At 44.4% G+C, this 72089-nt stretch overlaps 1 protein-coding gene across 1 annotated transcript; it reads left to right on the top strand.

Annotated features, from left to right (window-relative positions):
- Positions 1-11602: 11602 nt before the first annotated feature.
- On the top strand, positions 11603-62126 carry pcdh7b (protocadherin 7b; the record flags this gene model as incomplete). The annotated part of the gene is made up of 2 exons (XM_008295134.1): positions 11603-14815; positions 61907-62126. Coding segments are annotated over exons 1-2 (3295 nt in total), but the record flags the coding sequence as incomplete, so codon positions are not given.
- Positions 62127-72089: the final 9963 nt, after the last annotated feature.

Here is a 72089-nt window from a genome sequence, read left to right as displayed (position 1 = left end):
TTCACTGGAGAGGATGAGATGCCCTTTCTGTGTGCGATGAAGGATGGACAGAAGTGGGGTAGAGAAGCGGAGGAAGAGAGAACGAGGGAGCAAGAGAGAAAAACAATGGGGAAGAGAGAGAAAGGAGGAAACTTTTCAGTCTGTGTTTTCCATTCAAAGACATTTTGACAGGGCAGAGCCCACTCTGTGGCAGGGAGTGGAGCCATTTTGAAGTCTCCTACCGGCAGCTTGAGGGAAGCGGGGAGCCAGAATAGATATATCTCGGGGCTGCCTGGGTATTTTTTTTTCTTCCACCACACTTTCTTTCCTGTTTTTGACAGCCAGCTCCGAATCGCCGAGCAGGTGTCTTCTCATTTTCTGCCGAAACAGTGGGACAGTGCACACAAACACTCTGACGCTGTTCATAAACAGATAAACACACGGGCAGACCAGACAGACAGGCAAACAGACACACACACACACATACACACTCGCACATACATATAAACATAGCGGTGGCACTCAAGAAGCAACTATGCATTGGAAATGACTACCCTTCACACATAATGTTTTCCACACGGCTGCCGAAGTTGAGGAAGGGCGCAAGAGAAGGGGGACAATCTGTGACTATCGACGCCGACACAAAATGAGTGTCACGAAACAGAGCTGCTATTTTCACTTTAATGCATGTAAATAACAGGTAGCCACTGACACAGGGCCAAGATTTAGTACGCTCTGCAATTTTTAGGTCACACGGAAGGGAGGGGTAATTCATCCTTATTATTTCCTCACCAGATCCCAATAATGTGGCTAGTGTTGCATGCTCCAGCTGGTACTTTTTTCTCATTTTCCTTGCCGATGTTGGGGTTGAAGGGGGGTTACAGAACTAGCCGGGTTATTGTGCCAAACTTCCCTTTCAAGTGTCACATTTTCAAGGCTTTCTCTGCGTGACAAGCGCCGAGCTCAATGAGGATCAGCGGGTTGAGGGGGAAGGAGTGCAGAATGTTGACACTGGAATTATCACAATATAACTTGCCTCGGACCAAATTTGCTCCAAATCAATCCATTCATAGCCGCCACGGCGACCCTCGTCTCATTCGAAAGAAGGCCTCTGAATGGCTGCTTTGAGAGTTCCCCTTTTGAAGTTTGAGGGGCTTTTGAGAAGCAGTGTGTCCCTTGTGTCGCTGGTGTCAGTGATTAAGTTGTGACAGGGTGACTGTCTGGGTGGGGGTGACTAATGTCTACACAATGTATATGCCCCTTGTACTGATTGGAGTGATATGGTGCCAGTGCTTGTCAGCGCTCTGCCCTTTGAAGGCTGAATAAAATTATTAAAATGTAAAATTCAACTTCTTTTTTTTTTTTGCTGAAAATTAAAAAATAGAAAAAAATTGTAAAAAATGAAACCAAATCAAAAACCTCATTTTGATCCGACACATAATTCAATTGAAAATGTAATAAAATCACAAAGTACAGTAGAATCACACCACAACCTTGAAGTAATAACTAAAGTAATAATTGAACTGTTTCTTTCGTAGCTGTGTGTTATTCAGTGTTGGCAGTAATAAGCAGCAAAGAGTGTCAAAGATTACAATTAGAAATTCATTAATTCTGCCACAGTTGCTAATCCTGGTGACGTTTGTTGCGTCAACAAGTTCGCTTTGTTTGTATCTCGAGAAGTTTGATTGGGAACTAATACGGGGGAAGTTTGATATTTCTGTATTTCAACATAATGAGGAAATTTGATTAAAGCTCACAGTGTTGTTTTAATGATAGTAAGTCAACAGTGAGTTGAAACACGGGATCTAACACGATCATTTCATTAAAGTTCTTCTCTTGTCATTGTTTAAAGCCTGAAAATGTCGTTTTTGTGTATCAGACTTTTTTTTTTTTTAATTGAAAATAATCTCTTCCTGTCTTAGGACGACTTAGATGTTACTCTATGCTATAATGTTCAGATCTATTGGCCCTCTCCACTCTCTGCAGCTCAAGCACACCAGCTCACCCATGAACTCAGCTCAAACACTGTAATGCGACTCTACGCAACTCAATCCTGAAGTTCTACACTGGAGTAACTCTGCAATGCAAACATGTACTGAAACACGAAGAAAAACAATGATATGGAAAGTCTCGCCTCATAAGTGGATGGAATTGGTTGTTCAGGTTTGTTGTGTTTGAAACTTCGGAAGTTCAAATGCGTGTTTTGGAGATGGTCATCGGTGTGTTTAAACGTGGAACTGCTCAGTCATGGTGTTCAAAGCTGGTTTTGCCCAAGATGTGTCTCCCACTGTATAAAAAACACCATATGACCATGTAAACAAGGTAAAAAACCCAATTTTCACCAGAAGGGGAGTTTAACATTTCTAAGAAAACCAATCTCTCCTCATCTGTCGCCAAAACCGAAGCAATGAGTGGGACTCTGGATGTAAACCCTGATGTCAACATCCTTCATGCACTTTATCCAGCTAAACCATCGCCTATGACGACCTTTCAGTTCACAACATGAATGTATTGCTTCATTTCTTTTTTCAAAAACTGCACTTTCCTGTAAAAGTAACACACACACTGACTACAGCTGCCCCCCCAATGCAATAGACAAACATCAATGTAATTTCTATGTTTACTTAGTAACACGTCTTAGCTCATGGTAACCACTGGTGAACCTGATTCTAAAAGCAGCTGCTGTGTGCAGTCACTGGGGCCAACGTCAAGCTAGCCATTGACAGTCACTAAATAGCCCCAAATGAAAGGCTGTCGGTTTGTTAAACCACATATGGTTTTCTATTTCTGCACATGTGTGCTGCGGAAGATGAGATGCAGGTGTGGACAGTTTGGGATGTTTTTGCTGGAGCTGGGCTGGATGACATGCAGTGAACTGTAACTAAATACTACGGCGAGTCATAATACATATTTGTACATCTTTGTTCAGCTGTGTATCTATATTTGTAAATACATTTTAGCATTTAAGCTCGTGTGAATGAATCTAACTTGAAATTCTAACGGCTTCTGCAGGACCACGTGAAATCAGGCCAAAAAACATGACCATCATCTGAAGGCCGTCTGTCTGTTTTCAGTCATTTGCGTGACTCAGGTGTGTGAATTCTCCAATGTGTCCCTAACTTAAGTACGTGTTCTGCTGCGGCGTCATACTTGACACGTTCAAGTACACCTTCTAAATTCCTCAAAGATATGCCGATACAAACCAACAAGCTGTAGCACTGGTGGTGTGAAATCGAAGGCAAATATATCTCGACCGTGTTCCCGCTGGATTTTATTTTCACAAGTGAACAAGAACAAGACACACTGCTGCCTTTTCATATTTAAAGCATGGCACCATCCGTTTTACCCCCCGTGACTACCTGAATGATCTGGGCAGTATTGAAACTTTCTGAACCAATTCTATTGTATTGTGATCTCCTCAACAGTTCTTGCGAGGCCCAGAGGGAGAAGGCAGAACAAGGCGTTGGGAGTCTCAAAATAGCAACTCGCCAGAGGGAGTTGGAGAGAAAAAGGCTCGCTGAGCTGCACCGCCATCGAGCTGGACTCTGCCTCTCTGTGCTGTTGAGTCATTCCTTGTTGATGCTTCTCTCTGCCGTTCAAAGTGGATGATGCCGTGACATGTTACCTCTCGGGCAACACTACAAAGAGTTGCCTAAGAGTGGCCTGGCTGGCTGCCCGACCGCCATCCTGCCGACTTTTTACACATTCTTGGTTGTATTTGTCTCCTGGGGCCGTGCAGTCAGAGAGTACACAGCGAAGGGGCTTCACGCGCGTTCAACTAGGGACAATGACTGACACGTCCACGCAAAGGGAAAACCTACACATATGCAAAGGAAGCGTGAATCGATGCTTTGCACCCACACATGCGAAGACATATGGATAAACACGGGAAGATAAGGACGCACATATACGGAGATGCTATGGATGTTAGCCTCATTCCTCAGTGACTGTCGGCACAGCGCTGATTAAACACCGAGTGGGTCGATTTCTGCTCTGAGATAGGGGAGGCTGTCATTCTTCAAGAAGCAGTGTCCAAAATTTTCACATTCTCACTTACACACTGGGATTTGATGTCACAGGTAATATATATCTGCTATGTTCTATTTTTTTAAGTAGCTGTGCTCTTCCTGCTATATCATAATTAGTCACGTAGCTGCAAAAAGACACACCAATGTGATTATTAACAGTCCAGCCAACCGCACCAACAGAGAAAACAAATAAGCAGATTTTTAAATATACGTTTAGGAGAAGGAGAGCGGAGTAATCCAGCTGTCATGACATACCATTAATGCCTGGATGACAATTACTGCAAATGAAAAAGTGAAAGCCAATTAAGGAGTTGCATGCATTCTGAACCCATAGTCCATTTGTTATTATGCATAGCATATTGCATTAGACTGATGGAAAAAAAAAAAAAGAACTGCACAAAGTATGGTATGAGTCACGGCTTCTCCTGGATTGTGGACCTGATTTTACAGTTACACTCGCATTTTTCGCACATTTCTCTAAACTTGCTTTCACACTTTCAAAGCACTAAACGCAGCAAACGAAAATCTCACCCTCCTTTCTCTCCAGTTGAGATCTCTGTGGAAATCAACACTATCTCCTCATATACAATGGCAACGTTTTACAACACATTTTTTTTTTATTTTTTTAAAGTCTATGTGTTCTCCTATATTTCTGTGCAGCATGCAAAACGTCTATCCTTTATCCCGTTCACTAGAAAAGACTCTGTCAGGTTTGCCATCTGATGTTTCTACAGAGAGCACACGAAAATTACCTGAAGCTTTTGCTGGAAAATTGCTAACATTGTGGTAACTACATCACTGCTGAATGCCAATTAGCGAGATTTTTCAGCAACAAAGGGACTAGCAATCACACAGTTTGAATATATGAGTTCAGCGGTAGCCAAATTGCCTGCATTCAACTTTCAAAAGCAGGGTCAGTCAGAAAAGTTGCAAACTTATTTGAGATTTTTTTAAGCGAGAATAAAATGCATTGACAAAGAAAATGAAAACTAACTAAGTCACACTTTTTTTTTCATATCCATTCACACAGTTCTTTTTATAAAAGGGATGGTGAATATGTTTTATGCACCAAACTGTTGCTTAAACGTTGTTCCTAGTTTTGAGATCACTCCATTCTAGGTTCAAACAAATACAACCAACGTACATAACGTTCCTGCTTCTGATACCAACATGATGATTCAATGCAAAATGATGATGTCAAGCTGGAGGTGGCAACAAACTTCACCCCCATAAATGAGTCTTCATCAGCTGCTTTCATGACAATAAATAAGCCAGTGTTCTCAGTCAGCAGGTATGTGTGAAGAAACGAATACCATGTTGACAAGTTCTCCTACGAAGGTGTAAATTAAATTTTCTATCAGCTAGATACAGTACAACACTTACAGCACAGCTCTTTTGTCACTTCATTCTCTGCACCAGGTCAGAGGTTTCCATGTGGATCATGTTCCGAATGATAGTTTTGGAAGACAAATTTGGAGTGAAATCATTTTGCCTCCACCAGGCTACATTGCTAAGATGGCTAATTTAGGTATTGATTGGTGGAATGCAGGCTAAATACGAAGAAGTGCCAAAAAATGGCACTTCCTTATGTGGCCACTTGAGGTTGGCTCTAAACTCGAGTCAGTCCCCATTGACAGTCATGTTAAAATGTCCAAATAAACATGTATACAGCCCGGTAAAGGAAGTAGTTTTGGCTTCTATAGCGAATTTCCTCATTTGTGACGACTGTAAGGTGGGCAGTTTTTATATCGCTGACCCGTTTAAATTGCATTAGGGCTTGAAGTGATGCATAATTAAGAGTGTGGCTGCATTGATTGACATGTTAGCACAGTTCATGGCCCACAGATGTTTGTGAGACCCACCTCAAGTTTACGTTATTTTTGGATTAGGAGGAGTCGGGCCCTGCCTAGAACTAGAGTCACCCCACTGAGCCTGAAAACTGCTGTTCAGGAAACTTATGAGTGGCGTCACGGAGGGCTCATCCATCTCTATACACGCTCAATGATTTTTTTTACCGGACAGCCAATAAGTCTTTTGATTACGGTAAGTTATCGGCCAGTCATTCTATAGCTCAAGCGTTTACTACCTTTCCTTTACTGCCTGTACTGCACAGCACACATAAAGCATATACGTCCATGCCAATAAGTTTTGCTCTTTGTAAATATCATGCCACTATCAAGGAAGTGAACGGACATCAGGAGCTTTTATTTATTTTTTTACATTGCAGGGAATAAGCAAAGGGTTGTAAACTCAATAGTTAGCTATGCTCAATCAGCAAAACCCTGGCTTCTGTCATTTGTAAGCACCAATCAGGTTGCTCTAGCAGGGACAAACAAAAAAAAAGTGGTATGAGCTGAATTGCAATCTACAACTCCTATTAAAATGTCATCATTAATGAATTATTTTGTATGCAGGAAGCACGGTCGCGGGCTACACAAGTGGAGCAGGCTGATGAGGAAACAGGTGCATCTTTAGGGCTTCAGATGAGGAGCTAATTATGGATTGTAGTTTGGAATTATACTTAGGCATCAGCATTAAATTTAGCCTTTGGATGTTCAGCAAATACAACCCTAGAAAATGGATTTATTTTAAGGAAGCTTTTTTGCACATTTCACGAGATCCTATTCAATCAGTATTTAAAATGTGACCAAATGTGGCTGAAACCAAACCTTTTATCACCCGACACAGGAGCATCCGCACACCCTCCTTCTGCTGCGAGCTGAAATCTCAGCTATTTAGCTATTTGTGTGATCATTTAGTACGCTCAGGTAATTATTTTTAACAGCGCCATTCGTCAATGTATGTTTTATTTTTACCCAGCCTGTGATAAATGCAGAGAAATCACTTAGCAGGACGCTGGAGAAAATAAATGCGAAGGAAAAACTGTATATGCTCTTCTGCTGCGTATAAAAAATTAAACTGACTATTACATGGTTGGGATTTTAGGCCGCTCTCTCAATAAGAGCCCCGCTGGCGAAATGCGTCAAATCAATGGGGCAAACCTGTAATAACAATAAGGTGTATTTTTTTGTGCTTCAGCAGTGCAGCCAATCATTCCAACACCTTCCGTCCCTCACATCACCGGACATCAGAAGCGTAATTTCATGTTGACAGCCAACATAATTGCAACTTTATTGCACGCAGTGTCACAGCACTACAATGAGCATTAACCGCTGTAACACGTAAATAAGGGCAGGCAGACATTTCTGCTCGTGTTATGCTTATGAAATGGAAAGCATTAATTCAGCAGACTGTGCAATCATCTCAGTTTTTCATTTTCTCTTCCCACATTTCATTAACGCTTCTAGACTGTCTGTGGGGAATGAGCAAAATAAGCAAAACTAAAGAAAGGCGTAAATCTTTTAAGATGTGTTTTCTGAAGCTATAGCCATTTTGGAATGCAGCCATCATCTAATGTTTGCATTAAATATTTAATATGCTAAACATTGAGCTAGAGAATTACTTTTTTGGGGGGCAAAGCATGGGATGATGTATCATCTCTGATCAGAACTTGTTTTAATCTGTACCAGTCATGGCGTGGGCGTATGAGTCACTTTTTTTTCCCTTTTTTTTTGAACGTCTCGTTTTCAAAACACCTCGTTTTCATTGATGAGGCCTTTGTAACGGCATCGAGTGCTTTCCCTCGCATCATTTTCGACCACTCATCCACTTGAGAGCAAGATCGATGTTTCACACAACTATGATAATGATTTTCAGTGATGATTTCGAGCCTTGATCTTCATGGGTCTGATAGCAAACACTGTCTCAGAAACACCTGCCAGCTCATTTCCACTTTGTGTCTGGTTATTCCAGCAACCTTGGGGCACGGAGCTGCGATTGTTACTTCTTGTGAATTCTTGTTTGAACTCGTGTACTCACGGTGGTTACTGAAAAGAGAAATATCCAGTAAAGATATGACTATAAACTGTGTTTCATTTATGTTATGACCAATACAGTTAAAGTCCCAAGGTCAGAACAGAGCCAGTTTCAGTCAGTACAGAACAAATGCAATGATGGCTTAACTTTACCAAGTCTACACCTGGATAGAAACAGGACAGGAGGTTTATTTAACCCAGGGTTAGTGTTGCCATAAAATAGCTGATACAGCTGTTTCCATCTACTTTTGCTCTTTTTAAAGTTGGTTACTGATTGTTCATATGCTTTGCAGCTTTGGTTGTCGTATTGATTTGCTCCTAACAAAAACTGGTGAGGCTAAAATTGAGCTTGTTGTGTTTGATAGTGAGTTAAAAAAAACAACCATATTTTAGATTTAGTAAATAACGCACCGGGTAAAGTAATGCAGTTTTTTGGTGCTATATTGATCCAAAGTGGATCAAAGTTTGAACCCAGTCTTTCTTAGCTTCTGTGGCCCCCGTTTCTCATGAATCCTACAATGCATGATTCAGTCAGTGAAGTTTTTTAACATCTTCTGAACAAAACTTGCTCATAACTGTCATTGAGAGGCAAGTCTTAACTTTTACGATTACTTTCCTATGATTAAAAAATAAAATCTATTTTAATTTATGACTATATATCTCTACATTTATACACCTTCTTATACATATTTCAAACCTATAATAGTGTATGCAGCTTTAAAGTTCATTTTCCCAGAGAAACTAATCAGCCATAACAGTGATACTCAACTTACGGCCCACGTGTCAAATCAGGCCCGAAACAGGGCGCTGACAGGTCCGCTGACTATTTTCTAATTTATGATCAGGGCTGCAACAAATGATTAGTTTCGTGATTAACTGAATAGTTGTTTGGGCTACAAAGTGTCAGAAAATGGGGCGGAAGAAAAAGCCCAAGATGGCATCCCTCACCCCAGAGATATTCAGTTTGCTGTCATAGAAGAGTTCAGGAATTCAAAACTACTCACATTTAGAAAGCTAGAATATGAGAACTTTGTCATTTTCTCAGTATAAAACTACTCAACTTATCAAAACATGGCCATGAATTTAGGAGTAGACAACTCATCGATTCATTGTAAGTAAAAAAAAAAGGGAGTTTTCTGATTTGTTTATACAGTTCATGTCTAACACTGCTCCTTGGCTTTTACTCAGCTGATTAGAAAAGAAATATTCTCAAAGAAAGACGAGTTATGGCTCTTATAATAGTCTCATTTGCTCATTAAGTGGCCCCTTGGTCTCCTGTCATTTTGCAAAAGTGGCCTCCAGACAAAGCAAGACGAGCATCCCTGAACCAAAGGGATAAAAATAACGCATCCTAGAGCCCGCAGTCCACGTACAACCCGAGTGGATTCACCCCCTCTTCTCTGCTGCACTGCTCCCAAAGCCTTCTGAGGGGGGCTTGGTTTTATCATGACGATAGAGGGCGCTAGTAAGCAAGGATAAAGCCACTGCTGGAATTCAGACAGCCGTCTGAGAAAGATGCAGCTGCTGAGACTGGCTGCCTCTTTTCCTCTTCCCCTCCTTCCCCTCCTCCTCATCCCGCTGTCCCTCACTCCTTCACTCACTCATTACACTTATTCACTGTATAATTCCACACGCGCGCACACGCACGCACTGTATGAACAGGTTCCCAATTCAAAGTTCAGGAAATCCTCACGCACGCGCATTAAAACGCACAGCCACCTTTTCTCCCCCCCTTCTTCTCATTTTTGCACTTAACACGGCAGCACAAATGCGCGCCGTAGCTCAGATGAATCCACCTTAAGCACCCAAAAATGTGCCAATTTACCCACCCCCTTTTCTGTTTTGGCTACCGTGCGTCCGCGGTGTGCTTCGAGCATGCTGCTGGAGAGCACGCCCGCCAGCATGACATGAATGTCTCTTCAAAAATGTGCCCATCACAAGCACTTGAATGGCAACTGCGGTAGGACACACACCGCGCACGCTAATCTTACACGAGGAAGTGAGAGGTTTGCGCAGTGGCCGAATAAAACAAACCGAATGACCGCGCTGAAGAAAAGGGTGGGAAAGAGTGAAAGATTCCTGCCTTTAGTCCTGTCTTTATGCAAATCCGAGCCACGGTCTCAGATTCCTGGATGCTGAGTGGACCGAGCAGGCAGAAAGACACCGAGCCCGCTGCGCCGGAGAGCACAGCCACTGGCGACCACACGCATTCATATTAGTAACCACAGGGAAACCACAGCACTGCGCACACAGCCAGACCTGTCCCGTCTCCCCTGTCCTGCTATTGCTCTGTCCTACCCTGCTTGACAGACATTCAGGACTGTTTCATATCACATTTTTTAAAAAAACACACAAGTCAAGCAAAGAGTGCGTAAAAGTTATTTGCGCTGTCACACAAGGAATCTCTTGCGGCAACGCCAACAAGCCCTCACCAGACCGCGTATTCTACAAAATGTAGTCATAATTAATTATTGATTTATTATTATATAATGTCTCCAATGCTGTTAAAGACATTAAAATAGTTGTTTTGATCGCCACAGTGCCCACAGGAGCGTAAATATGAAGCATCCGAATTGTCCACACAAAGTGCCGAGCCACGTCTCGAAGAAAAAAAGAAAAAAAAACAGCCGCTGAAAACGACCACATTAATGCATATCCCCTTCCTCTGTCCCTTTCTGTCAAATATTGTCTGCTGGCCTCTGGACCCGGCGATCGAGACCAAGTCCGACCCTGTTTACGTGCGCTGCTGGGGGAGAAGGAACCGGAGGGGGGGTGGAGAGAAGGAAGGGAGGGAGCGAGAGAGAGAGAGAGAGAGGAGAGGAGAGGGAGGGAGAGAGAGAGAGGGGAAGAGAGAGACTGCAATATCATTTGTGAATCCCTCTCACAGTGCTGCAGATAGGGGCTGCCAACACATGCGTCGCGTCTGCAGGTGAGGGAACAGGCTGAACATGCTGGACACAGTGAGGAATTCAACCAGCGTTTCCTAAAAAAAAAAACTAAAAAAAATACAGCATCGGATATACATTTTTGTTTTTGCTTTTGGTTATTTTCTTTCCTTTTTTCCTTTTTGAAATCACTGATTTTTTTCAGCAGGTTGCACATCGTGGAGTTGGTTCGCCCAAAAAAAAAAAAGAAGGAGAGCGAGAACTGTACTATTCTGCTAGTTGCAAGTGACTTGGAAGGAGAGAGAGGAGAAGGAGAGAGAGAGAGAGAGAGAGAGAGAGAGAATAGGGGAACCGGACAGGTATTTTGCCTCGTATTCACATCCTCAAGACCGGAGAGTTGACGAGCTCCGCGCAGTCAACACTCGCCGTATGATGAGTTTGGAAACTGCGCGGGCATTTAAATGATCCTCTGACATACGTGGACATATCATCGGACAGAGGGATATTGCAGCCTCACCCCTGATTTTTTTAAAAAAAAGGAGATTCCACAAACTGTGAGTAAAACGGAGCGACATGGACTGAATTCACTTTCTGGTGATGTGATGCTCGGACTATAACATTTTGGCTTTTACGCGCATGACATTCAAATATTTGGGGCACCGTCCGGAGCGCACGGAGCCTCTCTCTCTTTTTTTATATCACTGCGGGTTTTTTTGAGTAAAACAAGAGCAACAAACATACAATACTGAAGGAGGAAAAACAGAGGAAAGCCCGTGTACTTGCTGCTTTTCACTGCAGCAGGAGCGATAGGAAGTGGTCCGGAGGATGAAGTCTCACGCATCCCGAAGCAGAGGGCTTTGCTCTTAATGAAAACGATATTTCTTCTCTGTATTCGGACTTTCCATTAGTGATTAATTTTTTTTTTGACATTTTCTTTTTTCTAATTTAAGTGGACATTTTTCTGGAGTGAACAATGAGGACTACTGGTGCAGTGGACTATTTGTACTATTGCATGCTCATCCTGCAGCTTGTGCATCAGCCCGCCGCCAAGCAAGTGCTCCGGTACCGTTTAGCAGAGGAGGGACCCGCCGATGTCAGAGTAGGGAACGTAGCCGCCGACCTGGGCATTGTTGCCGGGTCCGGTGAGGTGACATTCACTCTCGAATCAGGCTCCGATTTTTTCAAAATAGACAACATAACAGGTGAGCTCACCACCAACGAGAGGCGGATAGACCGGGAAAAATTACAGCAGTGCCAAATGATATTTGATGAAAATGAGTGCTTTATAGATTTTGAAGTGTCAGTGATAGGACCAGCCCAGAGCTGGGTCGACCTCTTTGAGGGAAAAGTCATCATATTAGACATAAACGATAACACTCCGTCTTTCCCTTCTCCTGTCCTGACACTGTCTGTGGAGGAAAACAGACCGATTGGAACCCTTTATCTGCTGCCCACAGCCACAGACAGAGATTTTGGCAGAAATGGAATAGAGAGATATGAGCTTATCCAGGACAATGGGGAGAACTCAAGGCGCTTGGGGTCCTCGGGGGATTCATACTCGGGGAAGAGGAGATTTGACGAAGGAGCGAGCAGGAGCAGTGTCTTTGAACTGCAAGTTGCTGACACTACTGATGGAGAGAAGCAGCCTCAACTCATCATTAAAGGGGCCCTTGATAGGGAACAGAGAGACTCCTATGAGCTCACGCTGCGTGTTAGGGATGGAGGAGATCCCCCTCGCTCCTCGCAGGCCATTCTGAGGGTAATGATCACTGACGTGAATGACAACAGCCCTCGGTTTGAGAAGAGTGTGTATGAAGCTGACCTCCCAGAAAACAGTTCCCCTGGTGCCCCCATACTACAGCTTAAAGCGGCTGATGCAGACGTGGGGGTTAATGGTCAAATCGAGTATGTGTTTGGGGCAGCCACAGAGTCAGTACGGAGGCTGCTGAGGTTGGACGAGAGCACAGGGTGGCTGAGTGTGTTGCACCGTATTGACCGTGAAGAAGTGAGCCAACTGAGGTTCACGGTAATGGCCCGTGACCGAGGCCAGCCACCCAAAATGGACAAGGCCACTGTGGTGCTGAACATCAAGGATGAAAACGACAACGTTCCTGCTATTGAGATCAGAAAAATCGGCCGCATTTTCCTCAAAGACGGCATCGCCAACGTGGCTGAGGATGTGGTCGTGGACACACCCATCGCCTTGGTTCAGGTGTCGGACCGAGACCAGGGGGAAAATGGCATCGTGACCTGCACAGTTGTGGGGGACGTGCCCTTTCAGCTCAAACCAGCCAGTGAGATGGAGGGTGAGCAGAATAAAAAGAAATATTTCCTCCACACGTCTGCACCACTGGACTATGAGGCCACACAGGAATACAATGTGGTCATCGTGGCTGTAGACTCTGGAAGCCCCAGTCTGGCGAGTAATAACTCTCTTATCGTCAAAGTGGGCGACACTAACGACAACCCTCCTATCTTCAGCCAGAATGTAGTGGAGGTGTCGTTTCCAGAAAACAATGCCCCTGGCGAGAGGGTGACAACAGTGGCAGCCATTGACGCAGATAGTGGGAAGAACGCTGAAATAGCCTATTCCCTAGACTCATCAGTAAATGGGATTTTCTCTATCGATGCAGACAGTGGAGACATCCGAGTAAACACCATTCTGGATAGAGAGCAAACAGAGCGCTACGAATTCAAAGTGATAGCCAAAGATAAGGGCATAAACACCCTTCAGGGTTCTGCAACAGTGGTTGTCCTTGTGGCCGATAAGAATGACAATGAACCAAAGTTCATGCAGGATGTGTTCACCTTCTATGTCAAAGAGAACCTTGATCCAAACAGTCCAGTCGGCATGGTTACAGTAATTGATGCAGATAAAGACCAAAATGCAGAGATGGGTCTTTTCATAGAGGAAGAAGAGGACATCTTCTCTATTGAGAATGAAACTGGGACAATTTTCTCCACTTTGTCTTTTGACCGAGAACAGAAAACTACATACACATTCCGTGTCAAAGCTGTGGATGGAGGCGACCCTCCCAGATCCGCCACCGCAACAGTTTCACTTTTTGTCATGGATGAAAATGACAACGCACCGACAGTCACCTTTCCAATAAACAACTCCTACACGCTCCTCCCTCCCTCCAGCAACATCAGAACAGTCGTCAGAACCGTCATCGCCACTGACACTGACACCGGCATCAACGCAGACCTGAACTACAGCATCATTGGGGGAAACCCCTTCAAGCTTTTCGAGATTGATGGGGGCACTGGGGTCATTTCACTGATGGCGAAGCTGGAGCAGAAGCACTATGGCCTCCACAGACTGGTGGTCCAGGTGAACGACAGTGGGCAGCCCTCGCAGAGCACCACCACGCTGGTTCATGTTTATGTTAATGAGACTCTTTCCAACTCCACAGTTGTGGAGGCCCAGGTGTCTAAGAGCCTGAGCACGTCTCTCAACACCAACATTGCTGGAGACCCAAACTATGATCTCAGCAAACAGCGATTAAGCATTGTAATCGGAGTAGTTTCGGGCATCATGACAGTCATTCTCATCATCCTGGTTGTTGTCATGGCCCGTTATTGCCGTCCAAAGAATAAGAACGGCTATGAGGCCGGCAAGAAGGATCATGAAGACTTCTTTACACCACAGCAGCATGACAAATCCAAAAAACCCAAGAAAGACAAGAAGAAACAGAAGTCCAAACAACCTCTCTACAGTAGCATTGTCACTGTAGAGGCATCCAAACCCAATGGGCAGCGCTATGACGGCGTCAATGAGAAGCTGTCGGACAGTCCCGGCATGGGCCGCTACCGTTCAGTCAACGGAGGGCCGGGCAGCCCAGATCTGGCCCGCCACTACAAGTCCAGTTCACCACTCCCCACTGTCCAGCTTCACCCGCAGTCACCAACAGCTGGAAAAAAGCACCAGGCAGTTCAGGACCTGCCCCCTGCCAATACCTTTGTTGGCACCGGAGATAACATTTCGCTTGGATCTGACCACTGCTCTGAATACAGCAGTCAAACTATCAACAAGTACAACAAACAGGTAAGAAGACACATCTCAATGTTCTTTTGTTTCCCTCCACTACTCTTAAATGTCTTCTGCTTCTTCCTCTTAGTGTTCTCTCTACCATAATGCTTTCTGACAGGGCTAGTCTCAGTAGTCTTGTTGCCTTTATGGTGCTAATGTGTGTCAAGTTAGCGGTATTGATCTGTTTTGGTTTGGAGTGCCATTCACATGTAATATTGAAAAGAAAGAGAAAGGTTTAGATTAGCTTAGGAGGGAGTATTGTTACCACTCGGCCAAACATGTCGAAGTTTTTTACTTTTATCACAGCGTGTGTTCAAGCTGCCTTTTCCGTCATGGGTGTCACAACCACTAACCCTGGCAAATATGTGTCGGAGTGTTGTAGACAGCTCACATAAGGGTTTGGTTTGCAGTTATTTTATCCCAGAGGGGAGCTTGGCAGGGGCTGGCTACACTCCCCCTTAGCCGTGTCAAGCCCTGCCCTGCCCTCTGTCTGTGACAAGGCCACCTTTTCTTCTCGTGAAAGGGAGACAAAAAAGAACAAATGTGAAACGGAGAGAAAGGTAGAAGTAGGCTGAATGCCACACCAACATGGCTTTGTAGGGTTTGTGAGTCAGTTTTTACAGTCTGTGCTTGAGTAGGAACATTTGGCCAGGCGGTCATATTAACATTCTCCTGCGCTTCGAGGTCTGCATCAATTCGTTGACCCAGCAGTGAAAATAGACATTTTTATATCACCTCCCATATTGTGCCTCAGTTTCTTCTACTCCCTTATCTGTTCCCCGGTATATAAATGTCTGCCATCTTGTACCTGCTTTTCTTCTCCTCCACCCTCCGGCGCTTCTTACGTCCCTTCTGTTTTTGCTTTTCCTTCCTTTCTCCTCTCAGTAACTTCAATTTGCATTAAATGCCACAAAACATGTGCTTTTACGGATTCGGTCTTTATTTATTCTTTTTGACTGCTTCCGCACTGTCAGGTGCAACAACAGCTTAGAATTAAGTTAATACTTAATGAAGCCAGCCGATTTGTGTTTTCAGGGAAAAGAACAGTATTGTATGTTTTTTCCATGGCACTCTAATGAATTATTGATCTTTCTTTTACTTGGTGTCAGCACTATTCTTTTAGAAATCTAAAGTGTTGCTCGCTCAGTTGCTCTTTTTTCCTTTTTCTATTTTCCTCATTCTTTTGCTTCAGATATTTTTACTTTGCTCACATTGTCCGTTATCAACATTTCCCCCTAAATTGTCCTTTGGACCTGTGTACAGCATTCTTGCATACCTTGCATCCACCGCCTGTTGTTCCTCTCTATTCCTTTTTCTCTCTCAGTTTTTTTTTTTTTTTTGCCTCGGCCACATCATACACTTCACAACGGTGCTCTCCGCCTTGCCTTTTTTCTCGCTGTAGTTTCTTTTTTAATCTCCACTCTCATCTCTCTATACACCTCTCCCCTCCTTCTTGCCATTTCTCCTCTCAAATCATTTCAGTCCCCTTTTACTTCTCTCCCTTCTCTTCCCCTGCTCTGTCTCTAACAGCTTCTAATATGGTGTATTCACTGAGCTGCTTCCCAGAGTGTGAGGAGTGCTGTTGCTTTCGGATGTCTCCTGCATAATTAAAAGGGCACTCTATTTGCTGCTGCGGCAGCAGCATGTATTGTGTGTCACTATGCTCCACTTATATAATTATTTATTTACTCTCTACATTAATGCTGCGGCAACTTTTACGGCCTGTGCATTTGTTAGAATACAGTGTCTTGGACAAAACTCAGTCTGCAGTGCCCAAAAGTAGCGTGATTTATGGGCACTTAGTTTAGATAGTGGACTTATAAAATAAAAAAGAAAAGGTTTACTGACCTATTGGGCAAGATCAAGCATGTTTATTGTGTTGTAGAGCTGGTTCGGTATTTAATACACAAAGGCTACCAGGTATTCAAATTGCCTTTTATACCCTATGGGCCTCGTAAATACTTACTGTTGATACGTTCAGTTGGGGTGAATAGGGCGTAATTAAATGGCGGCACAAGAGAGCTAATTGAAGAGAAGGTGTGTGTTCATGTGCTCCAATTATGGCATTAAACAGCCACCTCTATATTAGATTAAGTAGTGAAGCGGTCATGCTCTTGATTTTCGGGACGCTGCATCTAAAAATATTCTGTTGTCTGGTAAGTGCCTCTACAGCTAAAGACATAATAAAACACTCAAGGACACTTGTGTGCCTCGCAAGTATTTGTGCAAAATTTGGATTAGTCCTTATAAAGACAAAGAGTAACATTCTTTTTTTTTTGTTTTAGATTGTTTGTAGCTGTGTATGAATATGACTGAGCCTTGACATAAATTTTTTGCCTTTTATCAGATTCGGCCGTCAGTGTGTTTGAACCTTTGCTCACATTTATGACTATTAATGACACGGAACATTTTTCATTGTATGTGTGTGTTTTGTGCGCATACACGCCTCACCCACAAACCCTTCTCTTTTACCACTCTTTCTCTTTTTGTCCATCTGTGGGAAGAGATAGAGACAAGAAAGACGGCCCTGTTAGTGGTATAGAGAATGGCCCCTACTGTTTCACAAGGGACTTGGGGTTGGGTGGAAAGATAGAGAGAAAGACGGGGCGGGAGAGAGAGAGAGAGAGAATAGTGCTGACCATTGACTGTAATCTCTGAGGTATCGGGTTCCGTCTTTTCTCCCTCCTCGCCCACCTAATCTTACAATAACTGCACAGGCAACCTGCTCGGGCAGGTAACCAGGCAACTGAGGGAGTTTATCAGTGAGGCGAACCTTTCTTTTTAGCCCGTCAGACATTTAAACAGTCATTAAGCTGAGCTAACTGTGAGGGAGAAGCCAGCGTGTCACCCAGCAGCTGTTGAGGGCTTGAGCAGGAGGGGCAACAGACCTGACATTTCATCTCTTCCTGTAACTCCATTGATTGCGGCTTGTGTTATTCATCATTTTCCCTGTTTTTTTTTTTCCCCCCGTACCATGTGTGTACAATCCTCTCGCTCTATCTGCCCCCTTACATGCCTGCTTCCAGTCGTTGCGTCTGAAGCCTGATGAGTAGTGTATTCACTTAACAGAACACTTAACTTTATTACTTTTGGCAGTAGCTTCTGTTCTGTCTCGTGCCAGAAAATAATGCTGTCCAACCATAATGTAGTGAGGAATGAAATCACTTAGCCATTGAATTAGCACAAGCCATCAGCTTTTGTTTTATCATTGCACTTCAAAGCGCCACTCGTGCCCAGGTGGATCACTTTTAATCAGCAGTGAGCCACAGCAGCTTGTATTCTGTGCTCTTGCAGCATAGCCCCTCAGGGCAGGCAAAGCTCCAGTCCACACACACTTATACTAGGTTATCTTGCCTCGGGGCTGATGCAGCAAGCATAACTGGACATTGCCCTTAACCCAGCTCCCAGTGTTCATCTCCCATGCTCTGGCCAGCTGTTCCTCCTGTGCCTTCTCCTGGCTCCCCTGCACAAGCTGAATACGACTGTGGAGCATCTGATTTGCATAGGGCAAATCCTCACCCTATCGCAGGAGTATAGGACAAACAACATCACCATGCAAATGGAGGTCACCGAGGTGGTGTTTGTAGCCAAAACATAGGATGTGATTGCCCTTCAGGTTCCAGGCGGATCAGGAAACCAATATGGAAATGTAGTACTTTGCCTCTGGCCTCATTTGTTTCAACTTACAAAATGTAGCTGCCAAAACACCTACAAAAAGCCACAACTGACTCAAATGAACACTCAATGACCCTACACGTTAAACCTCCTCAGGTTTACCTGGACGTCCGTACGTAGGCTTACACGATCTCATGCTTTCATTGCTCAGCCTTTTTTGCTTTTTTTTTTTTTTTTGCAAAACAAATGCACAGGTGATGGCTGTCTGCTAATTTTATCTCACAAACCAGACTGATAGTAACTCACGAACTGAGCTTAATAAGGTCATTGCTTGATACGAGGTTGAGCAGGAGCTTGAACAGCTTTGGTCGTCCCCCAAACTCCACTTCTGATACGACAAGAAGGGAAACAGAAGCTGATTCATTACAATCTGCAGCTACAAAGTCGGAAATCAGCAGATTGTGATTTTAGAAAAACAAACTGATTTTTTATTTTTTTGTGGGCTCTTCAGTTAAAATTAAAGAACAATGTGGAAATCTTGCATTCAGTACGAAATGACATGATGCGCAGTGAGCTGGTTTGTTTATTGCCACATTATTATTAGCATTTGTCCTTTGTACCGCCGACTGTGGCTAACGCTATCAAAATTGTTTTGGATCTATTACGACTTAATTCAATCTATGGCTGCTCAGGCTTTTGTTGTTTATGTTCCGAAAGGAAAATGGAAGGAGTAAGAGAGCACAGTAATACTCATGAAATTGCAGCGGGCAGCATTTTCTGGTATAATTTGGTTTGGTGATTTGAATGCATTCGCTTTAAGGCAATTACTAATCTAAGGATTAGACTTACCTGATATGCAAGCAGAAATGGTGGAGACGGAGAGAGAAAGCCGGAGAGAGATAGCTGCTCGCTACAGTGTCTGCGATATTACTCTGCATAATATTTTAATACTGAGTTCCCTTTTCACTCCCTTTACCTATAGGGGAAACCGTGAAAAGTATTGCTTCATTTCAATTTCTTTGTCTTCTTTTCCTTTGTAACTCCCCCCCTCTCTCCGCATACAATAGATGTGCCAGCGAGCACAGTTGTCTTCACATGAAAATAAATACTCGTGATTGAAGAAGCTGAAGAAGCCTCAACCCATCCGCAACATTTGTCATGATAAGATGCTGAAAGACAGAGGAAGGTGTGTGTGTGTGTGTGTGAGGGGGAGGGAGGGTAGCGAGGGAGGAAAAAGACAAGAAATTTAAGCCGCATGCCACCTTGATTGCTCTCCACGCTGCTGATTGTAAGTGGCAGTGTCGAGGATGCCACCTTCTTCTCACCGCTTCTTTCAATTTGATGTCATCGAAAATGGAATTTCATTTCATACTCGGCAGCGATCGCATTAGATAGGGCTCACCAGGATAAAGCCGATTCATATTTGCAGATTTGCCTTTCCTGTGGCACTATCAATCATTGCACACTCACCATATTGCAGACTTGTTTTTCACGGCAATTGTTAGGAGGAGTTTGTACAGTAAATTGACTTTTACAAGGCTCCCAAGGTTTATGATATGCTATGCTAGCCTCGTTGTTTTCTCTATAGCTGTCCTCCTGTATTGACTCCAGGAGCCAGAACCAACTAAATGAGAACATCACTTAGCTCTACTGCTGTACAACCCTGGGGAATAGTTCCCTGTCGACTGGCTGGATCACAACACGGATCAAACGTAAGGCTTGTTGTTTGTGAGACTAATAGGCAAAACAATAGTGTTTTGTTTACTGTGACATTGCACCTCATCAAAATTGCAACAATGTCTGGCAAAGTCAGGCCCATAATAATGCGATATTGTTGTTGTTGTTGTTTTGCAGGAAAGGTCACGGGCCATTTGTTCTCTTGATGTTGATTCAAACAGGTGGCAGAGGGGTCTTGTGCTTTTTTTTTTTCCTTCTTCTCCCCGATTTCCTGATGAGCAAAGTTTCCATTTAGTGTATGTTTAAGTGCGCGCCTCCCTCCGTCTGCTTCCCCCTCACTCACAGTGGAGGAAACATCGTCATGAATCACATGAATCACTCCCTGTCAGCGATGCTCACACGGGTCCGGGGTGTCAAGGGAGCTGCCAGCAGGGTCCGTGGCCCCCGTCAGGGGGCGGCGATTTAAACCCCATCCAGCATCAGCTATGTTGTCACATGTGGCCTTCGTGAAAATGAGTATATGAGCCGTGAAAGCCAGACACGTTGATCCATAATTTACCCCTAAGTGCCACCTTTTGCTCCGGCAGCCAACTGTAAAGCTCCTTAGTGCAATGTGAACTTGTTTATTAAGCTGAGCTGACAGGTGAAGAAAAAGACACTTTAACTGACATGTTGTTTCCTGGATGGGCAGAGGGGGAGATGCTCAACTTGGTGAGACGACGGGTAGGTGTGAGCGTACACACAGCGGCGTTGACAGGGGAAAAGTTAACAGGTTCAGCGGTGTAATTGGAGCGTATTTAATAGGTACAACCTTCACCCTGGGTTCAGGTTCACATAGATTATTTTTAAGGCTTTGACAGACGTGCACCTGTTCTATCTCTCTTTTGACTTTGTCCTGTTCCGTATTGAGAAACCGATAAAATATTAAGATGGACTGAGATCTCCTGACCGAATAAGACAAAGTAAGAATTGTTTGCGCTAAATAATGCATCCCAAGGTTTTTTTTCTTCTTTTCATTAACAGGCTGCCGTCATACATATTTGCTAAGCAGCAGCAGCGTATAATGGATATGGCTTGACTTGGGAAAGGGGAGGGATAGGACAGCTTGACTGCTTCTATTAGCCCTGTTTTGGTGCGGCTCCCACCATGTGGCCCCCAAATGAGATTATATGTGTATGAAACAGGAGGTAGAGCACTCACCGACCATCCATCAAAGCCTGGGGGGACCTTTGTGAAAGTTTGTGCATGTGTACTCAGCGGGTACACTCACTGTGTTGATGCGTGTGTGCACGTGTAAGGGTGTGATAAAGTGTGTGGGTGTACAGTATGAGAGTGTGTGTTTGTGTACCCTGTGAGGGCTGGAGAAGAGAGCAAACGGGGCCTCCACAGTTCAGCCTCTCCATCATCCTGCACGTCAGGCACACGCGCAGCGACATGCCTGAGAGGGTTTCAATATCCTGTGTGTGTGTGTGTGTGTGTGTTTGTGAGCGAGTGCTGCTGTGTTTACCCAAGGAATGCAGTTCATTATATTTGTATGTGTGTCTGGTTATTACATATACTCTCTACACACATGCGTACGGAGGCAGATGGAGCCCGAAGGCTAGAGCAATACTTTATCTTCACCTGTTAAAAACCCACAACAGGCTCCGGTAGTCTGGGTGGATGTTGTGCCTTCTCTCTTGACTCTCAGTAATCAGAAGTGCCCTTGAGCAAGGGACGTGGAACTTCTTTGCCCCAACCTGAGCTGCTCACTGCCATGACTGTGTACTTTCCACCCCGTTCGGATTAAACATGCAACATATCGCCTGGATTAAACTCTGTGGATGTGTGCAAAAAAAAAAAAAAAAAGCAGAAATATTCATTAGCAAAGCACTGGCAGGGGCAGGAGAAGCCCCTGTATCGATGAGGCTTCACCTGGCAGAGAGCAGGCTATTAGCCAGCCCCGATAAATCTTGTCAGAGGCTGGAAGAATCTGCCTGCCTGCTGAAGAATGAAGGTCACGGGGCAGCTGGAGTTACGACCGGCCTCGCGAGCTACCTGCTATCAAATCAACTGAAATATGAAGTCTAGTCTGCCTTTTTTGAAAATGCAAATTTTTCAATTTGCCACTTTCTAAGCGTAGACCTCCCTCTGCCTGCCTTTATTTTCTGTGCTGCACATATGGGATTTAATTAAATGTGGGTATGTATTTTCTATACAACATTGATTTATTGAATTTCTCCAGTTTTGTAGATCCTATATCTTCTCTTCAGTTCATACGAATATAGAGTGAAAGGAAAACTTAAGACAAATTCACTTTTTCTTCTGAGCTGCAACAACAGTGGATGACTTCATCTCAGTATTTAGAGCATGAAAAGATTAAATAGTGAATCTGACTGACAGAATATTAATCATTTCCGTCATTTGTGAAGCAGAAATGGGTTAAACATTTGCTGGCGCTCGCTTCTTTGGAAGTTTGAGAACTTCATTGGACAAAACAAGCATTTCTAATAAGCCACCTCGGACTCTTGGGAGATAATAATTCTCACAAGATTAACTGATAATGAAAATAATCATTAGCTAAAGTCCCTCTCTGGTCATTAATTAAACCCCTCAGAGCTTCTCTCTGTGCATCAAAATGACAGAGTTAGAAGGTTTTTTTTCCATTAAAACAATGTCTTTCTGCCTTAAAATAGATGGACTGATGTAACTCTACACCTCTATCTGATTTAGAATATGCAAATGTATGAAGTCACGGCCTCTTTCCCGTCCGCATGCTGTAGCTTGAGCACACCAGCTCGCCTACAACTCAGTCACTGTAACCACAAACTGATTCTGAAAAACAATAATGATACAGAAAGCCCAGCTGTGCAACTAGACAGGATTGGTTCCTCAGGTTTGTGACATAAGAAACCTTGGCTGTTGTAACCTGCGTTTCTGGAACAGTCATCCGTCCACTGTAGTTTTAAGGTGGAAGTGATGAAATTGGCTGTTTGTTGTGCTCATGATGCATCTTCTAGCATATAAAAAGCATCGTATAGACTGATGGATGTTTGTAAGGTAAAAAAAAAAAATTTTCATTGGAAGACGTGTTTTCAAAGTACTTGTAAAAACCTGCGATCAAATACTTCTTGATGATACATCAATGGCAGATTTCCACTCAAAGGGAAACAACACTAAACAGTAGTTAAAAAGCTTAACATGAAATCTTTTGTTCTATAGTAGCTCTCTATATTATGCTGCCAGAACAAACTGTACTGTATATAGTCTCACACCAACCCTCATATGTTGCATATTCCCATAGGCCGGCCCAGTTGGAAACTGCAATATAAAGTAGAGATGACTGTAATGCTGGCTTTAGTCAGACAAATTCTACTGTGGATTGAGGAGCTCCAGACATTTAATATGGTTTCATGTATTGATTTGCGGCACCTTGCCCTATAGCCTGTTTATTATCTAGCTTTGGTTTCACCTTTTACTCTTTTTCTCCCAGAATCTCAGGAGATGGAGTCCTCCTAGTTATTTCTCCTTCTCTCTTACCAACAACAATGTTCTTGGAAACAACTACAAATAGTCAATCAAACTGGCCAGTGGCAAAGAACCGGCCTGGCGTTTTGGTTAGCGAACGAGTGGGTGAACTCAGGTGCTTGAATGATAACATATTCCGGGCAGCGGCTTTTGCTGGGTTTGCTGCAGTCATGGAGGGAGATAAACGGGGGGGCTGTAATCAAGGCTAAAAGACTGGTCTTTGACATGGTTCATTTGCTCTGAGTAGCTCCAATGCAACACTTGGGACACAATAGCCAATTGTAAATTACAGAGTGGATTCAGTGGTGAGAAGTGCCTTGAGGGGGGGAGCGAGCCCGCAGAGGGCGGGAAAAACAGGGAATGTTGTTACATTTGTTGCCGTTTGGTTCTAGTTTGATGAGGTCTGGGATTGGGGGAAAGGCAAGGACATCAATCACATTGACATGTCCGGGGGCGGTAAAATGATTAGAATAATGGTAAACAAAGCCGCTTAAACATGACCAGGTTTTTCATATTTTTCCCTCAACTTTAATTCCAAACCAGCCTTTGCTTAATAAGCTTCACTTAACGTCAGATTCATCACTTTTAATCTGCCTGTAATGATATATTAATAACAGTCTTCAGTGGAAGGAGGCAAGCTGCTGGGAACATAAGTGCATAAAGGAAACCTATCACACAGTGAAGAGCTCTTATGAACTGGTGACGTGAGGGGACCTCAAAGTGCCGACATGGGTGACATTTACGAGTGTGTCGTGGAGATCCCCAGCTGGACTTAGAGGGAAGACAGTTACTTTCTGTTTAATCACCATCGGAATTCCGGCGGTGCTGCAGCAAATGTTTGAGTAGCGCAGATTACTTTCCCCTGTGAAGCCAATTGCGGGTGATCGTTTGATGTCTACGCAAATGTGCTTAACATGCATAACCGCTCTTGCCTCCCTTCCCTTCCTCTGCACATTTGAAAGATTTACGTCTGGGTGTGTGCATGTGTGTGCCGACACTTTTGAATCTCTTTGAATAAGCTTTTCTTTGCGGAGGCAGCCTCTTCTCTCAGTGAATTGGGGACATGACATGACAATTGGAAACCTTGTAATTTATGTTTAAAATGCCAGAGTTATCTGTGCCAGCATGATTTTGTTTGAACAAGGAGGCACACTGGCTTGGGTCCTTAGTCGCTGTTTAAACCGTATGCCTGTGTTTGCTCAGGAATCCTTGGTGGGCTATCCATTGTTACTATGGCAATATACCTCCGCCACGCTCTCCCCCACTCACTGCAACTTCTCCCATGGCCATATGCCTGGAGTTTTTTAAAAGGTTTTTACTGCTCTCTCATCTTGCTTGTACCCGGTAATTCAGACACATCAGTGCCAAAAGCTGAGCTCAGGGGCAACGTCCTCCCCAAAAAAGTCACGGTATTTTAACAGCGTTGGCCCGGAGTCGGATGAGGCGTGGGAACGTCATGTTCCGCTAAACTGTTTTGATAAAGCCATCTGGGCAAGCAGGGAGCATTTCAAAGATGAAGGTCCCTGAGCACTAAATTGGCAGCAGTTTACTTTACTACAGTGGGCTCATCTTTTCCCCGTGTCACAGCTCCTTAGGGAACCCTAGGAATTTACTGCCCTTCCCACTTTGAGTTCTTGATTCATGAGATCAAATTAGACAGTGAGAGAACATCAGTGGTTGCACAAAGCTTTGCTCTTTAACTCAAGGCCGGTGCTTTGGCACTACCTCGAATGTGGTTCGCTTGCTGGTTAACCGCTTCCTACATCCATTCCTGCTTGCGAACTGTGCGTAACACTGAAACTGGTCTGAGCAGATTTAAAATACACTATCTGCACTGCGTTCTTTTTTTTTTTTTGAGCCAGCCAGGGGAGAAGGACGAGCTTGATGTGGCCAAACAAAAGCACCTAAAAGCTTTCTGTCACCCCTTTCAAGTAAAGACATGCTTTGCAAGGTCAAGTCAACTATTGATGTACCACATTGAAATCCACAGTTTTCAAACATTCCAAAGCATCAAATAGTCATGAATTTTAAAGACAGATGAAACAAGTGGCCTGTATTTCATTCCATATCTGAGGCGAATGATGGCTGAATAGCAATGGATTCATTCAGACAGATTAAAGGAACTGGTGTCAGGGATCAAACAGGAGGAATGTTGAGAACATACAGTAAATGCCCGAGGAGTGGAGTGAATGACCGAGTGCGTGAGTCTGTGTGGTGACTGGGAGGCAGTGAATCGTAAAGCACCCTATCATATTTAGAGGTATGCAAGGAAACTCATCAGCTCACAGCTTAAAACCAGGAGCCAGAATGACAGGAATGAATTGCAAGAAGTGTGTGTTTGTGCACGAGTGCGTGTGTGTGTGCAAATGGAGAGTGTCTCTTCACTGTAATGACTCCCGGCACGCATGCACGCTAATGAAGTGGGACTTCGCCTATGTGACGACATGAATGTGTCTGATTGGAAGTTTGCTGCAAAATTGCCCAAGGGACTGCCTGCAGGGGTTTTCAACATGCTCGCTCTGTGTATTTACACATCTTCACGATAAACACTCACCTGTTTCGAAACTTACATTTCCGCTGCCATCTCAGGCAGAAAACAAATTGCAAATTTTAATCATAAATAAAATACTTATCTTGCTCGTATAAACTTTGCAAGGAATTGCCAGGCTCCGGGAGAGGTTTAAAGAATTTTTCTTTAAATAAAACATCCCTCACCTTGGTCTGAAGCAGGTACAGGCTGCCTTTAGTTGCACACTGTGGCTCCTGTTTGATTACTAGCCTCTCTGTAGACTTTGTGTCAAGGCTCATAATAAGCACTGTGGGCAGTGAATGGAGTCTACCTCAGTGTGTGTGATAAAGCGAGGGACAAAAAAAAAAAAAAGAAAGGTGTCTGTGCACGCTGGCATGTGTGCCTTTGCATGTTCCTCGGGCGTCAACCACACTAAGACTTGCTACTGACTAAATTTTACCTGCCTGTCTGCCTGCAGCGGCCTGGTCTGGTTTTACGGCTTAGCATGTATTTCACTGTAGGCGAGAGTGTGTCTGAGGCTCAGCACTTTTTTATTAACATCCAGGAGGTATAAAAAAAAAAAAAAAAAAAAGTTGAGAAAGACAGTAGGGGGGGAAAAAAATGATGTGGATTACCAGCCGACCTGTTTCTCTTCAGACTGCCATTGTTGAACTGACACGGCGATGCGTACGGTCTCCACACCCTCTCCTTATGTATTGCTCAAGCCATCGCTGCTTATTTACACAAGCCATATTTTCAGGCGTTCATGTGATTTTTTTTTCCCAGCACAGACTGAAATATGTTACATTGTGTGCTGTCAAAATGCGAGGGCAAGGGGGGAAAAAAAAACACTTGCCGTACCTCCCACAATAATGTTTGTCGCCTTACAGTGTGATCTCAGAGTGATGCATTGTGGAGGGGGGTGGGAGGAAACGGACGACACTGCCTCACGTGTTTACCTTGCATAGGCACAATGACAACAACAATTGCGACAGCACTAGGAGGAGGCCCTTTGTGCAGCACGAGCTGATACACCGAAAGGGAGTGACAGGTTTGAAAAATTGGCAAACAGTGTTTGCTGGAAGGCTTCCTTGGGGCTTGGGTACCTTTGAAATCATGTGCGAATGCAGAGGAGTGTGAATGAAAAATAGCTGTGTGATCCTGCCATGTTGCTTCTGTCAAGAATGCGTGATTTTTTTTTTCTCTCTCTCTCTCCTCCTCCCCACCGCCTCCCCACCGTTCACTGTCATCCTCATCTGCCCCTCAAAAGCTTGCTTTTTCTCTCGCCGCTTCTCATCATCTCTGTTTTAACACTCCATTCTCTCACCAACATACCCTCCTCCATCTCTCCTCTGTTTCGCTCTCTCTCTCTCTCTCATTCTCACACTCCCATCCTCCCCCTCCTGTGTTCTTCCAGCTTAGCGGACGTGGTTATTTAAGGCTTAGAATCCATAAAACCCGCCTTAGGTGTGTTTGCTTTTGTTACTTTCCCAAAATGGTGCATTGACTGCCACATTGTTAGCTGTTGATCCTTGTTCAGCCACTGCCCGTCTGAGGAGAGTTTCATGCGGTTTAGTGGTGACTTAAGACCTAGGTGGAGCTCTGTGATCCCATCAGCAGGTTTTAAGCAGTGTAGTGTACATTCTCGGGATAGCTGCCCCTGCCTTCATCGCTGCAGGGCTGTGGACATAAGCTCTTTACTGCTCGGCTACTGATTTGCAGCAATACATGCAACTCTCAGACTACATAAGTGAACAAACACGGCAGCTGCTGGAGTTTCTTGCTCCCCTTTGTCTTCTGTCCATTCAGTGCAGTTGTGGACAATATAAGTCATGCGTCAAACAAGACCGTGCCTGCATCTCCAGACACAGCGTGAGGACGTTGTGAGAAACAATTAGTTATTTTTGCAGTTCTGGAATAGCAAGAAGTTTTTGTTTTTTTTGTTTCCTCTGCTCTCACTGCGACGCAAACCAAAAACACTCACAGCGTGAATTCTCCTGCACAACATCTGTCCCAGATTGCTCTACCCTTCCTAATTAAACCCTGTTTACCTCAACATTCTTAAAGCAGACTACCGACTAAATATTAGGCACAAGCTCCTCAAAGCCCTGTTTAAATCTCACAAGGCGATGAAAGTGGTGGCGCCAGAGCCGGTGAGCAAGCATTAAAAAAAATTAGACAGAAATCCTAACAAGTCTTTCCCCTTAAGCATCACCTCTTTGTGCCTGTGTCTGGCCTCTGAGGTGCCAAGTCTTCACGAGAACGTCTTGGTCTTTCACGCCGAAAACGCCTTTAATTAATGCTCTGAACAGTGCTTTAACATTGTTTTGGTATATTCAATGAAAGGCAGAAGAAAAAAGGAATCTAGAACTTTTGGCAATTTCCAATCATGCATTTTTAATGTTTATTCCGCTGTTTCTTAATTAAATCCATGCATCAGAACATAGTGAAAAGCCGAGTATCAGAAGCGGGTTTGGGGGGTGAGAAGCTGACAAATTTATACTGCACATTTTCCCTGGGAATGTCCGTGAGTGATTTTATTATAGATTTTCCACAAAAGATTCTCAGGCTTTTTTTTTTTTTATTTTTTAGTGGAGTTATATATTTGCTCTTTGGGTGGGAAGAGCCAAAAAGGCCTGGTGGGTTCTATTCCTGCTTGGGAACTGCGCACACACAACATTCGCAATCTTTTCACATGTGAAAATATATTGGATGGTTATCTGAAGCGAGGGTCAGCACGGAAAGACACATTTTTTAACGATTTTAAACCTGGTTTAACAGACTCTTTGCAAACACACACTCAATTCCACAGTTTCACTCTCTCACACGCACACACACCCACACACAGAATTATCCTGGGCAGCAGCCTGATTCAATTAGTAGGAGGTGAGGAGCAGAGAGATGAGGGTCACACTTGCCATTCCAGTCCAAATGGAGATGCTTCCTGGGAGACCCAGCTTGTCTCTAAATTTGGCTGCTCCTGGGTCATTGTTTCATCACAGCCCAGAATGGCTCTGGGGCTTGCTGCGACTCTATAAATCGGGAGTATCTATACATCTATAATGCACATTTCAATTTAAAAGCTCCTGCTCCCTCGCTGATGTTGTTTTCTCCCAGTGTTGTCTGCATCGCTGCAGTCGCAACCCAGGACCCCCCCTGCAGCTACTCAGAGACGTGTTGGTTTCTTTTGCGCTCGCATAGCAATGAGGCTGAAATTTACAGTTTACAGCGCTATGCACATATGTACGCTCGCATATTACAACAGCAGAGCACTGTTTGTTTCCAAAAGATTCTGGCTGAGGGGGATATTTTGCAAAAGACGGAGGCTCAAAATATTATAAACGACGAGAGTAAAACAGCAATCTCTACAAAATCACTTATCATCACCTGCCCTGAAGATATAATGATGACTGCCCGTGCCACTGCTCCTGTGTTATTGAAGTTTCGAAATGAGCATCCATAATAAGGTATTAGATATGGATTTCCTGTAATGGTAGTTACTGACAACGGCAGGTCCTCCCATAGAGGTGTAATGGACGTGGGTGAGGGTGGGGAGGGGAGGATCAATGGAAGATAAACACCAGGTCTTCATATGAGAAAGTTATTCAAACAAGCACCAGGTCCAGTCTTTAATGCGAGTGTTTATAAAGAGAACCTGGCTCCTGCTCCTTTTGCCTGTCGAGGCGTTCGTTCCCATCCCCTGCACCTCATGATGGAGGAAGCTCTGCAGGGTCAGATAGGACGGCAAGTAAACATGCTGCTATATAAACCACTCCATCAAGTGTGTAAGTAGCGCTTCCATGCAAATCCACAGAACAGAAGCGCTGCACACTTGTGTCAGCGCGATGTTCTGGCTGCTTTAGGTCTCCGCTGTTTTAACATTCAAAGGCTCCCCTATATCCATCTTTAAGGGCTTTTGCTTTTGCCTTATTTTATTTGCAGCAAAACATCCCTGACCTTTTAGTACACAGCCTTTCTGTTGTGTTGTTGTCGGTCTGTTTCTGAGAGGATCTGGATTTAATAAACAATAACTCCGGCCAGAAACATCTCCAGGAGGGCCAGCTGTCTGAGTTACAGCAGTTTAGCTTCACTCTTACAAGACAAAGAGTGGGAGAGATCATTTAAAGACGAAAAAGACACAGCGAGAAAGAACAATAGCGGCGGTGTCTGTTGTATACGCAATGATGTACACGGGGAAGAAAGATTTCTAGAATTCTAAGAGTTTTTCTTCCCGTTCAGCAGAGCAGAAAATTGTGATCGTTCATCAAAGAAATTTCTAAATTTTTTTCCCCTTGAGGTTTAATCTGGCTTGCTTTTTAAATATTCAAAATATAATAAAAAATAAAATTCAATGCCTTGAAGCATAGTTTTCATGCATTTCCAAGATTCCAGCCCTCTGTTGCAGTGTCACCTCTGCAGAGAGTGATATGTATCAAAGCACAGAGACAAAGGGCTTTGAACACTTACAGAAGCCGCCCGGGTCTTTGCTCTGTTTCAGGATGAACAAAACGAAACACTAAGACATCAACAACACCCACAGGATTTTGTGTCTCATCCTTTCCACGGCCATGTCTGCTTTTATTAATAACAAATCTCACAGGTTGCGAGGATGCGGGCATGAATCTCCAAGAGTTAACGTAGTCTGAAGTCAAGTGAGTTTTGGCACTCAGCTCAAAAATCAAATTGTGTGTGAGGCATCTTCCCCTCAGGGGAGAAAAGGGAAGACGGAGAGACGCAAGGAGCTCAACAAAAACAAGTCTTTCTTGTTTTTTTGATTCCACTCAGTGATCACTAATTACAGACTGACAAGGCTCGTGTAAAGAAAAAGTACAAAAGGGAAAAAAATACATGAAAAAAAAAAACATTAAATACCCAGTGTAATTACATTTATTGTGATAAGTTGGAACAAACACACTCTTCCCATCCTCCAGGGACTTCTCTATGTGTATGTGGATGGAAATGAATCTCTTTTATTTTATTAAAGCGATATCTGAGTAATATGCAGTCGGTCTTTGAAGTAATGAATTATGTCAAAGTGGAGAACGTTGCTGGGAGTCTGCGGTGATTCCTGCACTTGGCTAGAACCTGTATTAGCATGCAATTTGGGAATGGCGTACCATTAAATGTAATGGGATTCTTTCTTGTTGACAAAAGGTGCCGACGACGGAGCCGCAACGAGCTTGTTACCAGGTGGGAATATAGCACCATAACCACAACCGCCAACCACCCTGTGAGTTTCACTCCCAGCAAGCTCACCTAAGAACACCTGGATTTACTGGAAAGGAATGACTCAAACCAAAGTCTGCCTTCCCGCCGAGGTTTAAGTGTTATTGTGGTGATATTTGGATTAATTGCGTAATAATCCACTGGATTTTCGTGTGAAAGGGCGGGAGATAATTGAGCGTTGGGTTTAACGTGCAAAGTATTCTGGTTTTCCTGCAGTCAGTCATTAACAGCGGCTCCAACTGCTACTGTTTGTGTTTTTGTCACTGAGCGGGTGTGTCCATCCTGTCCTGTCAAAGTGGAATGTAACAGTAGCTTCTGTTTCTGGCGTTCGCTTGCAGAGGTATGCACGTGCTCGGTTATCCTTCCGCCTCCCCCCTATCTCCTCATCCAACCTCTCTCTGCAAGTATGCATCTCTTCAGTATGTCTTGCATCTGTAGCTGTTGCGCGCGATTCTCAGAGTGTTCCTTTCATGAGTGCAACAAGGTCACAGCACTCGGTAAAGTTATTCCTCTTCAGAGCTACAGTATTTCTAGTAGTTGAAGAGTTGAAAGATGAAGAGATAGAACAGGCGGGCTGCTCATATCACAGTGTTTTTTAATTCCAGACATTTAGACTTTGTAAAAAAAGGTTGCTTCTAAAACGGTACAGTCAGAGAAGAAGCATGAGTCACCTATAAATTTTGGTGCTGCATATTTTAAAGCAAAGGGAAATCAATGGGTGTGAAATAAAGAGGTTCTCCTTCCAAAATGAGACACGCTCCATTTGGAGGTAGTGATATCTATCTACTACAAAATCATTAAAAACTACTTTATTTCAGATTTTCTCGGAAACACATTTCCACGAATGGGGACTAGGAAACGCTGCTATGAACTCGAGCTGAACCCCCCCTCACATCTCCGAGGCCATCGAGACACCTGGCTACCCGTCTCTTTTCTGCTAGATTCATGCGCCGATACGCCGAGATGTTGGATTGTGTATACAGCAATAATTCAGCTCATGTCCGTTGCTCACGTTTGTAACCCCCCCACCCCCTCCGTGCATCATTAACATGCCTCTGGCAATGCACTCTTCATGTAAGCTGTTTCTTGTCTTACGCTTCCAACATCTCATTTTGGCAGAGCACGGTTGGATCACCCCAGAAAAGTCCAAATAAGGTGATTTCTGCACAAACACCCTTTTTTCTTTCCCCGCTTCTGCTCCTGCTGCCCCTCATTTTTCTAAATCAGCATGCTCTATTAAAAACAAAGCCAAACAAGGAGCTGTAAGCGAGGAAACAAACTTAGAAAATTCATTAGTCAGGGCGTTGTTTTCACAAATTAAACATTAACTTTTCTTTCTTCTTCTTCTTCTTCTGTTTTTTTCCCCCTCCCCTTCTCGGCACCTCGCATGAGACACGGTTGCCCGGGTGTTGTTTATAGCGCTTTCATTCGCCTGGGATAATGAGAAAATTCTGCATATCAATATTAGCCAAAGAAATCTCATATCCATACTAGGATGAGGTTGGTTAATTTGAATTTATACCATGGGGTATACAGTCAGTCTGGGTTTTCTGAAAAGCCAGTCAGAGACGAAAACTGAAAAAGCACGGTTTAGTTAACAAACTTTATCAATGGAGCCCACATGGTTATAACACTTCCACTGTCTCACTGTCTGCCCAAATAATATGATGTGTTTTTCTGGTGGATTTAGAAGGAGAGGGAGGTGGTGTGTGCCCAATCAGGATGTGATAAACCAGGTTGAAGGAGAGGGACAGTCTTTGTCTCTGTCATTCTGTGGGTCTCAGTGGAGGGAAGCAGCTGCCACAGCTTTATAGTTGGCCTCAGGTCAGCCAGTATTGGGGTTAGCAATTTAGACAGAGGTAGCTGTAATGTTTTCTAGTTAACGGCACAGTTTTATTTTTGTTTGCCTCCTTGCTCTAGTTGCCGAAGTGGTGCCCTGATGTAATGTAAATTTAAAGTCCCTCCGTGGTCATTGATTAAACCCCTAAAAACTCTTCCCTGCTTATCAAAGTTACATATTTAGAAGTTTCTTTGGTGGAAAATAGTCCCTTCCTGCTGTAAAATGGCTTAGATGTAAGCTTACACTGTTGCTTTCTCTAGACTGTGGCACTCGCTCCACTCATCCATACCCACTCTCTGCAGCTCGAGCACATCAGTTCACCATCAGACAACTGCTGGACATGATTGCAAGTTGATATAAGAGATCAATGATATGGAAAGCCCCATCCTGCGAATTTACAGCATTTGTTTTTTTTAGGTTTGTTACATATCAAACCCCAGGAGTCTGAATCCATGTTTTTGAGATGATCATTGGCACACTGCAGTTTCACGGCGGAAATTCTCAACCATAGCATTAATTGCTTATTTTCTCAAGATGTGTCTGCCAGCATGTAAAAAACAACATATGGACATGCTAACAAGCTAAAAAAAACCCTGAAACTAAAAAAACTTCACTGTAGGGGGGTCCTTAAATTCAAGTCTCCCGCTAAGCATGCATGACTAGAAGCCTTTATTGACGGAGATGATGGAGAGAGACATGAAATATGAGGGAACAGAGCATGAAAATAAGTAAATGGTCCGATTGTCATGGATCTGAACTGCAGACATACTGCTCAGGGCATTGGCGCCCATGTGGTATGTGCCCTAACCGCTACTGGGTGGCGCCTTTCTGGACCCAATACAAAACTAAAATACGTGCTGAGATGTTAAAGACGCCACCTACCATTTTAATAATTAAATATTGCTACACTAGGACGTGAACATACTACATTGTAGTGTGGTATGCGCAATTAGTGTTATTAGAGTAATTCATGAAAAAATAGAAGTACTATTGATATCCATGGTGTTGCCATACATTGTCTGGGCATGTTGTGGATTGGCTACCTTTGGGAATTCAGAGCTGCACTGGTAAACACAGCATAATGTATAGATCCTATTAATATTCTATTAAGCATTAATATAGATTCTTCTCGGAGGGGAAATTGACAGGTTGTGGAATAAACAGCTATAAAAGCTGCACTTGTGAGGTACTAGTTTGTCTTGCTGGGTTCACGCCTACCATTTCTGCAGTACATTTCATCAAGAATTCTCCTATAAACACAAACGAGCCACAGCCATTTTTCCTTTATAGCAGGATAACTGTATTTGCAGTCAGGCCGTTCTGGCTGTGCAACATTAAAAAGGCATGAATACGTTTCTTAAGAATGCACAAGTGCACCTATACAAACGCATAAAAAACCCCCTCATCATTTAGCAATGCTGTTTACATGACCTAAAAACCTGCTCGTGTTGCATTAGGTCAAAGTGTGCCACCGGCCTGGCCTTCACGAGCAAACACATAAATTCGAGCCCATTGCTCGACTCTCATTTTCCCTTCGTTAATGGAGGTAACCGAATACATTAAGTTACCTCTGCATGCGGAAAATGTGTTCGCCTCAGCATTTTAATCCATAGAAGGCCCGTTTAATGAGGGCTGTTTTATACTACAGTGCATTATTCAATTAGAAGGATGAGTAAAGAAAGGTCTGCTGTAAAAGTCCCCAGCATGGGACACTCGCCAGGCGTCTGCACGGCGAGCTGACGAGAAAGAGGGGATGAAGGAGGAGGAGGAGGAGAAGAACATCAGAGATGGAGAAACGGGAGGAAGGAAAAGCGAGCGAGAGATAGAAGGAGAGAAAGCGAATAAGCACTGCAACACACAATGTGGGTTGCGTGAATACATTCAGTCCCAGCCAGATTAATAATGTGAGCCCAACTATACACACATGCAACCATAGCCTTGCCAGTGGCAGCGGCACTAACCTGCATACGAAAGCAGAATGATAATATATCGGCTGGATTGGCATAGCTCTGATGACGGTTGTTGAATTGCAAATATCCTCGACGGCGTGTACTTGCTTTGGTGGATTATTAGCCAAGCTATTTAGCATTTTAGCTGGAGCGCTTGGAGTAAAAAGTGAAATATTGAACATGTTTCTGGATTTGTTATGTGTCCCGCAGAAAGCTCGAGACCATTTTGGCTACAGTTTGAGCTTGAATGATGAGGTAAATTGAAATATGGAGCATAGTGGCTTTATGTTTTAATGTGTGCCAAGCCGTATTTGTGTTCCGTGTTGGCTCAAAGACATTAAAAAGCAGGCAGGTGCACAAACATACTGTAGCTGCATAGAACAACACTTGTCAATGGTTCCTTCCCACTCTGTCACTATTTGAGGCAATGAGCTCAGTGTCTCAGGGTCCCTGAACAAATGAGCACTGATTGAGCCTGATGTTTTCAAAATGCTTCAGTGCTTTCTCTTTATCTGCGTGCACACACACACACTCACAGCTACATGCATATGCAGCTACATGCATATGGCCACTGCTGCAAGGCTACCAGCTTGACCCTGACTTCACACAGTTTGGAAGCAAAAAAAAAGAAAGTAAAAATTAGCAAGACTTGCCTCCAAACAGGCAACTGCCAATCGGCCTCTGCTCAGCGAGATTTGGTGAGATTTCTCTTCCAAACAATAACCTGGAATCAGAGAGCCAAAAAGCAGGGACACAGTCTCGCTCGGCGGCCAAAGCGGGATAAGAATACAAATGCCCGTTTTGTATGTGGGAGAGAAAGCGAGGCAGGCTGGGATTGCACACAAAGTCCTTCAAATCCTCTGAGGCGCTAGGGGCCGTCATGTGCCGAGCGGTAAATTGATCATGACATAGCACCGTGGAAAAAAGAACCCAGAACGTACAAGCGTGTCAGAGGCACAAAAGATGAGGCAGTGGATGCAGGGCCAGAGAGAAAGGGAACACACACAGACCGCATCATTTTAACATCTTCGCTGAAAAGCGTCACTGGAGCTTATGTGTTGGTGTCTTTATAGTGACACGCATGTGCGCATTCACGTATGCTGAGACGCCGCTGTACCCTACATACGGAGAGAAATCAACCCTCACAGGTTACTGATACTTGAACCAGAATGTTGCCTTCTCTTACAGTTCTAGGAGTTGAATCTGGGTTCATAGCCAAACCTTAGGCTGTGCACACAGAATCAGATACACACACTTTGAAACCATCCATTTTACTGAATTGCTATATTTTCTAGGTTAAACGTACCCTTCCTTTGAAGTGAATTTCTCTGTCCCAGAGCATGCAAGTATTATGCTCACAACCTTGAAATATTAAAAGCAGAGTGCTGCAAAGATATCTGAGTGAATCCTCTCTCTGCCTTTTATTGCATTTTTGGGCTGTCACACGCTGGATGGTGACCATCTGGATAAACCTTGTAGGATTTACTAACATATTCACATGGCCAAAGAAAGTAAATCTAGCGGTGAAGTATTAGGTGGGAGGTCAGTGAATGACTGGCTCAACCCAAACAATCTGGTGTTACGAGACGCTGCAGAAATGTGACTTTCAAACTGCCTGCATGTGATGCTAAAATATTAATCGTTAAATGCTTCGTATGACAAGCTGCTTTGTTTTCTTTGAGTGAGAGCTAAGGCCTTGGCAAGACGACAGCGGGTTTTATGTCAACACTGCTTTTCACATGTTAGTTTTAATAGTTAATCAGGGGCCTTGTCCTGGATAGCTTTGTTTGGACTGGAATGTCAAAGTGATGCTGATGATCATTAAATATGAAGCTGTTTCGCTGCAATTGGAGTAAATGTGTCTTTGAGTGAAGTGAGACTTTGGTTTTTCTTTGGCCACTGAAACTCTGGAATGCTTTGGATTGCGGTCTAGGCTGGCTTCATAAATCTAAATGTTTAACTAAGTGGAATGCAACCGAGCTTCTTTTTATTAATCCTTTAAGCATCAGTAGGCTGTATGGAGTGCGGTAGGAGCCTGGTTAAGTGTCCTTTTTTTTGCTGAGGCATTGTCTGACTCGCTTCAATTCAACCGGGCTGTCGCTTTGAAGTGATGCTTACCCCTTAGTCTGCCCTTTCATCTGCTCGCCTTGACCTCCCTTGAACTCCTAACTCAGTCGATTCCTTTACATAACATGGGAATTAAAGAACAGGGATAAATAGAGGCCATCGCTCTATCATTGTTCCTCCACTGGGCGATGAAGCATTCTTGAAGATTTCAGAGGAATTCTGCAGCGGTCCCCGTCCTTTGTTGGCAATTTTTTTGTCTTGCACAAGAGCCTCCCGCTGAGGTTTAGAAGAATTTCCCCAAACAGGTGCCCTTACAAATAAAAAAAAAGAAAAAACAGCGCCATTGTGTTGTGAAGACTAAGTGCCTCTTTCTCCTGGCCCATTTTCCTTTTGACCACAGAATTATGTTGGAAAATTTCAGTCTCTATTCATAAGATACCCTGCCCCATTCCCAGCAAGTGATTTGGTTAACCACTGAGCAAGCTAGTGGTGATTCTTTATGACTCACACCAACATATTTTTCCCTCATCGCAGTAGGGGGGCTACCACTTTGTCTTTTATACACCCAACAACAATAGGAAGTGCTGTTGAGTTTTATTCCTCCTTTGACATCAATACCGTTTTAGAACTATGCTGTTGAGGCGCGGCTCCTTTGCAGCCGAGCCGGGCTCTCTCTGCCTGGGGCTACAGACGACGCGTGCAGCATACCTCAGCAGCGTTACACCGCCGAAGAACCTTCGCCCTGGTCCCTTCTTGTCTCCGGTCCCCCTTCTCCCTTACTCTCCTCGCCAATTACCAATTCCCTTTCGAGATACAATGACATTGAGTTTTGACAGCTGAGAGGGTTTTTTTTTTTTTTGTTGTCATTGAACTTTTTTTTTTTCTCTCCCCCCCCCACACACACACACCTCTTTTTCTTTCTCTCTCTGTCTATTTTTGAAGGTCTTTAATCTCGGCTCAAAGACAGGTGGGGTGGTTGAGCCGAGCACTAAATGAAAGCCTGTGGAATTGTAGTTGCCTCTTTGACCTCGGGTTCTCCTTCCTCGAGAGCAGGCCTCGTTACTGGCAGCGGGATGTCACCTCAGCACGAGCCAGATCAAACGCCGTGTGAAGTGCGTGCTCGCTTTACGCGCGCACACGCGGCCGTGTGTGTGCATCAGCCGGAATCCTATTAGAACACCTGATAATGTCAAAAACTGATGGGGAGAGAGATAAAAACCCTCAACGTGGACATATTTTAACTAACTTTTCAGGGTTCAAACTTCTCTGACAGACCCAAAGTTTTTAGCCGGGGGATCAAATTCCCCGCGGCTGTCATTCTATTTCAGCTTGTCTCCCGATAACCATCTGCAATTTAGAAACCCAAAGGTCAAAGTCTGCATGAGGAAAACTGAAGCTAATCCATCCGCTGAGGATAACTCTTTCCTGATGACACTTTGTGATGAGTATGGCGACATCCTGGGTTTGGAGAAGATCTAATATTTGCAACATGCTGTGTTATTGAAAATGAGATTTTCCATCGTGGATAGAAAAAGCCTCACTAGACAATAACAGAGTTTCAAAACTATTTATAATATTCTTCCCCCTGTAGCTGTCTTGTACTTTTGATGCCCGGAGCAGCATCTTTCTCCCTCTTTCTTTCTTTTTTTTTTCTTTTTTCGGTCCCCTGTTTATTTAGTTTTCTCTGCAGTCCCCTCATTCAATCTTTTCTCAATCTGGTGTTTTCTGTCTCTGGTGCTGGAACGGGTCAAGGGCAGGAAAATGATAACATTCGCTCATTCTCTGGTCAAATTAGGAGTGCTGCAACCTGCGCACAAACAGGCGCTCGCACAAACGCACGGCGATGATGGATGAAAGGTCTTACGCCAAGGGTGTAAACATGATTCATGGATCCTTTGTGGGTATTAGTCCTACACACACACACACACACGAGCGTTCACGCGCCCGTTCTCGACTGTACTTGTGTTTCAGAAATGCGCTCTTTTGTCAACACATTTCTTTATAATGCCAGATGGATTCCACCTCTGGCACTTCACTCGCAACAAAACCTACTACACTGTTTGAATGTCAACAACAAGAAAGAAGCAGAGAGCATTCAACACATTGCCTCCAGTCACTCACGGCAGGTGGAAGGAGGTTCAAGGAGGTGTGTTTATACCCAGACACACTGCCACACATTTGCGCACTCAGACACAGATGTCGAATGCCTCTGATAGTATTAGCTTTGTTTACGCGCGCAGCCTCGCACGCATCGAGTGAAGTGACGAGGCAACTCTTTGTTGATGAATGTTCTTTTTCCGTGTCTTAAACGGGCGTACATCCGTCTTCATAGAGTCACAAAAGCTGAGTGGGAGGAAGAAGAGGAACGAGAGGCAGACGAGAGGTGGCGAGAAAGGAGTAGAAAGTGGGGATGAAAGGAAGAAGAAGGGCGTCAAAGAACAAAGGCATGGAGGTGGAAGAGAGGGGGATAATGGTGAACAGGTGTACTGTCCTGGTTTGGCCTAATAGCCTAGTAACAGTTACTAATTAGAGCTCATAACAAAACCGAGACTGCTGATGATGGAGATGCCATGAGTTTTTGCGCGTGAATGGAAAGTTTCGACCGAACGATGCCGCCAGATGAAAAGTCAGACAGATCAGCATAAAGCCCTTTTCCACTGTTTCTACTTGCGGGCAGGTTTAGGGCGGCCCGAGGCTTTGTGCATGTTCTGACCGCACTAACTCCCACTGCTCAACCTCTTTCAACACGGGGAGTTTAAAAAGAAGTACCTGCTCAGGGGGGAGGCGCTTCTGATTGGCCCTGGATAACTGCTGGGTGGGACTCGATGCTGATTAATTAAACTCCAGAGGACAATGAACGGGATTTTTTGATGTCTTTGTTGAGTTGCAGACTTCTTCTCTCTAACATCTCAATCAGCAATGTATAATTTGTTCAACAGACTAACCTGACACACCCTCCACTGTTATGTTTCATGCATGTCATAGAAGTGGAGTCCAGTAACTACTATTTGTCATTGTTTAAGTGCAGCTGTTTGGTCTTAGTCCACAATGGAAAGGCTGAAAGGGCTGATTAAGGGCCACTCCTGTTAACATCAACATGCTTGCAGTGGAAAGCCACCTGAATCCAACAGAATTTGACAGTCAAGGTGTGTTGCCAAAGAATTTTAAGAGCAATCTATTAACTGCTGCTTGACATAGTCTGAACCAAACAGGAGGACAGTCCGACATCCAGCCCTGAAAGGTTCGGTTTGTGACCACGGCCCCCGGACTCACATAATTCACACATCAGTCCCTCAACTCTATAAGCTCCTTTGTGCTCCCCTTCTTCCATCTTTCTCTCTGTCTACTTTCAATCTCTCCCATCTCAGTCATTTCACCTCCTTTCATCTCTTCACTGCATCACTTTTTTAAGTCACCTCCTATCCCTCTCACCCTCCCACACAAATGTATTTTTTCTCCTCTGCTCATTCTTCTCTTTGTGGCTTTTTTATTCACACACTACAGAAGATGTCTGTTTTGTCCCTGTGCTGGATGCTAAAATCTGACCTATTTTTGGTGAAAGACTCCGAGGCATTTTTTATTTTTTTTTTACCGAGGCCAGTCTACCAAAGCTAATTGTATAAAATCCTCACCGCATCATCTATTGTGAATCCCACTGAGAGAATTATTTAAGATGGGTGACCAGGTTGATATGGATAAATGTTCCGTCACCGCTAAGTGAAACCCGTTACTCGTCTCTGATTTTAGATGACAGAACAGGCTGCTCTGAAACTGAATTTAATTCGCAAGCACTTGAGATTTTTCCATCATTTGCCGCTGCTGCTGAAAGTGAACTCTCCTCACTTTGCTTTTTTCTCTCAAGCCTATTCCTCCACTGTCGTCTGTGACCATGGGGAGGCTCATGGCTCACCCATTGGGTGGCGTCCAACGGATTTGATCCCCTGCTCTGGCCACGGCCATCTGTGTCCGTTGGCGTTGTAATGAGAGAAAACTGCCCGCTGGTCCCTCCTCCAATCCCCAGCCTCAGTCCTTGTGCATGAGCGCTGGACAACGGTAATTTGGTTGCAGCCTTTCATACGTACGACGACCTCGTAGCTCTGCCTCTGCTCATGCTTGCGTAACCTTGCGGATGATGAAAACCGGATAAAAGGATAAATATATATTTGGAAATGGAAAATGAGCCAGGCACAAACAAGTACTATTTTGCTGTCTCTCTGCTCAGTTAGGCTAAAGAGATAGGGGAAACATTCTGCTTATCCCCTCAGCTAATCCCTTTAGACAAACGCCCAATCCCTCAAAGCATGGTGCTCATTGCAACTCCAGCCAATGTACTGCATTGTCAAATGATGATTGTTTACAGTCCTATATTTTAATATTTCATTTTTTCCCTTTAATAAATCCCCCCTCTCTTGCCATGTTTCATTCAGTCTCTTTTCGTACGACATGGCTTTTTATATTTTTGGTGCGAAATAGCAAATATCAGATGTTATGTTTGATTGGTACAAAAGGTCACAGCCTGTACAGGTGCAAAACATTTATGGAGCTACATCCAATCCGCTGTGAATCTTTAAATCTTCCAAACAAACAAATAATTCCACCCAACACAGGTTGTTGGTAAGCTGATACCTGCGATTCTACAAATTCACAAACATTCGCAGCCTATTCCCTTATACATCGAGTAGGCTCAATAACATTTCTGTATTTATTCAAAAACAATACTGTGGCATTTTGGGAAATATGCTTATTTACTTCCTTGACATGAGTTAGAGAAAAAAAAAAAATCAATACCACTCTTATGTTGGTTTGTTTAATATAAGGCCACAGCCGGCAGATGGTTCGCTTAGCTTCGCCTAAAGACTTAAAACAAGGAAAACAGCCAACCTAGCTCCGTCTGAAGATAACGAAATCCACCTACCGAAACCCAAAACTCACTAATATATTATATTTGTTCAATCTGTGCAAAACTCAAGGTCTGAAGAAAACATTTGCGGTATTAGAAGGGCGATGTATCAGAAGTACGCGTGGATTTTCGCTGATATTTTCGCACTTCAGCGAACATCACATCTGTCCAGTCATGGAAATAACACAGAACGCCTTCTCTTACTATAATAACCAACTGGTTGGCGCAGAAAGAAAACACAGTGCTTTTAAAATGGACAAAATGACGTAAAACTGCTTCAACTTACATTTGCAAACAAAATTTCATTCCAAAGCCTTCGTCGGCTAATACCACTGGCATCCATAATCGGAAGCTGCTGAAGTTTCTGCACAAACGAATGAGATGCAACATCCTTTTTTTTTTAAAAGCTAAACTAACCCGCTTCGGGCCAGACAGCAGAGTGTCAAAGGTGTTTTCATCCACTTCTCAGCAAAGAGAATAAAAATGTTGGACTATTCCTTTAATAATGAAACTAAACAGGGTGAACAAGTCTTTAAACTGACTTGTGCATATAAGTGCAAGTGTGTGTTTGGCTCGAAATCCCATAGTGGGTGCCTCCCCATAATAATGATGCTATTAAACCCTGCGCTTAAGCTGACTTTGCTTTCCTTTTCCCTCGTCCTTTATCCACCCCTCATTCCTCCACCTCTCTCTCTCTCTTTTACGCCCCCCCTCCCACACTTTCTGAACGCTCACTTGACCCCCCCATCACCAACCTCTCCACCCTGCACACCCAATCCCCTCCGTTTCTTCCCCCGCTGCATTATTAGTGCGTATAGCTCTCTCCTGGCTCTGCAGAAGCCATTAGCTGAGATTAGCAGCGGAGGAGCCAGGCTTCTCTCTCTCTCTTTCTCTCACTTTATTTCCTTTTTTTTTTTTTTTTCTCTTTCCTCTATCGGGCTAGCCGTAGCCGCCACGCTCGCTGAATGATTACCATCCATTATAGGGCCTTATTGTGCTGACAGAGGCAACTTCAGACCCGAGCCCTGGTCATAAAGAAAAAGAGAGAGAGAGAGGGAGAGAGAGACACTCATAATCTTGGACACACTTCCCGTAAGTGTATATATGTGTGTGTGTCGGGGAGAGAGAGAGAGAGAGAGATGATGTGCCTGTCCAGAAAGGAGGGAGGCTGAAAGGGAGAGGAGGAGAAGATAAGGCGAAACAGAACTGGGATGTTAGCGTTAGGGATTTGGTAGCAGGAAGTGGCTGCGGGGAGTGCAGCTCTGAATGTGAAACAAGGGAGAAATTTGGCAGTGATCGGTGCGGTTATTACTAACTATTTTTGTTGAGGTTTGATTGATGCCACAGTTATGCGCCGCAGACGCCCGGAGAAGCCGCGTGATGTTAACCTCCTCGCCGAGGCCCCGACGCCCTCAGAGGAGCCGGGAGGCGTCGGGCCCGCACCTTGGAGCTGCAGGAGTCTCGCACTAAAAAAAATTAAAAAAATACAAATGCTGCAGGGAGGGTGACAAATCAACTGTCATTTTTTATTTAGAATATAAAAAAAGAAATAAAAAAAAACTTCCAACAAAACAAAACAGGCTCATTTCCTGGCTGCTGGCTGGGGTTGTTAGAGAGACACAGAGAGAGATAGAAAAAAAAAGAAAAAACACAGTGAGAGGAATTTTGTCACTTGACTGGAACAAGACGTGGATGGAATATCAATCATTTCTCTCATTTTCTACCCCCTTGTCCCCCCCCTCCCCTCTTTCTTGTTGCAACTTCCCTCTATGTATAAACGCAGAGGATGCTCCCTGTTGACAGCTGTTTTGGCCCACCAGGCCTGCTGTGAATAATGTGCAGCTCAACCCCTTATCATAAAACATATTTTCTGAAAATGTTTTCTGGAGAGGTAGCCTGCTTTTTCAAAGGTTGTGGTTGGGGAGGGGGTTAAACAGTACAAATCTCTGTGATTTTATAGAACGCGTAGAGGGATTTCTTTCAAGTATTAACTACTCTCAACACCACCAGCAGCAGCAGCAGCACCCTCCCCTCCTCTATCCGTCTGTCTCTCTCTCTTTCTCCCGGCTTCTTCTTCAGCGGTTTGCCGAGCTGCATTTCAATGAGCCTGTCCCAAAATGCCCTGTCAATATTCTTGACAGATCTTTAAAGCATGATACTGTAAAACTACAGAGAAAATGACAAGGAGCGGTAGAGTTTCACCTGACTTTAAATCTGTATCAGGAGTTTTTATTTTGAGTGGGGATGAGGAAGATAGAGAGGGAGGGAAGTAGCGGAGTGTGTTTGGGTGACAATTTACTTCTGCCATCCATCAGCTCATGGTCACGACTACGTCTGTCGACAACCCTGGTCCTCTTTACAAGGTCCGGATTAGCATAGCGCCAAATGTTCCCCCACCCTTCTCACTTTAGCGACGATCACCTCTGCACCGCTTATATCTCCACATGTGTGCTCGTATACGAGGTGACAGGTTGTCGCCGGCTCATACGCCACCTCGGGCATTGGTAAACATGAACTTCCTATATTTGTACCCATACATTAGCACTTCTCGTGATTGCATCTCCACCCTCCATCTCTCCCCCTCCCCCTCCCCTCCAGACGCATCACTCTCAATCACATCTATCTCTTTGGATCTCTCCTCCCCATCTTCCTCTTTTCTTGAGCCCCCTTCTTTATTTGTAATCTATTTTCTCTCTTCTTTTTTTTCTCTCTCTCGCCAATACCCTGCTATCTCTTCCACTTCTCCCTTCTTTGCTACTTTCAATCTCTCCCCAGTCAGCCATGCTATTCTCTTTTTGTTTTCCATCTCGTCTCGCTTACTCTCCCCCTTCTCTCTCTCTCTCTCTCTCTGTCTCTCTTTCTCTGCCTGTGTTTCTCACCAGTCAATAATGAAAATTGCTTGCTACCTTGAATGGATTATGGGTGTGAGCAGGGGCCCTAGGTAGTTTGTTTGAAGGCGCAGCGGTGTCAAATGAAAAGGCCCGGGCCATTTTCTACCTGCCACAGGCCTTCTGCCTCCATCACACCATGCACACAAACAAACGCATGCTCGGAGAACAACAAACTCACACCGAGGCGCACAAGCGAGGAGACACATGAATGGCCACATGATGGAAACAACCAGAAATAAACACACTCGGCGCGCACACATCTGATCAATGACAGCGGATCAAGCATTACCACTCCTGCCTCCACTCTCAAAATGCTCTCCTGTACCTTTCTTGTCTCTGTCTCTCCTCCCCCCTTTCTCTTTCCTCCCCCCCTCTCTCTCTCTCCCTCCGGTCATGTATTATGAATGTTGCCTAATTACGCAGCCCAGAATTCTTCATACGGGCTGGCACATTTATTTGTTTGCTTTGTATCTCTTTGCCTTTCTCTTGTATGCAAAATCCTTCTGTGATAGACTTGTTTATTCTTTGGCTCTGCCTCGCTGAGATCAAACAATGAGCAGATTGAACAGGGACGGTGTGCGATTGATGGTCAATCCTCGGGTTGATACACACCGAGGGGCGGGGATGAAGTGGTAAAAACATGCTAGCGTGGGGTACGCGTCTCGGCTTCTTCGCCGAATCCGATCCAAAGCACATATGTTTAGACGGCGAAGCGATGCTAAAAATATGTTTTGTTTTTCCGTTAGCCTGCCATCTTAATTATGCTGCCCAGCTTGCTGCTAGAACCTGATCTGTGTGTGTACATCTAAGATTCAACATACTGCCACTGTTTGCTCTTATGTATGATTGAATGTCTTCTTTTTTTTTTCTTTAAATTTGTACTTTTTCTCTCCCTCTCTCCCTCTCTCTCTCTCATAGCAGTTATTTCTTCGAGCGGTGACTCATGACAACTATTGAGTAGACACACGTGTGGGAGTATGTTTTGAAATTCGGTCAAGCTCTGACTGACAGCTGCTGTGTATCGTTATTAAAAACAGAATCACATAAAGCTGTGCATATTGCATCTTCCCCCAGCAAGTGTAAAGTAGCTGCATCTGTTTGACAAATATGTTAAGACATCGTTATTTCAACATTGATGTGGACCAGCGAGAGAGACAGACCGAGTGTGTTTCTGAACCAATCCGAACGGGGCGGCCTGTTTTAATGTCACATCCATTTAAACGCCACGTCCATCCGCTCGCAAGCGCGCAGATGTGAGCGTGCGTGCTTGTTCTTGTGTGTGGGAGTGTATGTTCCTGTGCCCGTATGCGTGGATGCACACTTTTATTAATGTATGAGCATTTGCGCACGTGGGCTTTTTTTTTTTTTTTTCTTTCAAAAGATCGGAATTTTTTTCGCTCGTGTGAGAGGTGGCTTGTTTCTCTGAGCTGTCCAAGCGATTTTTTTTTTTTTTTTTAGGAGAACGAAGAATCAAATTTAGACGGAAAACACAGCAAAGAGACGAAGACGGGAGCGGGCCTCTGTGAGGTTGTGGTATTAGAAAAGGGAAACGGCATTACTGCAGCTTAAGCGCCTTGTGGGAGTGAACAGTTTCTATACACTGACTTTAAATGTGAATTCAAATGTATAGCAAATGTTCTTACTTGATGGCCAAAGTCTTTCATAGCCAATCAGAGAAATAGGAGAAGCTCCTAATCTCTGGAAATATGCTGTACCAACTACTTCTTTTCTTGTGCTTACAGTAGCAGTTAGTGGGAGATATCTGGATGTTTACAGCATCAGATTTTGGACATAATAGTGCTTCCCTGCCGCGTCCTTCATCGCTTCTACTTCTGTATATTTTTGTGCGGAAATGCGAGAAAAAAAAAAAAAATCCTCTTAAAGAAAAGCAATAGTGCTTTCTGACGGAAGCCTGTGAATGCAAGAGGAGCTTTGGGGCGAAGATTTCACAGCCACTAATAAGCATTCAGCCTCATCTCCTCCTCTGCCTTGTGGTGACTTGGCTGCTAATGTGTGACTGACAAGCCTCGGCTTCTGTGTTGATTGGGGCAGTTTTGCAGGTTGGCTAAACACATGGCTGATGGACAGATCTGGGCTGCATGTGGGATGGGCGTGTCGCGTCCCGCGCGCACCAGATCATACGCGCCTGTATCAAAGTTTCATCTCGTGTCGGCTACGCTTCACAAAAAAAAAAAAAGGTGCGCGCTCCGCTCCCTCATTTTAATACTACGTTCTCTGGCTTGCATTGTGAGGTTTTTTTTGTCGAGGCTGTGAGAAAAGATTCAGTGGGTTTTAGCTATCTCTCTGTGATGGCCTTGGTTGGCTGGCTGCAGCGGGGAGCATTGGTTTTTATTTTGCCAGATTGCTGGGCTCCCTCTCTTGTTTGCCTGCTTAAATTAGCTCAGCAGGGACCTGTAGTTGCCAGAGTGATTTTTTTGGTCAAATTTTAACATTAATTCTGTCCATATCTTTTTCTCGCTGCCTCCGCATTCTCCTTTCCCCAACAACCAATCAATACATATTAACTCTAAGCAGGCGAGCAGACAGGAAGGTCACGAGGTCGAGCGTGTTAGAATGCACCGCAGGTTAGGCTCACAATGGTCATTGCTAATAATCATTGGTCCCAAATCAGCAGTACTCCTGACCCACATCAGCGCCCATACAATGCATTAAACAGGCACTAAATGAGAACACTGTATACTGTTTAGTGGTCTATGAAAGCACACTGAACTCCTCTCTGTGTCTGTGTAAACTCAAATCAGCATCTAAAGGAGATAAAGGCCCAGTGATCTTTTTATATCCATTCCAGAGCCACTGTGTTCACTTCCTAGTGGGTACAACAGCAAATGGCTCATTGATCACGTCTCTTTTTTTGTGTCCTACATTTGACAATCGGCCTGGGTAATACGACTGAAAAATTAATCTCGCTAAAATGCTTTTTCATCACTCCGTATTCATTGATCATTTTTTAATTATCTATTTTTAATGAAGACCAGAAAAAAAAAGATTTATTTTAAATGTAACCACTTTAACCGATTTCTCACAGGCAGTCATTTTAACGGCAACATAACAATGAAAAACACACAAATAGATGCTTTTGCACACATGAAGGATCCATCACCTCAGTGCTTCCTACTGATTGTCTAAGTGAAACGTCCTCTTGTAGCATTGTGTTGCATTTCAAGAGATGGGGCGTCGTGATGTCGGCTCCTCATTTGCATCAAGTTGAAGTCATGGCTACTTTATGCAAACGAGGAGCTTCGAACTTGATCCTACGCCTTAAGAAACTTTTCAAAAACTTTTAAACCAACTGTTGTTAATCTAAAACGAGGACAGATTCAAGGGCTGGAGAGCTTATTTCTCGCCTCGAATGTTTTCAGAAACACATTTTGCTGAACTCTTTTCGTGGATGGAGTGTCTATCGCCGGTAGATACCACTTTCCCTTTATCGCCCAGGCCTGTTACAAAACAATACAGAATTGTTCCTTAACATCGACGCTATCTTGTTCTGGTGTTCTGTGAGACCAGAGACATCCTTGCGTTAAGCCTCCATGCGACTGTGAGGTATAGGCGGAGTTAATCAAAGATCTTCCAATGAGTGAGGCATTGTTAATCTAGTTCGGATATTGTATCTAGGGTAAACCCACAAAATCCCGCGTGCACTTAAGACCTGCAAAACACACACACTTAATGCGCCTACACAGATGTCCTTTAGTGAGTGCACATGTGATTACAAACAAATACAAAAGGCCCAAATTCATTTTTAAAACGAACAAATGCGCATTTGTCTCTGCGCAATGAAATATTCAATTCTCCAAATCACACAAACTGGTGTAAATGCTGCTATAATTAGCCGTGGTTTCCAGTTCATTGTGTCTCCAGCAACCATGGAGATATCATGTCCTTAGTTTCCTAAACGAGGGATTTGTCCTCGACCAAAGAGAATCTGTACCAAGCAAATGACTGCGGTCGCTTCTCATTTAGCCACGCAACACTTTAAATCCCGGAGTGTTATTTTATTCATCTGGATTCGGGTGGTCTCGCCGCTATCTCTGCCTCTCTGACTCTGTCTCTATCCCTCTCATCAACCACCACCGCCGCCGCCGCCGCCGCCGCCGCCACTCCTCCTCATCCCCACCCTTCCTTCTCGGCCCTCCGCCTGCTCTCAGTCACTCTCGGCGATTGCGCTATAAGGACTGGAGCGAGGGCTCAAATTAATTTCAACTTGTTAATTCCCTTTGAAAAAAAAAAAAAAAGGGTGCGCAGAAGGGTGAGGAGAAGAAGAAGAAGGAGAATTAAAGAAGCAAGCCAGGTCGCTGTTTGAGTTTCTAATTGCCGGGGCCCTGAATGTGACCTACAGATGTGAAATTCCCCACTTGATGAAATATTAACTAGATTGTAGGACTCGACGGAGATCCGCTGCACTGGAAAGCGCCGTGTAGAGAGAGGGAAAGATACTGGAGGAGGCGGCGGCATTGCAACTCAACACTTCTGAGGTTGAGAGGGTCATGTTAAGGAATGTGGGAATGAAATGGAACTCATTAGCGGAGAGAGAGCGAATGATGACAGGGACCTTTATTCGAGTGTGTGCGAAGACACCAGAAAGTTCCTCCGAGGTCCTTACGTGGCAGGAAAAGCCTAATGCGAAACATACCGCTCACCTTATCTGCGGATTTACAACCCAACAATCCATTCGTCTTTCTCTACCTTGTTAGTACTACGCCTCAGCTCCAAAGTATTGCGATAAGCGGAGCGAGAGACATGAGAATTAGGGAGTGGATTGAGTGTGATGGATGACTTGGTGGGTAATATTCTTGACAGATGGATGAGAAATGAAAAGTTGTTGGTGCTGAAAAAACAAACTCACTAATGGCGATGATCACATCTGGATGGGCTGGTACCTGGCAAACATCAGTTAAATTAAAAAGAATGCAATGACTCCTTGACAACAGCTTGACAAGAACGCTATTAGAATTGTTATGCGGGAGCGGTGGACGTTTGCTTGTCTCTCAGTAATGACATCGGTCGTCAGCTCTAACAGCGGGCTGCTTCTACCACCGACATGCCAAAAAGATGCCGCTCGTGGAAAAGGGCAGTCACCCCAACTCTATTCAACACCGCTCCCTTGGGAGTGCATGTCAGCGGCTACAACCACTACAAAGCCAACATGTGATTCAAAAGCACCTGAAATAGTATTCAAAGGCAGATTTTTTTTGTACATTTTGCCTCATGGTGGTGTTGCATGCTAACAAATATGGCCACCACTCAGTTTCTTTTTTTTGTATTATACTTAGCTTATTGAGTTGTCATTTACGCCTGACCTGCTTTTCATTCTGGCCGAAGAAGAGGACCAGAGGCCCAGCGATGGGGAGGGAGGGCTGGGGGAGAGTGCAAGGGAGGCAAAGTAAATACATGGGGAATAACAGAAACTGTAGCCTTCTAAATAACTACCCATCCAATGCCCCAAATTCATAATAATATTTTCTGCACTGCAGATAAATAAAACACACCCCATTTTCTTGTTAGCACAGAAATGTGGGCCAGGCGGCTGTTTTGCTTGTTGTTTTTTTTCCTTTCTTTTAGAGATCTGATTATTGTTCTAAGTTGAATTGCAGCCCACCATCCAACTATCCAACTCCCCCGTGACCTCTACCTCTCCATTTACATGGGGGAATAAATTAGCCGGCGTGATGAGGGCCATCATTAGTTTGGTAGGGTGCTGTGCTATGCTGCTAGCTGGTTTGGCGTTTGCTTTATGTAGCAGTGAATAGGGAGAAAACCTGTTTTGCAGAAACTAGGTATAGCAGAGGGGAAGCGTTTGGAAGCGGCCCAGTCTGAGGCAAATCCTGGCCATTGTTCTTAGATCAAAGAGAGAGAAAATGTCAATGTAATACGAGCTCAAATTAAATGGATGTTTTGTCTTTTTATGTGACAGCCTCAATTCTGGCCTTGAGTTTTGATGTTGGGATGTTTTTTTTTTTTTCAAGCAATTCTGTTGTGGCTGGGTGACAGAGGGAGGAAAACAGAGAAAGTGAGGGAAAGGGAAGAGAGGAGGGCGAACCGCATCCCTCTTCTGTTCTCGCTGAAGGCTCCACAAGGCCACAGGAAAGCCTATTCATAGCAAACACACATATCGCTAACCTGACTTCATGCCTCCCCATTGATCCGACATCATAGATCCTTGATGATGCTGCACGTGATGCGCAGCGCCGTTCTTAGCGCTCCTCGCTATTATCTGTCACGCCGATGTCACTTCAAATCAATAACCATCTCGGAGTCATTGACCTTCCCCCACCACCACCACCACCACCACCACCACCCACACCAGCTCCTTCGCGGAGTCGGTGAGCAAAAGCAGGTGCTGTCACTGGAGACTGAGTGCATGTTTATGTGAGCGCAGTCTAGTATGTCCACATGGCGGCTATCGTTCCCTGTTAGCTTGGGTTACTTCAATAGCAGCCATTCTTTCTCTCTTCCCTCTCAAAGCTCCCTGTTCTCTTATTTCTGCCCTTCTCTTGATTAGAAGGGGAGGAGGAGGGGGGTCGCGCATACAGTTAGGTGCTTTCACCTGCATCATGAGAAGAGTCAGGTGGGGGGAGGTATTTCAACTCAACACAGGATCTGTTGCATCTGCCAGCCCTGCACACTGCTCTCCCACCCACCACACTCCTTCATCCTCTGCCTCCGCTGGCTATCTCTCTGACGATTCTTTTATTCCTAGGATACCAGCTGCCGGTAAGGTGATAGGTGAAACGCACACACACATGCACACACACATTCTGGTAGGCGGGGGATTGATGGCACAAGGGGCACTGGTACATTGGCACAGAGCTTGCTGGAGAGCAGACACAGGTGTCCAGTAATCATGCCTGTTTGACCTCTTTGTACCCTTTGGTTAGTTGGAGAAAAAAAAAGAAAAAAGGAGAATATTTTCTGCATTCTGCCTGTTTACTTAATGCCTCAACAAAGCGCCTCATTGTTGCCAATCTCCTATGTAACCTGACCACATTTCCCCCCTCCCCTCCTTCTTATTCAATAAAGAAGGGAACAGCTTGCAGCTACCAGAGGACAAAAAACAGGGCCGAAGTGAACTACACGTGAATTTCTTTTGTACTCCTCCTCCACAATGTTTTTCTGCATTATTTTTGACTTATTGGGGAGAAGTACCAGAGGGAACAAACAAGCCGCACTGTTAATTGTGTTTTTCGACACTCCTGTGCCCCCTTAACAAAGTGCCACTAGCAGAGTGCTGGAGAGCGGTGACGGCGGGGACCAAAACAACCTGACGCCATTATCAAATTTCCCATTAGCTGCCCAAAATGGCTGCCCAGTCAACAACTGAGTAATGAGATCTAATAGGGATGGAGACGAAAATGAGACCTTAAGAGCATGTTGTGGATCGTCGTGGCCTTTTTTTTTTTTTTCTTTCTTTCATTCATTGGGAATCGTGTCAAAGAGGAGGCAAGAATGAGGAAAGGATCGGAGAGCAGAGAGACTGTTAGTTAAGTGCACTTGAAGAAGTGCCTTGGAGGAGAGGACTATTTTACATGCGGATTAGTGAGCATATCGCCGTCATCAGACAGCGATACGGGGCCTTGATAGACTGTCTGTCTTTGATGCCTTCTGAGGCATGGGAGCCTTATCCCTTTCGCCTATCTTCTGTAACAGGCTCCTCAAGCACACATACACACAGCCAGCCCTTTTAGAACTGCTGAGATGGGGCAGATTGGATTGTAAGATGTACGCGCTTGCCTGTGTCACTTTTTGTAAAGTACGCCATATGCCTTTCAAAGTATATGCAAATACACTGAATAGGCACATGGCAATATGCAAACACACGTTTAATCTCACACACCTATGCTCAGCCCAGGCACTCATCTACCTTTAGACGCCACGCGAAAATTCAAGATCTTTGAATGCGCCACTCAAAGCCCCACAGATGTGCACGTTTACTGTTTCCAACACAATCCCTGCTCTGCCACTGAATAGCTGCATTGTGCACTACAACTACTTCATTTTGCATTCCTACGTCAGACAAAATGAACACTGTCGGCTGAAAAGGAGGCACCGCCTTTCCACTTTCCCTCCCTCGAACGCTATTAAAATTTTTGTTATGTTTTCCACTTTGGCCCCCTGGTGAAAATAACACATGGGGATTGTCTGGGCGCGAGCCAAACACACATAAATTTCAATATTAATTTGGTCGGCACCTCAGCAGCCTCCCCAGCCTCCTAATCTCCCACTGCATATCTTCATTATCTGAAAGTGTGCTTTCATCTTAATTCCATTTTCATCCATCAAACGTTGGGGAGGTTTGACCTTGCGTGATCTCGACAAAGATAGCGAGTTAGGAAGGGAGCCGGCGAGAGTGACAGAGACGGAGATAGGGGAGTGAAGGAAGAGGGAAGTTGGGAGATAAAGGGCCCGGGTTGAGATGATGAACGAGGATGGAGGGACGGGGAACACGACAGGAAGAAATGCGAGGGGAGAAATACTTTCCGTGCCGTGTTATGAGGTGAACGTGCCGATATGTGAAGCAGTTTTATTTCTGATAATCCTTACGTTGCGCCGGCAGAGTCTAAACGCAGCCACTCCGCCTATCAGCTCCTTTCCTATCGCGCCCTTCGTTATGCATTCCTTCCCTCACTCGCCTTGGGCTTTTTTCCATCCTCCTCCATCCTCTCCCTTCTCACCGTCAGTTTATTTATCCTGACATTAGGGTTTAATTACTCATTTGTAGTAATTGTTTTCATAATTGTTTGGATTATAATTGTCCTATGCTTCTGTTGTCAGGAACAGGTGGTGGATGGGACCTGTAAGAGAAGTGTGTGTTTGTGTGTGTGTGTGTGACAGGACATACAGTTGGCATTCATTTGATCAAGGCAAAGACACGCCACCTGGTGGTAATATCCAGATGAAATGAGGGAAGTGTGGGTGTTTCTAAAAGATGCCACGAGGACGCAAACACAGACTGGAGCTGCAGACACACGAGGAGACACACACTACTTATCCCACATGAATGATACATGCCCGCATGATCATACTCAAATAGAACGCCTCATTAGCGGATAAGCTGGATATGCTCTCTAACCTCCCCCAATCTATCTCGCTTCTCTCTCTTTTGCCTGTTTGGATGGCAGCCCTGATCCCCTAAATGCAGGTTATCTGTCATCAGTGACTCAGGATGGTAAATAAAGAATCATTTATCAGCCTTATTAAAGCCTCTACACTGTCTCTTTCATTCTTCCTTATCGCGGCATTCTTCTTTCTTTATCCCCCTCTCCGCGGTCTGTCTATCCCTTTTGATCATATCACTGCTTTTTTTTTCTCCTCTCTTCGGTGGCATTCATTTCTTTAGATGCCGCTTTTGAAGGCTTCTAAATCTTCCATCTGTGCTTGTGTGGGACAGGTAGCAAAGTAAGGGAGCTGCTGTGTCTCATATCCTTTACAGGCGAATGCGCACTTCTGGCATTTGGCTGCTTTGCGCCAACTCCGGGCTGCGATGATGCCATGTCATGCTTTCTGCTGACACCCAGACCTGTGTCACAACAAGCTAGTGTTAGCGCCAGCCCCGGGCTTGTCACAGACTGACAGTAGTAGGCCGTTGGTCAGGCACAGCTCTGCCAGTGCTGTGATGGATCCCCACATGCGACACCTATACCCCTCCCCAGTGCCAGAACTGGAAACCTAAGCTGATGGCAGGGTGACATGAGAAATGACATGACAATGCCAAAGACATGACACACACACACACACACACATGAAAGCTGACTTACACTCACAGTCAGACAAGAGGCACTTGCACACCTGAATGCACAGGGAGAGATTTCACTTGATACGCGCACACATGTGCTCATGTGCATGCGCTCGGTGGATGCTATGCCACTCAGCTATCAGTGGTTTTCTGAAGGAGTACAATAAAAAAAAAGAAAAGAAATGCGATCTCAGGATTTGCAGGCAGACTCTATGTAAGCAACACCGGGGTCAGGGTTTGGTTGACACTCGTTCCCAGTGTCTGCCAGCACTTGTGTCAGCAGCGTTGGCTCTAACATGGCGACACAGGAGAAGGTCCCATCCATGCTTAATGAGAGGATGTAACACAATTCTTGTCTGACAGCCGCGGATGTTGATGTGGAAATCCGCAAAAATTTACCACAGCATAAATGGAAAATACATTAATTATTTGGTTGACAATGACAAGCCTCTCTCTATGAATTATAAAGCTTTATTCTTTTTTATGTCCTTTTTAGCCTCGTGCTATCACTTACATGACACTGGGTTTGCTATGATACTGTTCTTGCAGCCCGGCAGCAAAGCAGCGGAATCCTACAAAGGGTGTTATTTGTCAGCTTGAAGCTAATCCACTGCCACTCAAAACTAACGCTCTACCCCCCCCTCAACACACACACTTCCAACTCATGTTAGCCCCCACCCCATGGATCAAAAAAAAAAAAAAAAATTAAAAAAATAAAACTCCACAATAAAAGTACTTCTCCTTTGGCATTCAGAGCAGGTCAGGGGTTGGGCTAAGCTTCTGAAGATGTTCAAACGCATCCCTCCAGAATAGTATCTCTGTTACACCAGTGGCCTAATCCGCCACTTGAAGAGCAATTAAAAGTTTAGCCCAGACTTTAAGAAAGTAACCATGTGTGATCTTTTTTTCTGTCTTTTTTTTTTCTTCCTGCGGGCCTGTCTCTCTGCGTGCATGGGGCGCATGCTAATAGGAAAGCGCTAGCTGTGGCACTCTTCCAAAGGCATCCCAAACACACTGGGAAAAGAAAAGACTAAAGGGGGGAAGTGGATGAAGGAAGAAAATGGAGCTTGAGATGGAAGGATCACCAATTTCTCATTTACTTATTATCTATTCCCCTTCCGTTGCTTTCGTCCCTCCCTCCTCTTCTTCTTTTTCATACTCTTTCCAACTCTTGCATCTTCTCCCCCCCCTTCTCCACTTCAATTCCCACGTCTTTCTTTTCAATCCAAAGTGGTTCCCAAGGCCCAAGCTCGGAGAATTGATCCCCATAGGGTTGGTCGGGAGGACATTTTGTGCCTAGCAACAACTTTTTATGGCACAACCTCAACCACACAACAGTGAGAAGCACCAGGGAGTTCATGTTTTGGGTTTCCTGCTGTCTTTTTGAATTTGTTAGATAGCTTTGTCCTACTGGAGCATATATATTTATACAACTCTCGCTTCTGCCAAACGAGTGCAATAAAGGGTCAGTAAGACTCAAGAGAACGCCAGTGGACAAGCACTGAAGGACATTCAATTGATCGGCGTTCTGTCAGACCATAAAACGACCACATGGTAAAATGGAGGGCTAAAAACTACTCTTACGATTTCAAAGATCGACAAGAGAGCGCTAATAGCATCATCAACTCTTAACGAGACTGTGTGCTGTGTTGCTCATAATGTCCGCACCTCCTGTAATAAAACTATTTTTAAAGGTGTTTAAAAATGTTATTATCGAGCTTTGTGCCCATGTGTATTGTACGACCTCATGGCTCACTGGCATCATTTTTAAACGAGACGCCGGCATTCAAATCTATCAGCATCACCTAAATATGTAGCACATCTGGTTTTTATTTTCAGATCCATCACTTGTGCGCACAGCTAAGGTGAGGAACTGCCTTTGTAAGCCTGGTTGTCTAAAAAAAAGAACTTTTGTTCAAACTCAGCAGACTCGCGAAAGGAAAGAAAAAAAAAACACTCTTTGCATCTTTGTTGACTCTGAAGATAACGTTGGAAAAATCAGAAACTGAACTCACAAGAGCCTCTTTTATCTCGCCTCTGTTTTTCTTTCTTTTCTCCTGGAGTCTTGGGTATTCTTTGGAAATGTTACCCCGGTTTCTCCTCTTCATCCTGTCTTCTTTTTTTTTTTTTTTTGCTGGGAAAGAGTGACCTGGGAGGAATGTGTGTGGAGGAGTGAAGTTTGAAGAAGACGGGGAACGTGAAGAGGAGCGCTGGAGCTTGACAGGGCCAAAGCTATCAGTCAGGCTAGAACATGATACCTGAGACTCCGCAGGCGGTTGCCCTAACAAAGCTGTAGCCAGCTACAGCGCTCCGCCAACATTCCCACAACTTACTCAGCCCTAACCGAAACCCTCCTTGAAATTCCCCTGGTCACTCAAGGGAGGGGAGGCTTAACGCACCTGAGAGACCGTCCGCGTACAGCCGACCCGCTTGTTTTTGACTGGCGAGGCTTGCCAAGCGTCAGCGTTCTGTTCTGCGACGTCGTAATCGAGTACAACTGAGCGGCACCCAAATAGAACCTGAATCCACCTTGATCAAATTCCAATTGATTTCCAGTCAGCTCACCTTGAGGGCATTTGTCTCGTTTATCACTTTAACATCAGTGTATCTCGTGATGGTTGTAATTCACCGGACTGGAATTACACCAACTTTCTTTGCAAAGCAGGGAGATGCAAATGAGTTGAGCCAATTTAAGATCCCGGCAAGTATGTTGTTTGGTGTACCGTGGCTATTTGGCACTTTCTGTGTGTCTCAGGTGGCGTATCACAGGTCACTGTCTGGTTGCCCATTAAATATGAAACACGGCTTCTTAATTACCGACTGGCACTTTTGGCAATCGTGGCTGCGCTCATGTGTCGTTCCCCCTCTCTCGCTCTCTCTGAGCCTCTTTGTCTCCCCCGCTTTTCGACTGCCGCCTTTATCTTCCTCTCCATCTCACTTACTCAAACTTCCTTCTCTGTATCCCTCCATTTCTCTTGGTTGACTGCAATAAGACACTGGCCCTGCAGTTTATGTTTGCTCCCCTTGCCCCAAGTCCAACCCAGCCACAATTACTTCCTGTGGTTCACGGTAATGGGTCACTGCCATCCGCCAAAGGTATTTACAGCTGAAATTACACACACTGTGTTTTCCAACCAGACTCACTTCCATCGTTCCATTATCCTTCAGTCCGTCCAGGGGCTCCTGTCGAAGGTGGGCTTAATTATGCACCCAGACATCCAGAGAGAATGGGTTAAAGGAATCACACAGTCGCCATTGTGAGTTCAATGAATGCACCGTGCCTTTAATGAGTGATGTTTGCCACGCTAAATGTGAAGCGAGTAGAGCTCTGATAAAGAGATCTTCCTCAAAAAAAATACTTGACATTAAAGCCACTATGTCGCCTAAACTGTGCCTTAACAGTGTTCTTAACTGGTGTCATTGTTCTGAGGTTTCATCAAAAGCCCGAACACTCTGCTTCTAAGCACCGTCTCACCCATTCAAGGTTTGCTGGGAGATAAAAGAAGGCTCAAACAGAGTGCTGCTGACAGCGGCTCAGTGTTTTGTTTGGGGGAGGAGGAAATGAAAATCAAATCCAAGAGGTCACACATTATTGACATGAGTGGCACGATCCTGTTTTTATTGGCTCCAGGTTCGCTTGAGTCAGGCAAGCCCATGTGTTTTCCCTTTAGCATCCAGGAAATAGGCCAGGCCAAGCGTCGGCCAGAGCTCCCAGTAAACCTGTGGCTTGTTTGCATTGTTCATTTTTTGGGATGACGGATTTGCTCAATCACCCGTGGCTGTCACAGCTGGATTTCAATCACAGGAACACCCTAAAGAGGCCCTCCGCTGTCGGGACCCAGCATCTGGTAAAAATAAAGCAAACTAGTGCTAACTTGTAATGAAAGCCATACATTATGAGTTTGGCTACTCTGGCAGGGCACAGCGTGGGGTTTAGCCATGTAGGTATGCCCGTGTGTCGCTGTAAAGGTGTTTTTTTTTGTGTGTTTCTAAACCAGAGGCTTTTAAAGAAACCCATTCATCACATAATAGCGTGTCAATAAATTGGCTCTCGAGTAATTCTTTAGAAATAATGCCCCTTAAAATTAAACACTAAAAGGGTCATGACACTTCATTGTGTTTGTGTGTGCGCTGGTGTTCCAGGGTCGGTCACTGCTGAATTGATTGGCGGCTGAGTGGACAAGAAGGGCAGGAGGTCAGACGAGGAGGTAGAGGGAGCGGCATCAAAGGGCATGTACTAAGTCAGGTTTAACAAACGCATCCGGTCTGGGAGTGACCAGTATCTGGTGAGAGGAGGTCAACTGTGCCATATGACAGCATGGGACAGACAGCGAGGAGGGCACTTTTAGTAAAACACCAACGCTCTGTTGCTAAAATCTCCTTTGCCATTGCTCATGCATTACAGTATCTCTGTGGCAGTGAAAACCGCACTTGTCAACCCCGATTCTCCCTATGTGCACGGCAGATAATTGTTAATTTTTTTTCCTGTGGTTTGGACTTGTGACGAGTCCCGAAGTGATCCTCCCTATGAATGCTCACGAGAGAGATAAAAAGACTAGTTGTGACAACCAGAAAGCCATATGTGATTTCACATGGCATGTTGGACAATTCTTTCGCTGCTACTACTGAAACGCACACCTACACACACACACACACACACACACACACGTGCTCACAAATATAACAGAAAAATGACAGAATGACAGAGAGAGAATCGCTTTTTATTTTATTCATTTATTTAAAAGACACAGAATGAAGGGAGCGAAGGTTGCTGTGCAGACGGTGGTTGCTGCAGATTCTAATCCAAAGCCTCCGGCGATCTCTGCATGAACTCCATTTCTGGTCTGCAAACAAATTAGCTTTTTTTTCTCTCCCTTCTATCTTGCTCTCCCTCCAGTGAAAATAAGGGGGGAAATTCAGGTGAATAAAATCTATTTGTTCATTTAACTTTTTTTTTTCTTCTCTCTCTCTCTCTCTCTTCCCGTCAGCTTCTTTTCTCTCTCCCAAACTCAATTTTCCCTCGGTGTGTGCTAGCTCGAGTGTTTCTTTTCTTTGCAACGATCTCGCCAGCAATTCATTAGGCAACAGTCGTTTAATTTGTATCATTAGAAAACCGTGTTTCCCAAAGTGTATGGCACTCCACTAAATCTGATCCAGACAAAGTACTTCTTCTCCCTCCCTCTCTCTCTTTTTTTTTTTTTTAGCCCCACACAAGCTTTGGGACTTGTTAACACACACCTCACACTAAATAAGTGTTTTGGAGAAATAGAGTATAACCAAACAAATAAACAAACAAAATAGATTAAAAAAAAACAAAAAAAAACACTGTTTAATATCTTAACATCTCTTCAAGTGTTATTACACTTATAGGGAGCAGTTCTCCTTCTGGGCACCGGTTTTAATTATGCAACAAATGTTTGACTATCCAAGTGAAATTTGCATGAATATTTATACCAATTCATTTGTTGAGTGTTGATTGTAATTACATGGAAACATGATTTATTGCCAAGATTGCTGTGTTAGCCAGCCAGCCAGAGAAAGAGCAGAAATATATAAATAAATGCAAATTTCCAGACACACACACACCCACACACACACACACACATGCACACACACTGCCTATTTTTCCCAGTGGCTTGTGGGAAATTTCATTATCAAAAAAGAGAATCTTCAACAGTGTGTGTTCCTGGCAGAGTTTCAGAGGTGCTTACAGCCAGTGTCTCGGGGACGGCGAAATAACAAAGAGGTCCGCATTACTAAGGTGATCTGTCAACACTTATCGAGAATGTTCCCTACATCTGTGTTTGACGTTCGTTTGTAACTCAGAATTACGACAGAATCCGAGCTTGACGTGGTGTTTCTGCGGCTGCCTCGGAGACGGGGGTTGGAGGCACAGTTAGTGATCAGAGCGGCTGATAGCGGATTTTTACCTCATCAGGTGAGACAATTGGGGAACAAATGGAGGGAGAAGGTGGGAAGAGGAGGAAAATTTTTGAGTAATGGGCTTCTGTCCTGTGTAATATTCTCATGATGGAACAAGGAAACAAGGAGGACAGAGGAAGGGGGGGGGACAAATGCAGAAGAGAAGGAGAACATGAGAAAGTGATGAGGTCCAACAAGGTGCAAGAGAAGATGTGCAGCAAGCGAGGCAAGCTCTGACAGTGTTTGTATCTAATTAATGAATGGCATTAGCCATTTGTTATGCCATTTATTCTGGTAATGACCGAGCCTGCTCTTTCATTCCTCGCCTCATGCTCATTCTCTCTCTTTCATTCCTCCTCTTTGCCATTACCTTTGTACAGCGCTCAGACAGGGATAGGGAGATATATATAGAGAGAGGAAGGGAGGCCGACTGAGACAGTGAGAAAGAGGCCTTGGCTTTAATGACATGCTCTGTTACTGCTTAACACAGGACACTGTTCAATAATGTGTTAGAGCAGGCTACACATATTGACAGCGTGGACCCACAGCTCATCTAGAGAAAACCTTTTTTTTTTTTGTTGTCGTGTGCGTGCACATGATCACATGCTGCTGTGCCTATTTGTGTGCGCTCGTCCTTGCCTTCGCGTCTTCGCTCTCTGGCGTCAAATCAGACCTCCTGCAGAGCCGAATGCTTGTTCACCTTGTCCTCTTTTTAGTGGGCAAATAAACAAGTGAATGAGGCTGGTGCATTCTTCCTTCTTTAGCTGTATTTAACACACAGGTTTAGCTAGCTACCGTGGCTGCTCGGTCCCCTGAGCTTCAACCGAGCTTGTGAAAGACTCCCTTTGTAGTGTACAGCCTCCTCCGTGTCCCTTTAACAAGGTCTTTCTATTGAAAGTTTTCAGGGTGAGAGAAAAAAAGAAGAGCGTAATAAAAGATATTTGTTGGCTATTGTGATAGAACAGACGAGGTTTATTTTTTGGGTCAGTAAAGCAGCATTACGACTAGTTTGGATGTTTAAGATAGCTGTAATTATTTGTGTCCTTGAAATCCAGCTACAAGACCTCTGCGACTTCTAGTCTCCTTACCTTTGCCCCCTTTTTCCCCCTCAACCTATATCCCTACCATCCTGACCCGAATCCCCCCCTCTAATCTTCAGAGGACCCAACTCCCTAGCTGGCATCTGACAATGACAAAAGTAAAGCAGTCCCTTTTATAGTGACCCCCGGCCGTTTGGTTTCTCTTGTAGCCGTTTCGCCGAGTGACCTTCTCGGTGGTGAGCCAGCCCCAGGACCCTCACCAGCAGGGATCGCTGCAGAGCTGCTACGACAGCGGCCTGGATGAGTCGGAGACACCCAGCAGCAAGAGCTCATCGGGCCCCCGGCTGGGCGCCCTTCCCCTGCCTGAGGACAGCTACGAGAGGACAACGCCGGATGGCAGTGTCGGTGAGGCAGAGCACATGGAAAATGGTAGGGGCAAACACTGAAAGGAGATTAAGAAAATCGCTAAGATACAGGAAGCACACATGCACATACCGCCTAGAGATTCCACGCAGGGCGTCCGATGGTAGACAGACAGCAGTATAGACAGACAGAGAGCAGAAACATATACAGCTTTCCCTTCCTCAGTACTTCTGTTATCAGGACGACAGCTCTTTGTGTCAGGTGTGATGTGGTGTGGCCGCTGTGATGTAGTAGCTGCTGGAACTTTTAATAACGCTAAAGCCCATCCACAAACGTGCATCATGTGAAGATGAGGTCTGGGATTTATTCTAAAACCTATGATTCTGTTTCAGAAACAGTAGGCTTATTAGATCAAAGGGGCTACATGAGGGACTGCATCTAACAGACGTATTCTTTTAGATCAACACCTTTCACACCGTCTTTATCTTTTTAGTTTCGGACTATTTTAAAATTCCCATTGAATTTCATTTGTCGTCTAGGTTTCAGCTTGACGGAGGATAGATTTCTAATAAGATCTCTCTATCTCGCCTTGTATTCTTTGAGATAAAATAAAAGAGGTGTAACAATGGGGGGCTGATGCTCAACCTGAATTGTTTAGAGGCTGTACAGATAGCTGCTGTGCTGATTTATAATGCGTGTTTGGCTCGAGGCCCTTATGAAGGAGTTCATTCTGCTCCAATTGGGGGATTGAACTGATGTTCTGTAGGTTGTAATGTAAAAAGACTGTAGCCTAGAGAGAGTGAGTGGGAGCAATGCAAAAAAAAAAAAAGAGCCTATTGTAAAAGCAGTCTCCTGGTGAAGTATTGTATCTCCTCTTGCAGAACCTTCTCACAGCTAGCCTGAGCTGGTTTCCCATCAAGGCCAAAATATGTATGAGTGTGTGCGAGTGTGTATCTGGGTGTGCAGTGAGAGATGGGGGTAATGGTCCCATTCATAGTCTAGGAGTCTGAGGCGATGCTTAACAAGGAGTAGCTGTCTTGAGAGTGCTAAGCCTAAGTGCAGAGGCTTCCCCACTGCAGCTTAGGATAAGGATATTCAAATGGCTTAAAGAGTCACATCCTCTCTTTTTAGATAGAGTTGTTTTGCAGATCAAGATCAATGTACTCGATGTAATATTCCATTATATCCATAAGGTGAAGCACGACTGTACCTCGAGGGAATATCTGAGTGCGTTAATGTCCAGCTATGGGTTTGCACTGACCCTAGACAACAAATAAAAAAAAAAAAAAGTCAGGCGAACCGGACAGATGGGCACATCAAACAGGCAGTTACACAGGTGCCCACAGTGAGCTTTCTCAAATTTTGTCCTTAATGCAGATTAAAAGGGATTTGAAGCACTTTGATGTGAGCTGATAGGGCTACCTTGTGGATATTAAAAAATCTCCCTTAGCAGACAATAGGCCCCATTTACTGACCGAATTAGACTTTAAAATGAAAAAGATCATTTCGGTTTTGGTGTGTGTTTGAAGCAGCTGAACGGGGACGGCGAACAGCAGCCCAGTCGGGTCAAAAGCTCCATCGGCCTGTCAGTCAAACTCACTTTCAGAGTAAAAACAGCATAAATAGTGAAGCAAATGAATCCAAACATGGAATATTGAACATCCGGAAAGCTCATGTATCATAAAATACAGTCCTATTAGGAATATTTTACAATTACCACACTGCCCTAGAAAATATGGCATTCTAATTCCAATCGATTTGGGTTTCAGCTCGGTGTGTGTGTGTGTGTTGGTAATTCCGCAGCTTCCGAGGGTACGAGTGAAAAGTACACCGGAGCTTTAAAGGAGATTTGTTGGAGAACAGAGTCAAGGTCAATTCATGAATCAGTCTCCATCTAAGAGAAACAACATGCTTTGCTGCTGCTCGCTATCTTTAGTGAGATCAGCTGAACTGGTGCGTGTTCGTGTGTAGCAGTCGGAGAGGCAGCAGAACAAGCCAGATTGGAAAGTAAGGGAGTGTACGTGAATGTTGGCTTGCGCTGTTCAACGTTCTGTTTCCAAAATCAAGTTCTAGATCTCGCTTTTTTTTTTTTTTTTTGCAGCACATTTGTACAAATTGGAGTCCTTTCAGTTTGTACTCTGAGGCTGTGAGGTGATACAACCCGGACTGAGGTAGGCAGCAGAGTGGCCTTGTGGTCTGAAAGACTGTAATTGGTCCAGGTCCTGTGATTCAGTCCCCAAAAAAAAAAAAGAAAAAGCATCTCTATGTTTCTACTTAAAGAGTCCTTGAGGAAGACGCTGAGCCCCTGCTTGCTCACTTATGCTAGGTCACTCCGGATAAGGGCATCAGCTAAATACCTAAGTGTAAAGTAAATGCAATCATCTAAGGTTAGGGCAAATATTGGCAAACTGCTTGAGGCTCTTGAGGGAAGCTAACTATAGTCATTAGCACTCCCCCTTGTGTTGTAGCCAGAGCCCACGCAGACACCATCAGCGCTGCGTTTGCTCGGTATGAAACCCTTTTTAGAAAATTAGGGAGTTATGAGGAAAGAGGGAGAACAAAAGTTAGCAGATGGCCGGCTGCGGTGCTCAGTGCTGACATGGGCATCATTAACGACACGTAACTGCAGACATTTATGTGGTGCAACGCAACAGCCGTTTTGAGGTGCGAGTCCGTTTTAGATCTCACTAAAACGGACCAAGGAAAGTGGAATAGGAGTGTGTTTTGGTTTGTTTGTGTGCAGATGACAAAGCACTAATGGTTCGGGTCATTCCAAGACTGTTAAAATCTCAAACCCTTGCAGCTAGAAGCATCAGTTTCAAAATGTTGAGGATTTGATTTTTGCTCTCTTATTGTGAGTCATCATGTTTGCCATCGCTCCGTGTCAGGGTGAAACGCAGAAAAAGGCGAATGTCCCTTTTTTTTTCTCTCTCTTTTTTTTTTTTTGTGATCCTGTGCTTTTTCCAGCTCCGGCTTTGCTTGTTGTCAATCGATGCTCGCACAATGTGCACGAACAATCGCCCCTCCGCTGCTCACACACATGAATGCGCGCACGCAAGTACCGCTCTCGACGCCTCCCACCCCCCACCACCACCACCTCCAGGGACAAACACACATGGAGGCAAAACACACACAGACGATGTTTTCACTCTCCTCATCCTTGCTTTCTGCCCTCCCTGCACAGATGTGCTGAAGGACCATGTTTTCTTTTTCTCATCTCCTTCATCAAGGTCAGGTTTCAAACTTTATTATTTTCTGCTGGGTAACTTCTTTCCATGGGGAGTGTCAAAAATAAAATAATAATAATAATAAAAATAAATAAATAAATCTCCACGCAAGACAGATTCTCCCAGAACTGACTCGAAACATCGGAGTGTCGGGGTCACCCCAGGAATATCAGCACGTTCTTGACTTTCTCCACACAGCACAGACAAATCGGAGACTTTGTTTTAGCAGAACTGTTGTTGAAAATTCAGCTGGATTTATTTGTATTTTTTTTTACAAATGCTTCTGAATTTGTTCAGCGAAACAGAGCACAAAGAATGAAATTTGTAGGTTTTCGTAGCCTTTCACAACACTTTCACTCGTATTCTTAACGATAACTGAGCTCCATATGTAGTTCGGCCATGGTTCCTGGTGTGTTTCGTGAAGTCTTGATCTATTTGATGCACAGCTGGGGCCCTCACTTATTCATAAGCTTACCCTGGTGCTCATCAGATATTCATAAATGCTGAGTGTTTGGAGTCAAACACCCGATTAGGCCGCTCTGGATGTCAAAGAGCCCTTCCAGATGTACGGCGTTATCAGCGGGTCAAAGACTCCATTATTGATCTCCGCGTCGGCAGGAGGGGGGCAGTGGATTTTTCAATTTTTTACCCTGTTAGTTCAAGCACACCTCAAAATAACATGCTTCCACATTGCTCTTTCATGACGAGCGAGGAGTCTGAGGTGTGTTAAAGCGTTCTCGTGTGAAACCTCCGCGTGAATCTGAGCAGCTCCCGGCGCTGAAGATGTAATATAATTTTTTCTCCCCGTACATCAGCGCGGCTATACGGTGCGCTCTGCTTTGTTGCTGTAGGTTACGCTGCCGAGCATGAATCATTACATGGTGCATTTTTTTTTTTATACATACAGAAAAATGCTAATGTGTAACTATAACCTTTTACTTTTGCTTTACCTATTAGTATTCATCCTGAGTTCGTAGGACAATGTATGCCGGCCTGCCACTGGCTATGCTGGGGTAAGCAAGGCTAATGCATCCTATGTGGACATGTGCAAATCAGAATAACGAGTTTACCCACTTCTTATTGAATTTTCAGGTCAAAAACTTTGCTGAAAAATATATATATATTTTTTCCCCTTCTCCATATTGCAGCGGCTTATGATGATTCCCAGCAGACGGGAGGGTATACATTAGTTTACTCAACTTTTTATTTACCACTGAATCACTGAGAGCATCTCACAGAGGCTGATTTCATTTATGCTGGCTGCTAAGACAGATGAATAGTGCAAATTTATTGTAGCCTCTAAAAGAGTAATAGCACGTCCTACTGGCTGCTAACGTTAGCCTCCCACGTTTCTTTTTCTGCCTTGGCTGCCAGACAACCACCCCCCAGCACACACACACACACACACACACACACACACACAGACCAGACTCCATCTCTTTCCTGTCTCTCCTGCTGAGAAATCTTAGGGTACCACTGTTGGATTACAAACATCATCATTTAGTGTTGGCTAGCCGGTTCAATAGAGTAGGACAGACAAGTGGCACATCACAGCAGTTATCAATCAGGTAGTCGGCGAGTGTAGCCACCGTCTGGGGGGGAAACTCACAAAGTAGAAATAAAACACAGCGGACGGGTGTTCTGACACGTTTTCGCACAACAAACTTACATGTTAGGCAAGCACACATAGGCTCAGTGACATGAAAACAAATTAGCCCTTGCCATCTTTCACACACTCGTCTTTCAGCGCAATGAGGCACTGAATCATTTTCCAGCTCTGTGAAGCACCTCACTAGATCACTTCATTGTTGTTGTTTCTCTATTTCCAAAGCTTTACCCCGTTGGAATGCTGCTTAGCCTGGTTAATAATGTGCATGTGCGTGTGTGTTTGTGTGCGAGTCTGTTCATTAGGCAAGCCCAATTGTAGGGCCAGATGGCAAAGCGAGTTTGTTTAATTAAAACCATTCATATTTCAAGAGCGGAGCGGCAGCAGCGCTGGTCTTAGGTCTGATTTCCCTCAACTTGGTGGAGGGATGGGAGTATGTGTGTGTGTGTGTGTGTGTGCCCGTCACCACCCGGCGGAGAGCGGTGTAGTGAAAAATCACCCAGCGGAAGGCACTCATGCTATCAATCAGCATGTTACACACCATTTTTTTTCCACCCCCTGTACGCCTTCCCCAAGGTCACAGTGCATGTGTGCAGCTATGAGTTTAAAAAACCACTACAGCATTAATCTGATCATTTAAATCAGGACCCGAAATGAAAGAGCCGCTAATCAGTTACATTCAAAAACGCATCTATCAAAGGTTTGTACATTCTGCAGCCGGGGTTTGTGTTCTGTGCGCCTGCAGTTGTGCCGTGTGTCTCTCATTCATTTCCATCTGTCCCTTAGCCCTCGCCCCTTATTTCTTTTTGTGATATCCTCAGGCAAGGCGACAGCGAGGGAGACAGAAAGAACAAGAGAACCTGGTGAGATGATGTGAGAGAAAGCACTGAGGGGAGCATAAAAAGAGGGAAGCACGGCAAGACAGAGTAAACGAGTAACACACTGCACGGGAGCCCAGAAATGGATCGAAGGATGGGAGGCTGGAAGGAGACCAGGAGATAGAGAGAAAATTAATAGAAAACAGGAGAGAGACGGAGAATGCGAAAACAGAAGGAAAAAAAAAAAAAAAGAGTGAGGGATGGAGGTTACATGCATGGAGAAGTTGCCAGCAGGGAGTGGCGCTTGACAGAGAGATGATTGATCACTGCTCAGCCGGAGCAGGCTGGTATTCAAATCATACCCCAGTGTCACATCCACAGTCCCATCTTCCTCTCCGTCTCCTCACGCGGGCACACGTGGACTGTAAAGCCCCCTCAGTGCAAGTCTTAACTCCCGTGACACACCGCAGTGACAGAATTTAGCTGGAAGGATCGGTGCTTTTTAAACGAAGGACAGACACCTGAAGAATCTGTGGCGAAAGTGCTTTTTGTTAAAGGATCAATAGAAGCAAAGTGAAAGCAAGGCATCCTTTCTTTACTTCTATTGGTATGTAGACGCATAAACACACTGAGAGTTCATTTCGTGCTCCTTTCTAACAAGTTCATGAAAATCTCCATAATGTGTAGTTTCAGCTCAAAATTCTACCATGCTGCTTCACAACACTCCTTTTAGGAAGAGGGCTGCACACACGCACACCTCTTTCTACACCTACACACTTTCTGATCTATAGAGAGAGGAAAAAGACAAGCGGGTGGTCTTTGATCACATTTTGTGGGTGTTTAGACACACTGGGTACAGGCAATTAAGTTGAAAAACTGGATTTTGCATGATATGCCACGTGGCCTTTTCAGTTCTTTGAAAACCAACCAGAGGGTTTTGAAAGGTGTATTGCTTAAAAATCCTTAAAGAACACAACAAAGTGACACCCTTTATCAGTGCCAGAAACTGCACAAATCAGACGGAATAGTCGTATTTTTAACTTTCCTCCTGATCTCAACTTTGACATGCCGCTCCATTGGAAAACTCGAAACCTTGCCAAAAACGAACCAAATTAACCAGATTCTGTGAAAAAACGAAAATATTCCGCACTACTCTGAGCATCTCGGAAGCTACTATTGACTGAGCTCCAACCAAAAGTCATGTGACAAAAATGTTTTTGGCTGAAGTAAGTTGAACTGTAGGCAGTGTAGAGAGGAAACAAAAGTGAAACGCAAGAACTAAAACATCTATCGTATGTCGAGCTACCTGTTTTACCCGTATTACTAACACCGGTGGCCAAATGTTATCCATGTTGATTGCATTCTTATTTTGTAGTTGTTTGAAACAGTGGTGGTCGCAAGCTGAATCTGAGAGGCTATAAGTCATATTTTTAATTTTCTCGTTCTCTATGTTTTAGCATCACAAAAAGTTTTTAAACCACCTGTGTTGTCCTTGTGTGGAGGCTTAAATTTCAGCTTCAGTTTCTTTTGTGCAGTTTGGTTGAACTAACCCTTTAAATTAATGAAAGACCCTCAACTTGCGTCATGATTTTTTGTTGTGGTGGTGGTTTAGATATTTCTTCCTTGGATTTAAGTTACAAAGGATCCTGCCAAAAACAAATGTATACATGTGCTGCGTCTATACACACACACACACACACACACACACACACATTGTGGACGTCCGAGTGTGGATAATGGAATTGTTGCTGCGGTGTTTTGTGAAGCCAGAGGCGGACTGACACCCACTCCTGACAGAGATTACAAAAGCCATTCAGCTGGCTTACACTGATACACAGAAAAGCATTACACAACCACAATGGCCATTTGGTTTAAGAGAGAGAGAGAGAAAAAAAAAAAAAAGTGCAACCACTTTATGGTGTGCTTGAGACTCGGTATATACAGAATATGTGACATTCTCATACAAAGAAAGACAGCGAGCGCGTCTTTTAAAAGTGTCATTGTCGAGTAATTGCAATAAAAGTAAGGGAGCCGGATTGTTTTGGAGGGGATACGTGTGACGATTTGCGAAGACGGCTGTCGCTGGCGTTTCGACATCGTCTCCTGCAATCTGGATGCACAGGTGATAAAGCACAAGCCGGCACTTGTAGGCGAGAGAGAAAGAGAGCAGAATGGTTTTTCATGGCACTGCAGGGACATGACTGTATTTTCAATGAGGGCCTACAGTCATACGTGCTGCCATGTGCGTTTTGTGCCTTTTTAGGTGCAACCAAGCGGCGACGAGCAATTTGGCTTGTCTCCAAATGGCACGGGCATTTGTTATGTTAAAAAACTCAAGGAAAATCACATTCTTCGACAGCTGTTAATTTGGAATGCACCTAAGCTTTTCTCCCCCCCTCTTCCCTTTTACCATTTGTTTTTCTCTCCTACGATATCATCGCTCCTTCGCCGGGGTATGCGTGTCAGGTGTAGTGTTTGGGGGGGAACTGGTGGGGCGGTCCTCAATGAAGACAATTAAACACCTCCAAGGCACTCAGCCAAAGCCTCCCGCCTTCCACTCCCTCCTTCCCTCTGTTCCCCCTCTTTTCCTCCCAGGCACTCTGTCTTCTGCTTATTTTCCCCTCCTCTCCTTGCTTCCCTTCCCCCCCTGCCGACACCTCCTGGTCATCCTTCTTTCTTTTTTTTTTTAAACGTTCCTCTCTTTTGTCACGGTATCCAGTTAGGATTCTGTGCATGACTGGGACGAGGTGAATAAGTTAGTGAGCGATCGGAGCATCCTGGAACATCAGGTGTGCAGCATTGGGACACAGTGGGTGCTGTGTCTTTCCCAGTGTGAGGTCCATTGCATGGGAGGGGCTAGCTGCGAGGAATGCCAATAGTCTGACTCGCCGACTGCAAGTGTTTATTTATTTATCCGCTTGCTTTCTGATTCTTGCATCTGAAGACGACTGCAGCAAGCACGTATATGTGTGTATATGCATGTGCATATGTTGCAGCGGGCCGACTTCACACCAGAAGTATCTGAGAGGAACACTGAGAAAGACAAAGAATGAAGGCCTTCTTCTTCTTTTTTTTTTTTTTGTATTTTTCTCACTTCGGGGAATTTGTTGAAGAAAAAAAAAGAAGCACAAACAAACAGAATTCAGAAAAACACATTCAGGTGTTCACACATTCTGTAGGCTGACACCAAGCTGGGGCCGCTCATGCATTCATTCATGTATTTGCCAAACATGCTACACTTTATGTGCAAACACTGTCTCTCACTACCCCCTCCTCATATCTCACAGTTAAGGCGCAGACACAAATCCATGCATAATAACTCTGCTGGAACTCTTTTCTCCTGCTCAACACATTCTTTCCACACATCTGAAAACTTTCAATTTGCACACAAGGAATGCCGCGCTGATTACAAACCGCTCGGCACATTTATGTGATTACGGAACTTTTCCGAGAAAGCGAACAAACCTAACTGAACCATCTGGAACTTAATATAACCTGCTTGCAGCCAATGTACATGAATGTGACTTCATTTTGGAGGTCTGCCAGAATTATCATGAGATATTCTTGTGACTGTGTGTAGGTGTGTGAGAAAGAGTTTCAGGTTCAATATAAGCAGTGGCACTCTTTTTGACCTTTAAGGTAGGAATTGCAAATTGTGTGCGATTCTCTGTCTGTGTTTGTGCATGAGCTCACGCATGCATGTTGGAGCTCTTTCTCTGTTTATCTTACACATTATGTATGTGTGGCATTCAGCCTGCCAGCAGCTTAACCTTTGACATTTCTGTTACTTTAAATTCTACTTTTTGACCACCCACATTAGCCCCCTGCGCACCACGAGAACAGTGAAAAACAGTCCTCTAAATATATATATATTTACACATTTTTGTTCTCATCTGGTTTACCCACATGTGCCTATTTACAGAACAGCTTGCTGTGCCACATATCCAGCAGGCATGGCTGTAGACTGGCATTCCTTCTGGGAGAGGATTTTGTCAGGAAACTCCTCACTCTGCCAGCAACATCGGCTGCTACCACTAATTGATGGCAATTAGGTCGCATTATTTAGGAATTTGACATCATGTTCGTCTTTAATCGGGCTGGTTTGATGACTCAGAGACACAGCTAAATGCTGTGAAACTGTCAAAACACGGGCAAAAAAAAAAAAAAAATTGCCTGTTTGCTTGCAGGCATTATGAGAAAGCTAATGATAATCTTTGTGCGCTCAGCTGTCTGTGAGGTTTGGCCTCGGAGTGTGTGGGGATACAATACGCGATTCTGAAACATTCCTGCTACTGCTATGCATACTTGCTATTTTTACCCATGAACTGATTTAAGAAATGAATCAGCCGACTCATCTTTTTTTTCCGAGTGGTGACAA

The sequence above is a fragment of the Stegastes partitus genome, unplaced genomic scaffold, assembly GCF_000690725.1.
Source record: "Stegastes partitus isolate 25-593 unplaced genomic scaffold, Stegastes_partitus-1.0.2 Scaffold1023, whole genome shotgun sequence".
Lineage (NCBI taxonomy): Eukaryota > Metazoa > Chordata > Actinopteri > Pomacentridae > Stegastes > Stegastes partitus.
Note: the sequence above shows the minus strand (reverse complement) of the source record. Positions and strands in the feature narration are given on the sequence as shown.